Genomic DNA, 57,081 nt, shown 5'->3' on the forward strand with positions numbered 1-57,081 from the left:
ACTTATTGCTGTTGCAGACTCGGAATATTAGACCTTCCATCTCTTCCAGAGAGTCCAGGCGTCGTAATCTAAGCAGAAGTCAAGAAGAGAAGGTGCAGTCTATGAAGCTTGGATCAAAGCCTGATTCATACTGCTGTTGTTTGCTATGGTGCTGAGACATTGTTTGCTGTATGTAGGTTCTGACACTCTTCCTACCATACTATTTTGCATCCTTCACAATCATCTGTTGATCCAAAATCAATTCATCCACTGCTGTCCAAAACACAATAAAAATAAGTAGGTGTATCTGCTTTCCTCATCTATTAATGTGTCAGCTGTAGGATCTGAAATCAATATGCATTAGTAAATATGCTTTCTGCACTGTTTCCCTCTTCTATTAATTGATACCGAGTATATATTATATCTTTACTGACAACTTTGGGCATTATCTAAGTTGTTATAGGCTATTCAATCTGACATATTCCCATCTTTACTTAGCAACCCCAATGATGCTTCCTCTTTCACTAAGAAAACTTGATCATGCTTGTGCTCTTAATTTTCCAAGTCAATATCATTTGTTACAAGGAAACACATACTTATCTATGCAGCTTTGTGGCCATTCATGTAGGCAATGCCAAATGTCATTTCCACAGGGTAATAACTCTTACACTAGAGTTGTAATAGGCGTAGGACATCCCTAATTACGACTAATTAAGTTGTAATAGAGTTGAAAGTAATGACTAATCACGACTACATGAGTGAATAATTGTGAACAACCCTAATATATTTTTGATGAGATGATGCTGGGATGGTATTTTGGAATAGGCAAATGGGCATTGTAGTAGTAGTAGTAGTAGTAAGAATAGAATAGACGCCTCTCCAAGAATAGATGGCTCTTGTCGCATTGCCGGGGATTCCAATTATTGATGTCAACTCCTCCACCTGCAACTTGCTAAGGAGAATATATGGTTGTCGCCTTAGTGCTACAACTAGTATTGGTGCCACTTCTCTTCTTGAGGTAGAAAGAAGAAGATGCTTGTTTCTACATACTACGTATGAGAACATATTCTCATGTAACACGTAACCTTACCTTTGATGAGGGAAAAATATCCATCGTCCATTCGTAGTCAACTTGAAGTAAGCTCAGCTGTTCTTTATTGGTATCAAGACCAACCTCAATAATGATAAGATCGAACTCCCTACAGCTACTCATGATCAAGACAACATGAATAGTACCTCAACCAAGGGACAGTCGGTTGTCATCCTAAACTATTAGGATTCCAACATCCTGTCTCCTTGTAAAAAAAAAAATACTGGGTCTTAAAAGAGAGACTCAATTTAATCCACTAAAACTCTTTTTATTATTGCCTTGATATCATCGACTAGAAGTCGACATGGCTCGGTCTTAAAAGCGCAAAGTCGTCCAAACGATCCTCATGACAAATTGAAGGGGTGATTGATGTAACGTCAAGGTATCCGAGGTGGCTCGGAGGTAGTTTTAGAAGAATTCTCAGCTTCCTGAGGTGGGCTCTAGTCTCCTCAAGGTGTGCTGCATTGAGGTCAACGTCGAGGAGATGGAGGGATTTCTCGACCCGACCCCTCTGTCACTATAGTTAGTATTGTGGAGTTATGGGGGTGAAAAGACTTACAATGAGAGAGGTCTGACCCTTAGGCAAATGTGAGCTTTTATACTTAGAAGGTCAAGAGAAACATTCATAATCACCTTAATACCTTCCTCTTGTCGCTTATCCATGTAGGCGACTAACTCGAACGGTCCCTGTAGCTTGTCGCCCGTAGAGGTTGACCAAGAGAGGGGAGCAGATCTGATTGACCACCCAACTAATGATCATAATTTTATTGAGAATTTTATCTATTTTTATTCCTCAAAATCATACAACTCTTGTTCTCTCACCATCAAACATCCTCTCTAATCCAAAAATCATCATGTCTCGTTTCAATTTTATATATCCCTATGATAAAAGAATAATAATAAAAAAAAGCTTCTTACAAGGGTTAGACTCATCCCCTATCGTCCAAGTCTAAACTGTGCGATTGAATTCGGTCGTTCCATCCATCCCCATAAAAACAAATGATATATATTGGATGAGATAACTAATTAAATTAGGGATATATATATTCACTAGAAGTACGATTAAAATAAGGAAAATAATAACAAAAGCCAAACGACCACTAAGCAATTGCGACTTGACGTGGGGTGCGAGGGACGCCAAAAGAAGGCCGTATCATCAAACGCACCAACGCCCCCTCCGCAAAGGAATCAAACGGTGGGGAACGCGGGACCGACCAACCGCAGCAACACGGAGCTGCCCGCCCCCCGAAATCCCAGGACCTTGGAACCCCTCCCGCCCCACCCCAAGGCGGTAACCACACCACCCCCAATACCTCAAGCACGTTAACTCTAAGGTCGAGTTACCTAACCCCGGTCTCCCTTATATATTCCCCCGTTCCCCTCACCGCCTCCGCGCCCGCTCCTCATTCCGCCTCGCTCTTCTCCGCCCTCTTCCATCTCCGCTCAAGTCTCCCAGAGTCGAAGAAAGAAGAAGAACAAGGAACTAATTGTAGCACGTTTAGAGGATTGGTAGAAGAACTATAGTGGAAGAGAGGAGGAGGAAGAGCTGACCTCCGTGTAGCGATCGAGCGGTGGATGAGACATCGTCGGAGATGAGTTGCAACGGGTGCAGAGTTCTCCGCAAGGGCTGCAGCGACTCCTGCTTGCTCCGGCCTTGTTTGCAGTGGATGGACTCCGCCGAGGCTCAGGCACACGCTACCGTCTTCGTCGCCAAGTTCTTCGGCCGCGCCGGCCTCATGTCCTTCATCTCCGCCGTCCCCCCTTCCCAGCGCCCCGGTTCGCGCCCCCGAATCCCTGGTTTGATCAGGTTTTGCCCCTTGGATTTCTAGATCTTGGGATTCTAACGCACCCCATCTAATTTGGTCGCAGCTCTGTTCCAGTCCCTGCTGTTTGAGGCGTGCGGGCGAACCATCAACCCGGTGAACGGCGCCGTGGGGCTGCTGTGGGCCGGAAACTGGCACCTCTGCCAGGAGGCGGTGGAGACGGTCCTCCGCGGCGGCACGCTCCGCTCGCTGTTCGGTCACGGCGACGATGAGACGCCGGAGGCGGACGGCCCCTGCCCTCGTCCGAGGATCGGGTTCTCCTCCTTCTCAGCGGCCAAGCGGCGGAAGGCACCGGCCCCATCCGACGCAGCCGCGGCATGCGATCTGGACCTGTGCTTGACCCGCCGGTCCCCCGCGGGCGGGTTTGAGGAGAAACGGCGCAGGCGCCCGGCCACGCCGTCGATGAACTCAGAGGGATCGGTGACGACGAGCGGCGGCGAGAGCGACAGCTCCACCGCCGAACCGAGGCTTCTCAACCTCTTCGCCTGAGGAACTGATCCCCTTATTTGTCTGTGACTCTTCTGGTTGTTTATCCCGGCGAAAGTTTTGGCATTCGCTTTTGGCAGGCGAGATTTCTAATTAATATGTTGGGTAACGATGTGAATTGAGGCGGTGTGTTAGTCCGTGATGTTAGTCTATTAAATAAATCTCCCTTGTAATTTGGTTTACGTTCTTCATTTCTTGGCACTGCCGGAATAGGATAAGGAAATCCATCGCGACCGCACGATGCATAGTCTTCTGATGCATCACCAACCAATAATTAATAGCCACATCAGCCTTGGTATCATCAATCTCGTTATCTCACGCCGTCGATACCAACCCTACGTCCATAGCATGAAGGGTGAAGGAAGAGAGGAGGCGACAGCGGAAAGGACGGCTCTTAGGGGATGGCAGGAGGCGTGCGGAAGAGGGGAAGGCATCTTCCATCCCCGCCGTGTCGCGAGTCGCCGCCTGCACACGCCCCGGTCATTCGCGGGGCCGGCACGTCCCATCTCCGCACAACGCTATCACGGGCGTGTGCGGCGCTGTGTCAGCGCCGTATTCGGCGGTTTGCCGTCCCTCCGTCTGGGCCTCGCTCGTGGGGTGTGACGGACGCGCTGATGCGACGGGGAAAGCGGCAAAGTAGAGAAGCGAGCATCGCACTCCCACCTCTCTTTTTCTCTTCGCCTTCTTTTCTCGTCGTCGTATTCGACTCGCCTCGCCGCGTTCGGTGGCGGGACCCGCCCGCCACCCGCCCATCGAACCTTGTCTCTTCCCACTCCGCCCGATTCCGGACGGGGCGAATCGACGGCTTGCTTTTTCGATCTTTGGGAATCGACGGCTTCCCTTTTCTCCCTATTTGATCTGGCAATTCTTCTACCCAATACATGTATGGATTGTGTGCAACAACTTGCTCGTTGATTCCAAATCAGAATCCAAATAACCAGCCGCAGTGCAGTTGTGGTGGCGAATCAATCGTTTGATACTATTCCAACTCTTTACGAGCTCGGAAAGCTTTCGATCGATCAATTAACAACGATCATTAGTCGAAACCCCAAATGCTTAAACCCTCGTTATAAGGGCAAGTGGACGAATAGTATAGCACAGGGGGCGGTGAGACTGCAATCAGCGCACACAGAGATACAGTGGGATTATGTGGTGGGGAAGGCGGGGAACATCACAAAAGCCACCGTCCTCCCTTCCTCTTTATATGTATATTACCTCATCTCCTCTCTCTCTCTCTCTCTCTCTCTCTCTCTCTCTCTCTCTCTCTATACGGCTATAGCTTTCTCTGTAGGGGGCTGAGGCTGGTGCCTCGTCAGGTTCATGCACCGGGAATTAGGAAACTCCACACAGCTGGCACACAAAGAACGTACCTCGTCTTGGTGGAGCGCAGCGCAGCGCAGCGAAGCGCTGTGCAGTGCCGTGTCTTCTGCGAAACGCGGTGTCTTTGTGTACGTGCCAATTATTGTACCCCCGGGAGGATTCCGAGAGCATGTCGGGGAACTCGTGGGGCCCGCGTGGTACGCAGCGGGTATTCGCTTCGTAGGTGACGTGTCAGTGTTCGGTCAGCTTTATTTTTCCGGTGCATCAGATAAAAATGATGTAAACGATCGATGATATATGTATGTAAGCGTCAATGTCAATTTGGAGTTCCAGTGTTGTTATTCTAGCAATAACTACTTGTTAAAGTCAAAAAAGATTAAGAGGGCATTTTATGAGAATTTCTAGTGTACCTGAAGGTTGATTTTTTCAAAAATAAATAAATAAATTTAATTTAACACACAAAAAAAGTACATAATATATCTAAAAGATCAAATCATATATGTCCATCTATATATATATATATATATATATATATATATATATATATATATATATATATATATATCTCTTTATCAGAAATAATTGGTTCTGCATCGATGCTGACTCACCGCAGGTCAAAAGAATATAAGATGAAGGCAACACGAACGCATCTTACGCATCCCTTTTTTGCCTTTGTTGGTGCGTTACTGACTCCATTGCCCTCTCAGGCAGCCAAAAGCCGTACGCAACTCCTTGTCCTAATGATTCTGCTCCGCTTTCGGACGTCGCTGAGTCGTTGGGTGAGCAGTAGTAAGTGTTGGAGAAAGCAGGTCTGAAACGTCGAGCATGGCTTTTTTCCCTCCGGAGTCATGCAAAGCTCGTCGTCTTCCTCCTTTCCATACGCGCTTTTCAACCCTGTTGGGTTTCAATGAGAGAACTATATGAAGATTTAACTCTCGGTAGATATCAGCTTGGGGTACTCGTAAGCTAAATACTTGCACCATTAATAGCCACTAAATTAGCTCAGGTGTTCTTGAATGACGACCAATGCATGAGTGCATGTAATTTAGTGGCTGGCATGAACTGTTCATCGGCCTCCCTGGAACTGGAACCGAGGATTTCTTCCATGCTCATTCCACGTCGCCAAGATGTGATAAATTTGCGACAATGCTAGGTTTTCTGCTGGTGATGATCACCACGACGATTCGCAAACACTCGAGACTAGCACTAGAGGAACCACGAGACATTCCATAGAAAGCAAACTAGTCGTAAGGATGAGACGTTTGCGCAAGGACCTAAATTCTCATTAGGAGGTCGAACGAAGGAACTATAGAAGTCTATGGGCTCTTCTTCCTCATTCCTCATCGAGCTAGAGGATTTATGAGAGGATTCCTCGAGGAAAAAATTCCTCCAAGAGAGGTAAGATCATTTGTTCTTTTATTATTACTTTTTAATTTATAACTTATAATTTTTGATATTATAATAATTATAATTTATGTGATGCATAATAATATTTGAATTTTAAAATTTTATGATTAATAAGTAATGATCATTGAATTATAATATTAGAATGATTAGTTAATTTAATAATAGTTCTAATTTATTTAATTAGATATATTTATGTTTCAAAGAATTATGTGTGAATTGTTATGATTTAATTAATTTTAAAATTTTAAATTATGAATCTAAATTAATTAATTTATGAAAAAAGAATATATTTGAAGTTAATTATTATTTTATAATACTTCTAAAAATATTAAAATTTTATTTAATGAGAGGGATCAAATTTGGGTATGACTTTATTTACCATATTAGCCCATGTGACTAGGTAAAGTTTAGCATATGTGCTGTGAGCATATGTGATCAGACATAATCCAGCTCATATAGTCAAATATAATCCAACCCATGTGATAAAATATGGATTAATCCATATGATTATGTATAATTCAACCCATATTGTTGGTGATTAGACATAACCGATGTGATTAGGCAAGTGAGGAATATAACTTCATCATCTCCTATTCGAGTGTAATATGAATTTTCTTAATTTATTATTGAAAAAAATTTATCCTGTAAAATATGTATAGGAGTATATGTGTGATGATGTATATATTTGTTGTTTGCCTGTTATGTATATCTATGTCACATATAATTTATGCATGATTTTATTTACTATATAAGAATTATTATCATTTTTATGATACATAAGATTTATAATGAATTGATATATTATCATTTTATATTAAATTATTAATATATATATATATATATTTGATGAATATTAAAATATTATTTTTATAATTTTCGAGAGTTTTATCTTTATTTTATATTTAATTTTAGAATAATATTATTTTATAATAGATATGAGGCTAAGAATTTTCATCACTTATGGTTTCAATAAGAAGATATATTTTTTAATTAAAAATATTTAGTATTACAAAGTAAGAAATTTAAATATAAAGTAAAATATATATATAAATTATGAATAATAAAATAATGATTTATTCCTTATATATTATATCTTGGGGTAGAACGTTTTTATATTGACGCCCCTCCCCAACGTTATATCACAAAAAGGTGCTTCATTTCTCGTACTTCCCAACTCGTCGGATCACTTCCACTATAATTCTTTCGAGATCGATCCCCGATGGCGGCGGAGGGCGGTTCGTCGTCGGGAACGGTAAGTGATCTCCTTCTTCTATTCTCTTCTTCTACGTGGTGCTATTTATTCTCCGTTTAAGATCTTTGACGCCTCTTAGCGCGAAGTGGACGAAGAGGACTTCTTCGGCGCCGAATCCGGGTGGGTGGAGGCTCGAACCGCTTGCGACCACCTTCCCTCGTTGTGTTCCGATCTCTCTCAGATCCCTCTCCCGGATTCCCCCTGCTCCAGGTTTGCCTTTCATAAAGTTAATGAACACCAGATTCGGTTTTTGCTTCGATCGCAAACTAGTTTTCGAATGTAATGTCCACGCGTACGTAGAGATTACGAGGAATCGAGGTGGAGGATGGAAAACCTAGGAATTTTTTGGGATTCGTAGAACCGACGCCCTTTTCATGATTGAAAGTGATCACTAAAAGCTTGGGGTCTGCGAGCTATCACCTGTTCGCTCAAATGTCCAAATGAATTTCCAGTCCCCTGCAGCTTCATGGACCTTCGTCATGTGATGTTTGAGGATTTATCTTATGTCGGTTTAGGTCTCATGCATTCTTCTATTCAGGCATTATGGTAAACTCAACATCAATTTTGGAGTATCCACATTTACTCTGTTAAAAGCACAGTATTATGTGAAAAGAAGTACCCATTTTTGCTACTTCACTTAGCATCAAGCATCTGAATTGGCAGCTCAATCTTGTCATCAGAGAACATCATTTTTTGTTATGTCATATATCAACTTACTGCTTGATGCTTTGAAGTGATCATCCTGTTGTCTGATAATTCTAACTTCTTTGAATCTCTAATTATATAGGAGAATGCTTCAAGATAACCAAAGATAATCAAACAATTCATCGTGACTTTAGTGGGATTGGATGATTTATTGTCTCATCAAACTATGTTTTGCAACATACCTTTGCTTGTGCTCCAGTTTTTCATCAGGTTACCGCGTAAGAACAACTCTATCTTGAAATATGACATATCTTGAATTTCCATGAATAATCAATGCTTGGACTCTTTGTGTGGCGGCAGAAAGATTTGAGCAGAGTTGGCTGGATAAAGAAAAAGTATCATCCAAACCTGTTTTGGTGCCATATCTTATTGACTGTTCTTTCATCCCTCTCCGGTATAACAACATATGATATCTAGAAACTGACATATTAGGACACAGTCGAGTCTTCAAATGGATGACGGTTCATGTATTGATCATTCCATGAATCCAATGTTTTGGATTTTTTTATCAGAAGACAAGCCATAAATCTCAAGAAACATCCACCTTAGGATCTTGGAAACTAATTATTGTGTCTTAGTTCAACAAAACTGTGGACCCAACCTCGAATTGGGTCCATGGTCAATACCATACATTTTAGGCTTCTGTCCCTAGAAGTTGGAGAACACGAGGGTTCCTGAGTTCAGGATTTATTGTCTTTACATATACTTACAGATAGAGGTAGAACATAATCTCCACTATTAACTATTTGACGGATGAATAGGGTTCAAATGGTTAAAGCAGGATGATTAATCAAATTGCCTGAACTTTTTTGTATATAAAATAGAAGTAGAGTGCATCATAGGGACTCACATTCACATCAGAGTGAGGGAGGGTTTTTCTACTTCCCCTTCTACCTCTCATAGTTCTCATCGCCTGTGATTCTTCGTGTTTTGATGATGGCTATCAAAAAAATGTGGGTAAATCCGATTCTGTTAGTCACAATCGGATCATAAGTAGTTCAATGTTGCCTACCACAATTGAATAAAATTTCAAGATAAGAAATTGTGTTAGCTACCAGATTGATCGTCTAATGAAATCTTTCACATATGTTTCAGATGCCACCACCCTGCCGAAAATTGGTTATGTTTGAGCTGTAAAGACGTCTTTTGCAGTCGTTTTATAAATAAACACATGCTTAAGCACTATGAAGAGAGTGGGCACTGCCTTGCTTTGAGCTTCAGGTATAATATATTCAGAAATCCTTTTCTTGGTAGATTAACCTCAGATTGGGTCCTGCTTCATATCGCTTAAGATTTTCCAACAGTGATCTATCAGTCTGGTGTTTCGAATGTGATGCGTATCTGGATGTTCAGATGATTTGGCAGTTGCGGCCTGTTTATGAAGTTGCCCATCTGTTAAAATTCGAGGAGCGACCATCATTTCGGGCTATCGAGAGCCTGCAGCAGCTATCTAGTGATCAAGGTGAAGGTTCCTCTTAAGCTCCTCAGATTATGTTACTACCTGTAGTTGTTATTGTTAAAGTGAAAGTTACACTTGGTTTCCTACTATCTCGATGTTAAAGAAGAAACCTTGAATGTTGCTTCACACATGGGCATGTTTTTAGAGTTAATCTGAACCAGAAGACAACGCGCATGCTTCTAGTCGTTTCCTGTAGCACATCAGTGCTTGAATGATTGATCGAAGTAGGCGTCGGCCTTGTCGTGTCCTTAATCCTTGTGTAGTGTCTCGAAGGATGCATCGTTTCTTATTGCAAGCTCAATTAGATTTAACCCGTGACAATGACATATGCTTCGACCGTCTTCTCCAACTGGCGTTATAAAACAAGCATGATTTTTTGCCATATCGACTGATGTAATCAACTCGCACCGATCGCGTGTTGAGGTCTCGAAGCAACAGACACTTGTTCACGATCGTAACCAACATGGAAACATAGAGATATCTCTTACCGGACTTTCACTGTTTTATATGTATGTTAGTGGATTCGGTACAATATCTAACTCTGCATCATAATACATTACCCCAATGAAAGTACAACAACGGCCAGCCTCTCTTCAAAACATTAATTATGGCATCCATAAGACGTGTTACTTCAAGTCAAAACCTCCCTCGGGACATTTAATTATGGAGTCCGTGAATCATACGACTGTACTGATTCTTAAATAAATGGTATTTGGACTTCCGAATTGTCTTCTTTAACCTTTTTTTCTTTTTGGCGATAGATAGATATACTGCAAATCCTGTTTAACTTTTCCTCACAGTTGCATATGTCAAACTTATTTTTCCTTTTTTTTTTTGTTTTTTGTTTTTCCGTCATCAAAGCTCAATCATACTTACTCTCAGCCTTTATGGTACAAAAATGTTGATGACTGGCTATTAATACGAACAGTAGCAACACAATGATACCGATCAAGAAAGCTTAATAAAACACACTATGTATTGCTAAATTCTAAGGTCATACACCCAAATACATACATATAATATATCTATTTATATATATAAAAAAAAGAAAGGGAAATAATATTCTCGGCACGCGCGTGAGGTCGCTAGAACCTGCGGCAGAAGCCGAGGCGTGCCCACTCGAGCACGGACCACACGTGCGACTCGTCCCGCCGGGGCCTCCTCCTCCTCCTCCTTGCCGCCGTCGCCGCCCCCGCCCGGTGAGGTCCGGCCCGCCCCGACTCCGTAAGTAGCTCCCACATCACGTGCACGTCCTCGTACTCGCACGTGCTCACCTCCTCCCTCAGCTGCGTCAGCCCTGCGGGAGAGCACAGGGGGGAGGAAGAATGAGACCCCGTGTGTCAGGGCACCAGGGCCGCGGGGCATCGGAAAGAGGGGTTGTGCGACTCACCGGATTTGCGAATCCCGAGGCGGGTAGCGACGCCGGTCCAGACCCTCCTCATCGGCGACGTTACCCGATCCCACCACGCCATCCCCGGCCGGACTCGCCGAGAGAGAGCGACAGAGAGGGAGAGAGGGAGCAGTTCCGATCCGTGGAGGACCGACCGCAGGAGCCCCATTTAAAAGACTCTACCCACCTATCCACCGGCTAAACCCTCCCATGACCGCCACGCGCCGGTCGGCTCTTCTCCGTAATCCTACTCTTCTCAATCACCTAACTCGCGCCGTAATTGGACGAAGCGCGTGGATCCCAAATCACAGCACGAACCGCGTCATCTACTCGTGCGGTGATTGGAAGGAACGCGTGGGGCCCTACGGGGACCCATCGGCGAAGTAGGTACCACGGTGGATAACGGTCGGGCATCATGTTGATCCGAGTTGGTTAACTGCCAGGGTTCGGTTGGGTCCTTGACTTTGAAATATCTAATCATTCGTCTCTGTTTCCTATATATATATATATATATATATATATATATATATATATATATATATATATATATTTCCAAAAGGAATTTGATATCTTCTCATTATATTGCTCCGATATTATTTTAATTCTCTTCACCTCTAAGTTATTTCATAAAAAAGCTTAAGTAGAGAGTGTCCACTTATTATTCTATCATACACTAACCATCACACTCTCCTACGTTATTAGAGCTCCCAGACATATTTCTCGGTCACTCTCATAGTAATTTAACACACAACACCTATTTCGCTTTTCCAATCTTCTAATTTTCTCATTAACCTAATAAGCATTAATAAAAAGGATGTTTATCGAATACATCCCCGCGTAATTTTTACGTGACAATAGATAGAGACAGATATTAGGAAAGGAGTTCAAAGCTTTAGACAAGCATTTGGACGTGGACTGGCCATATAATAACTCCTAAAAAAATCCACATGTACGATCGATATGCGAAGACCAATCCTAGAAATATAGAATGCAACAGTAGTTCCGATGTTGATTAATACTTTGGCTTTAAAGTATAAGCACTATGAGATGAAATATGGTGGGGGGAACCTAACTCCAGTTTTTAGTGCATCGACGTATAAGCAGATGTACGTATATGTCAAACTTTCACATCCGGTTAGGATAATGTCTTCTTTCAATTCATCCGAGCCTCTAACTCTCAACTAGCTAATAGTTGAGAGGACCCAAGTCCTAATTGAAACTAATCTGAGTGTAAGAGAGGTCTTCCTTCTTAGAAGGAATGATCCTGATTGACTTAAAAAGATTAGCTAGATTCGACACCCGACTCACAGGAGCAACTTAAAAAGATTAGAAACCCGTCCACCATGTTAATAGGAAAATGCCTCGGGAAGTGATACATATATTGATGATTGGCTAGTTGGGGTTGACCTAAGTCATGCTTCTCGAGGCATTTTTTTCGACCTGGTGAACAAGCTATTAATCTTTTTAAGTTGCTCCTTTCTAAGGATGAATTTTGTTGACCGAAGAAGAGATGAGAGGCCTCTTTATCCAAGGCTCTAAGCTCTTGGGGATCGACCTGCACCTTGGCTCAATTGGGTAGGAGTCTCTAGTCGTCTCGATGTCTCTAAAGTGGAGAATTATACAGAAAAGGAGGATCTCCGATGCTAAAGGGAGGTAACCCCCGAGCTCAATAGAACCTTCTCGAAAGATGTCTCAGAGGTTTGTGACCTCGGTTAGCATCACTCGATGTTGCTTATTGTACTAAAAGATAGTAGAGGTTCCCAACTCGATGGAGGGGCCCCATTGGAGCCATGCTATGATGAGCCTGGAAACGTATAAGAGGGTGGTTCAGGCACTCGTTTGCTCACTTGATGATCAACTTACAAGAAGACTAGATTCAAGTGAGATTGCCCGAATTGATCCCTTCGATACTCAAGCTATGATTGAAATGAAAAATAAGTTTACAAGTGAATAATAATTGACATCTACAACAATAAATGAATGAGACTTTATAGTAGGTGAGGCCCAAGAGAATATTCTATAGTGGGTCGAATTTTTTTTTTTTTGGGCTCACTATTGTTGCTAGGTTTGGGTAATTACCATTTGGGTCCCTCTTTTTGTTCTTGGCAGTCACGTGACTAGCTACAATTTGAGGTATGTTTTCTCCCATGGATGATCCTAGAGGCATAACATTGCCCACTCTATTTAGGGTGGGGTTCATGCATCATAAGCCTTATCTTACTCATCTATTTTATTTTTTTTATAACCTCTACAGTATTTATCATCTTTCTCACTAGCTCATGAGAATATATTTTTTACTATCCGGGCTTGATAAACTAATTGACCCATCAACTTTATTTGACTTACATCACTAATCAAAGTGGTTAGACTAAAATTGATAAAAGTATGTTCATCATACCTTTATAAGTTAATTTTAGTCTTATCCACTTTTAATATGGGACTAATCGAGATATTATAATTTTTCTTACTCAAGAGCTTAACGTCTCCATCAAACCCCAACATAATCCAGATCAAATCTTAGTATGATACATGTTAGGGATAGTCGAATGGTGGCTTCGTATCGTGATGAGTCATCTAACTCTATCAACAGGTAGTCTTTTCCTACTCGAACCCTCTCACCGTATCCAAATACTTGATTGATTTTGATATCAAATGTCATGACTTGAGAGCCTGATTGGCTAACTGGTTTATCATCTTCGTTTGACCTGAATCATTGGTTAAAAATATTTAAATGAAAGTTAGTAATATACTCATCAAATCCTTATAAGCCAAACTTAGTCTTACCCAATTTTGAAGTAGAATTAATCGGATGGTTATAATTAGATCCCAAGTGAATTTCTTTTTTTTCTCATATTTTCCTATTCCATTTTATTTACAGAAATATATGTTATTTTACTACTAATTAATACTATTATGAATATAAGCTAAGTACTAATACTATTATTACTTTAATACTAAAATCTTTTAGTAGGTCTTTTTATGGATAATTATGTCCTTGAGCTCGAGGTCTTAATTTATTCACGACAATGGGTACATCTATGAACTTTGGCTTTACTAATGAACGAATCAGCTTCGTTCAAACCTTTATACTAGCATTTGCTGCTGTGCAGAGTACACTGATTTTGCAATGCTATAAGATGCTCGAGAACTTGAGTTCTTTTATATATATATATGTTGAGCTCCATTTTTGACTTTAATATCGGAACTTGAGTTCTTTTATCGTAAGGCTATCCCCCAACAATAATGAGAAACACTTGTTTGACTCTCAGTTATTTTTGAACTTAGCTTTGGCTTTGATTTCCACTTTGTTATATGAAATTGATATTTGAATCTTTTTTCATTGTGTTATATCCTAAATCCCATATATGAGAATCTATAACATTCATTTCTATTTTTATATATAACCATGTCAAATAAACTTCTAAGTTGACTTTACGACGAGATTGATTATCCCTTTTTCCGCATGGGTCACAAAAATATCTTATTGTGACCTATCGTACAATATCTTATTGAATTTGTTGAATCATATACAGATCTATACAGCTTATTTTTTCAAAAGTTTGACGTCCTTATCAAGGTCCAACATAGTTGTCAAACCCTAGTACAATGCATATGAGGCATAGTCTAGTGATGGCTCTATATTGTGATGAGCCCTTTAACTATATTCACGAGTAGTCATTTTATACTCAAGCTCCTTCATCATACCTAAATACTAGAACAACTTTGATACTAAATGTCATGATCTAGAACTGATAAGATAACTATTATTTAAATACATATAATTTATAAAAAAACATTTTTTAAAATTTAAATAATTATTTTTATAATAAATACAGTATTTTTTAATTAAAAGGAGGATTACATTTTCTTAGTAAAGCGATAAGTGATAAAAAAAAAGTCTCTTTCACATAAGTCTCGGATCTACTACAAAGTTGTATATTAATTTAAAAAATATATAAGATAAAAATATATCAAAAACCAATGGTAAGAACCTTCAAAAAAATCATAAAAATAATTTTAATATTTATGAAACATATACAAATGTCAATAATTTAATATATAATAATAATATATTAATTTATTATAAAACTCATGTATCATAAAATAATGATAATTCTTATATAGTAAATAAAATTATGTATTAGTCACATACAACACATCTCGATGACAAACACAGTAATTAAATAATAAAAGCATACATCGATGGTGCACTCTCCAACATCGAATGGAGAAAACCTATATCACACTCCCAACAACAGATAGAGGGGTATCCCGCACCTATCAAAGTGAGAATATGTTCTTCTCAACAATAAATAAAGAAACCATCTAATTGTCATGTCTGATAATTTGCCAATCCTCGAAGGGAATTGCCCTACTTACCCTCGGTAGGGATATATAAACAACCACAATCATTCATTTATATTCATTCATATATGTATTCAAGAAATAATATAATAAAATATTATGATGGACTATGCTTATGTATGATTTGCTAGACTATATCCATCGGTGGTTCTACACTGTGATATGCCTGTAGCTCCTTTTATAAATTATACTTTAATATACTACATGCCACTAATCACATAAATATCATAAATTTAAAAAAATAAAAATAATTATTATTTTTAAATAATATATTCAGATAAAATTTTGAAGTTCATCAAATCACAAAAATATGAGGCTTTAGTTTCTCGATAGTCCTCAATCAACTAGAACTATAATTAGAATATATTAATTGATTTAAACCAAACTCAATTCAATTAGGATCTAACGGAACCAAACTCAAATTATTATAGAATCGATCTGAAATTACCCTGGTCTAATTTAGATTTGATTAATTTCAATTAGGTCAAGTAGGTTTGAACTAGTAAGTTGATATGAAATCATCCTAAATCTATTTGATTCAGGAAATTATATTATATCGCATAGTGCTAACTCAATTCGAATCGACGCACTTGTCACATGTGCCGCACATGTTTGTCCATATAGCAGGTTGGGTTTGATACACTGGGCTAAGTAGAGAGATAACAATGTGTCTAACACCAATTGTATAGTTAGGCCAGCCTCGGGTTGAGCTGAGCCTCACTCATAAGTTGGGCTTAGCCTTACCACTAAATTAGGTCATGCTTGACTCGTAAGTTTGGTTGTGCATAGCCACATAGGTTGGGCTTGATCGCATGTGCTGATTTGTGTCTGACCACATGAGTTAGATTATGCCTAACCACTTAAGTTCGATTGTGCTTAGTTAGGTTGTACCTAACCACATGGATTGGATTATTTCTGATTATATGGATTGGATCGTACATTGCCACATGAGTTGAGTTTTATTTGACTAGATGGCCTGGATCAACCCAGTCTAACAGATACCTAACTCACGTCAAACCCCAATTAGATTTATCTTATTAAATTAGATTTAATATTTTAAATTATTAAAGAGTAACTTAAATCCATGAATTAAATAATTTAAATTCATGATCTTAAAATTTAAAACTAATTAAATCATAAAAATTCACACATAATTTTTTAAACATAGATATATCTAATCAAATAAATTAGAACAATTATTTTTATCTAAAAATAATAATTTTAATAATTAAATTAATAATTTGCTTGATTGCCAAGATTCCTAACTTCTCGATTAAGGAAATAAAATTTAATCATTTTCTTAATCATATTACACAAATAAAAAATAAATTAAATAAAACAACATATTATTATGATAAATTATTTATATTAAGAAGGAAAAATTATCGATGATTACACTCCTCAGCTAACCGATGGCCGAAAGAACTCAAGTCTTACTTGAGGCCTATTCAAGGAAAAATTAGAGCACTTACGTCTCATGTTCTCAATTTTGGTCGAGTAGTAGATGAAGGTACATTTAGCTGGACAACTCCCATTCGATCTGATGTGCAGAATATTTGTCTCATACCGCATAATATTCTTTTGTTTCGGATGACCATTAAGACCACAAAAGAAAAATGACCATCTAAGACCCCAAAAGAAACTACTCAAAGACGTGGGTTAAAAAACACTAGTTTTCTTTCGTGTTTTAGTGATCGAAATTTTATATTTATTTATAAAATGCAGGAGAAAAAGGAAGACTGCAAGTTCATCTTTAAATGCATGCAACCAGAACAATTTTGCTGAGTGTTCTATCTTATCTCTTTCTTTTCGATAAGAATGAAATGTACGATCCGCAATGTACTGAATAATAAGGAATTTTATTGCCTTAGACCATCTTCTGCATTGCAGATGGTACATTTAAGCTTCAAAGGAGAAAATACATTCAGCCTGAAGAAGAGAAACAATAGCAGCAGATGCAGAGGATCTCAGTGAAATTATTGTTCTGGGTTGCATGCACACAAACTATTGCACAATTCAATCTGCTTATGGCTTTAAACACAATATGGCAAATTGATTTACTCCATCAAACTGTTACACTAAAAAAAATACCATAAACCAAGCATTCGTACTCATTTAAGGGTGTAGAAAAGCAAACTAAGCCACATGAACCTCAAAAGCACATTTTTGGATATTCATAGGCAATGCCAATATGTGAATAAACACACACACACACCAGCAGTTCAAACTTTGCCGAATATTTCATGCTCCTGAGAACAATAATCTTATTTTCGAGGAAAACTAGTTAAAGGCCTAACCAGACCCAACTTACTTCGCTAATTACTTCCAAACAACATCCAACTTTGAATTTTCCATTTTCTCTGAGGGTTGCATAGCACATATGGACCGGTAGAACCACCAAAGATACCTACAAACCTCTGTGCCAGCCACCCCGCAGGGCAAGCACAAGATGGAGGACAGAACCACCCTCGATGTTGTACTCCTTCGCCGTCTTATCATCAGCTAGCTGCTTACCAGCATAGATGAGCCTGCATTTGAGTTGAATACCCCAGGATTTTTTAGTCAAGCATGTAATATTGTAAAGACCTGTACATATGAATTAATCTTGGCAGAGAAACTTTAGAAAGAAGCAATAAAATGCACAGTTATCTTGAGAGAATAGGAATAAAAGCATATTGGTTGATCCAGAAACGTTGAATGGTACTTAATAATTATAAGCAAGGGACCTATGCTGCTAGTAGATGAATAACCTCCTACTTAAAACAAGACACTTAAGTCTGTCAAGAACAACAATCAATAGATCTCAAGAGAGTTCAGGGCAAGTGGGGGCCTAAATTGACTCACCTTTTACAACAGGGTTCAGACCAAAGAAATATTAACAAATTATATAATTCAGGGAAAGAATCACTCGTGTTGTAGAGAAAATTTCTTTTATAGGCCAAAAATATGCCAATCCAGGGGCACTGTCCATGGTGAATTCTTATACTTCACAATGTGTGACCGGTGGCTCTTAACGAGTGCAAGCACAAACGTAAACCAGCACTTCAGACCAAGGGGTGAAAAGATAACCACTCAAGGACCTTAGATATGCAGCTCAGACCTCAATAAGCAAACAGTAAGAAATTCATGACATATTGAGAAGTTCTCATAACAAGTGGTGGTACTCTGTCATATGTTTGAAACGAATGTCCAGGTGACATCATTCTAATTAACAATTCAAAATCTAGTACTATCATGTTATGTTAATGCATAAGGTTGATCAAATTTGCAGATGGAAACAGAATATTTGTACTGTATTTTCTTTTGGCCAGTGGCATTTACAAATAAATTGACTATTTTTATCAAAATTACGGAGTGCAAAAATATCTCTTGCATAAGGATGTGGTGAGAAGGATAATGCTGTTGGGAGGTGGTAAACATATTCTGTGCATGTAGAAGATAAGTGCAGAAATAGTGAAGCAGTTATGTGTTGCTATAGATCATTGTGTTGTTTCTAGCATGAGGTAGTTTGATACATTGAGATACTGTGATTTGTGAGTTTGAAGAGAATTGGATTATGTAATTGTGTTAAATGGGTGGTCTTGCATATTTTTTTATTAGAGAGTGGTTTAGCACACAAGGTGGATGCATATATAGTCATACCCTAGTAAGCAGGGAAGCTATTTCTAACTAAACTCCTAGCCATTTAGATTGCATGGGAGCAACCAAATCTGATGCCAAGACTTACACCCAACTACCAAAAAAGGAACTGATTAACATTATATAAATGTGTGGGGATTCTTTATAATCAAAATGTAAGCAAACAAGTTTTAAGTTGATAATTAGGTTCAAGAAAGATGAACACAAGGCTGCATAACTAAGGTGGACAAAAACACACATGAAAAAAAAAAGGAGACAACAAAAGCACTCTACGATCTACAGTTGAGTATGCACCAAAGCAAAAAAAATCCTGTTGCCTTTTAGGAAAATGCTACAGAATCTCGACGGATGGTCATAGTCTATCTCAAAGATATAACATTTATTCTAGCATACTTAAGCAAGAAACACAATAGCAGATCGTAGCATACATTTTCAATAAGCACCATGTGACACCATCCATCTAAGTTATAATAAAAAACAAAGTAAATACAAATAAATTGTACATCAGCAGTAGTGCACAACAAAAAAAGAAGTATACATCAGCTGTGTACTAAACAACAGAAAGAGATGATAGTGTTTACAAAGGTCTTAACGGACAAAGGTCATTTTTGCCAAAAGAAAAATAGATGAATAATACTGTAAAGCAAAGACACTTCCTGTTAACACTATCATATCCTTCTTCAGAACAAATAAAGAACTTTACATCCAGATTGGTTTATAACAAATCAATAGCGAAATATGAAGCATTATTAGATTAGCAACAGATAATTCATTCTAATGTAACCAAAGACAGCTCCGTAGATGACAGAAAAAAGGAAGATGTGATTAGTTAGCTTTGAATGCATTAAAAGAGAAATATAAAAGGCTAACTAAGGTGGAAAATAAATCAACGAGAATACTAAATAATAAGAGAGGAGAGGGCACCTTTGCTGCACAGGTGGAATCCCCTCTTTCTCCTCTACCCTTTCCTTGATCCTGTCGATGGTGTCAGTGGGCTCAATGTCGATCTCGATTTCCTTCCCAGTAAGCGTCTTCACCTTGATCATCATTCCGCCCCTGAGCCTCAAGACAAGGTGAAGAGTCGACTCCTTCTGAATGTTGTAATCAGCCAAGGTGCGGCCATCTTCCAATTGCTTTCCCGCAAAAATCAACCTTTGCTGGTCTGGAGGTATCCCCTCCTTGTCCTGCAAAAAAGGCGACTTGCTCATTGCCGTACGAAATACCCTGCAACCCATTATCTTTGAACAAACATGACATTGTTTCTGGTGTCACAGGGTACAAACCAAAAGCCCCGTCAAGATTCAAGCCAAAATCATCTATTGCGACCTTTAACAAGAAGAAGAGGAGGGGAGACCTGGATCTTGGCTTTGACGTTGTCGATGGTGTCGCTGCTCTCGACCTCGAGGGTGATCGTCTTCCCCGTTAGGGTTTTCACGAATATCTGCATCCTCCCGCGCTTGTAGTCGTCCTCCGCTTTGGTTATCCGCCCTCGTCCTCTGGCGGAGAAGAAGATCGAAGGCGGTGGTGGTAATAAAGCGGAAGGAGACGACCAAATCGATCGCGTTGAACGGACGCTGACAGCGGGCTCGGCGTCCTCCTCGTCCTCGTCCTTGACAAGCCAAAAAAGGGCAAAATAACAATAATAAGTAAATCTTATTATCAGAATCTCTTTTCAATTTTAAATGGATCACAATTATTATAAAACAAAAAAATCATAAAAAATAACTATTATATATTATTTAATTTTAATTTTATTGTCTATCATAAATAATAATATTTTTTTATGATAGACATCACATAAGTCTAAATATAAACACTATAGGAATTTTGACAAACACATACGAGGCAAAGTGAGCATACACATTGACAGAAACAGATGGTCTAAATAGAAACACTATGGAAATTTTGACAAACACATACGAGACAAAGCGAGCATATACATTGGCACGCACAGTCGAAAAGCACTATGGGAATTTTGACAAACACATACAAGGCAAAGCGAGTTCATACAATGGCATGCGTAACCGAGAAGCAGATAAATCTAAATATAAACACTACGAAAATTTTGACAAACACATACGAGGCAAAGCGAGCATACACAATGGTACAAATGTCGAGAAGCAGATAAATCTAAATATAAACACTATGGAAATTTTGACAACGAGGTAAAGCGAGCATACACATTAGAACGCATCGAACACATTGACGAGCATAGTCGAGAAGCAGGTTTCGCTACTACTTGGAGACGCATCGAACACATTGACGAGCACAGTTGAGAAGCAGGTTTCGCTACTACTTGGAGACGCATCGAACACATTGACGAGCACAGTTGAGAAACAGGTTTCGCTACTACTTGGAAGAGGGCTTAGAAACGGGGTTTTTTAGTCCCACATTGCTCAGTTAAGAGGACTGATCGGCCAAACCCGCTATATAATGAGCGGAATGTTCATCAACCAAAATCACGCAGCTGCGTGGTGAGCACAGAGCGAACTATTCTTTCGCCTTTTACTAAAGAATACCGTGTGCACGCCACATAAAGCAGCATACGCCAATTTTTGGAGGGATTCGTCTCTTTTAGAGAGGGGTCCCAACAAAGCTTAAACCAAACTAATTGCCAGGGGACATATTACGTTGTAATAGAGCTGATGGTTCGTTGGCTTTGTTTTCGTTTGCATTCTCATCTCATATATTGATATGGAATATCTATCTATTTGGCTTTCTTATGGCACAATTTGGTTACCTTGTGGGAGGATTTTGCGGAAGATTTGATTACTGACAACAGTTCCAAGTCATTCTGTCCAAAATAGAAATCCTGCCTATTGTTGCAGCAGCAGATGTGTCTTCCACAAGATTATGTTGTTCTTCAAAGTATGTCTTCTTCATTATAAAGAGAGAAATTTGATACTAGCAGACATTTTTTCCATACCAACAACAAAGCAATTTATCAATTTGTAAGCTTTTCCCTGATTCAGTCATTATTTTGGTGATCTATCTGCCATAAAAATTGAGCTTAGTTGGACAGTTGTTGATGAATTCCAACTCAATTTAGATTGGAGATTTATCTGGGCTTCAAAGAAGACAGCCAGTGAGTGCTCAGAAACACAATAGAGCATCCACTGCAACCAATCTGAGACAACAGAACTTGTCTTCTCAAAATAGCCAGTGAGTAGTGGTCAGAAACACAAGGGAGCATCCACTGAAAACAATTTGATGCTTCATGTTCCAAAGATTCCTTTTGTCCATTGATTGAATGCTCTGCTACAGCTCATCACTTGAAAGCTGCAGAAGCTTAGGACCATAGCAATGAGACCAAATACAAGAAAACCCAGTCAAGGAGAACACAAGATAACATATCACCTGATCTTGGCCCCTCCAGATCAAGAATGTTCTCCACTTGAATGCCGGATTGATTTGGATGAGTTTGATTCATTGCTCATTATAATGTGTCCACATACACAGAATTTGACAGCTTATACTGCATCCAAGCATTACCTTCCAAAGCTCAAGACACAGGCTGCTCCACATGAGACTCTTTCATGCCACTTTGTATCCAAACTAAAGGACAAAGGACACACTGCAACTTTCCCTTACACCCATCCAATTTATTTTCTGTGTTGCAAAGCTTATTACCCATCCTTTTGTTTTCACTTGATTGCTGACTCTTTTTACCCCTCTGAACTCCTTGTAAGAACTTGTGACAGGTCTTTTCTTAGTGTTTGCATGATATACGGAAGAATCTTGGTGAAGAGCTGATACCATGCGAGCAGTGGGAAAGCATGTGCAGACAAACCTTCTTTGAGATGGCTTTTGGTACTAAATGCATTGCTGGACTAATTTCCTTTGAATTCCACAACCATTTCCAAGTAAACAGATCTTAATGATTGAGTCATAGTATTGGCTCATTTAGGACATCAGTTGAGTTCTAAACGGTCATGATACAAGCATTCCTCCTGGTTGAAGAGCAAGAATGCAGTATAAATATGACCTCCATTGATGCTTGCTTGAATTAAATACGTGCTAACATGTCAGATTATGTCTTAGATACTGAAATGTGAGATCTAGTAACTCGGATTGCAGTTAGTGGACCTGATTTATCTGTCCTCTCCTATTCTCTTTAATTAGACACACCAGATCTCCACAAAGAGAGCTGAGAAATGACCAAGCTATATGAATGGAGATAAATACCTTCTGTTGTTGCTATGTCACAAACAGAAATTGAAGATCGAGTGAAAGAAATAAGGGACAAATATGGGTTAGAAAACCATCAAACTTTTCCTTGAAGCTTTAATTTTTCTTGTTCTTGAAAGAAGGAAAACCACAAGCTTTTGTAAAGGCTTGTGTGTTATGTACCCAGGCAAAACACCCATTGTTCTCTTTCCATTCCATCCCCACCATCATCATCATCATCAAAGCCTCTCAAGAAAGAAAGGCTCATCTTAAGCATGATATGATCGAACCACAAGAAAGGAGGAGGACCAGCTGATGGACAAGGCAAAGACCAGTCTTTTCTTCACCATCACCACCTCAACTCCGTGTTCCCATTGCAATGGAAAGATCCTCCAGCCATTCAAACACCCTACTCCTGCGCACAGTTTCACCCCTCTTTAAGCTCATCGTCTCCTCCTTCTTCTTCTTTGTTGGTATGGCTATTGGCTCCAGCGCATCCGACGAGCACTTGCAGCTGAACCCACGACCGCCGGGCCGCGGCGGTGCCTTCTTCTGGACATTTGCCTCGATCCTTGTACCTCTCGATGCCTTCTTCGCTTGTTTGGCCTCCGCGTCGCTCTTCCTGCTGCTGACACCGCAGCTGTTCGACCTTCGCGACATCATGTCGTACAATTCGATCTCGGGGGCCTTGGCGATGCCCAGCCGAAAGATCCCCCACCCTGGCGGCGCAGAGCTCGTGCTCCTCCGCCCCGCGCTCGCCTTCCTAAGGACGCGAACCTGCGGCGTAGGACTCGGACGGGCGCAGAAGTTGCCGGGAAGTGACACCCGCGGGTGCTCGCTGGTGCTGCTCGAGTGACTGTTTGATGAATGGCTCCTGCTGATGCAGCTGCTACTGCTCCTGCTGCTGCTGCTACTCCGGCTTGCACAGTTGAAGCCCAAGCCAAGAATGGTAGATGAGTACTGGTCGAAGGAGTCGGACCTCGACCTGCTCCAGCTCGGTCTACAGGAGCCGATGGAGGGCCGCAGTGGAAGAATCTGGCCTTGGAAGAACACTTCATCGGCGGCGCACATGTCGGTCTCCGCGGCATTGGAAAGGAGACCTCCCGCCACCGATATCCGGAACTCGAAGTCCTCCTCCGCATCACTAGACTTGCACTCACCGTCGTCATCTTTGTCGACGGCCACCTGGAGGCCAGAGAGCGACAAGGCCTCCTCTTCTTCCTCAAAGGCCTCCTCCCATTTCTCTTGTGCTGCCACTGCCATTGTCATTGCTTGGGCTTCTTCCACCTTTTCTCTGGAGGAAAGGAAGGATGGAGATTTATAGGAGGCGATGGAGACTGGAAGAGGGAATTCCGATGCCTGAGACATTCCCGTTGTGTAGGCTTGTGGGCGGGCCCTTGCGTGCCTCCCCTACAAGCAGCCTAAAGAAACTTCTTCATGTGGCATGGATTTTGGGCAGTGGAAGTAGTTAATGGATAGAGTACCAATTGATAGGTTGGCCTCAGGAGAAAAAAATCTATGCGAAAAAGAAGATCTATGTCAAGTTGGATGGTCTTTTTAATCTCCTTTCCAGTCTCTCCATGTTCCTGTAGATGCCATGGGGGGCAGGTGGGACAGCAGCTCTTTGGAAACTTGTAATTGAAGAGAGACCAGACTGGTTTTGATGTTCTTCAGTTACTGAATGCCTCTGTCACTAAACTCCACTCCAGAGGGAGAAAGAGTTTATCCATGTCAACTACATCCATTGCCTCTCACAGACAACACTTGAATCACTCACACTTGCAATTAGGATGAGCTTGTGAAGCAATCGGGCCTCTGTAGTGGGGTCCAATGTTGGATCTTAACCTGACCAGAAAGGTGATTCATGCATGGAGGTATGAGTCTTTTGGGGTTTCACTGAGGTGTCATGGAGGATGTGATGCTGGAGGTTTTGGAGGTTAGCCACTGGAAAGAATTGTGAGGTGGAAGATGCTATGAGGGCATCATATACTGGTGAAGCTAAGTTGTGCTGTCATGCAAGTATTTTTGGAAGTAAAGCAAGCAACTTGGTAGATGTAGATACTGGTGCTTTCATTATGTTCCAGTGCCCAGATCAAACTTTTAGGCTGCCCAGAACATGACAGGCTACCATTTCTTGACAAATGGGTGCAATGTTTAGCTGTTCTGCCTGGTAAAGCAGAAGTGTGCATGCACAAATCCACCATGAGAAATCCCCCATAGTGGTGGACAGTTTATGGTGATATTTTGGTGGCACTACGGAGGGAGAAATCATTGAGGAAGATGGCAACTTTTTGGATAATAATTGCTCTAGTGTGATGAGGTTTCTGCATGGGAGAATTGGACAAGGACTCACTAGGCATCTCATGCATGTTAAATCAAGTTGGATCAGGCTCGAGTTTGACCAATAAAATGACATGATTCACTGATAATAATAATGTAATACTAAGACTAAAAGGCAACAATATGTTGCAATGCATGATGAATTAATTTGGGTCAGATATTTCGCTCCCAAACAAATCTTGGAATTTGAGTGATTGTGACCTCCAATATTCAGTCTTTTGTTTTTCATGCAATTTTTCTCAATATCAGAAAAAGGATCTATCAACTGCGATGGGCTAAGAACTAAGTAATTAATGATAAATCACAAGGAATCTGATCATAGAACAATTAAGCAGTTAAATAGCAGGAAAACAGGATTTGCAAGTGAAGTGAAACTTGAACCTGTTGAGCGCGCTTTGAGGAATCTGATGGCACTGCTGCTGTGTATCTGATTGCCTTGTTACCAAATTGGAAGCCCTGGAAAGTGACTTTTGAGGACAGGTACTTACAGACAATGCACTACCAAAGCCCCAACCAAGACCAAATCCCACTCGGCAGCCTCAGCCTACTCATATGAAATTTTGGCAATATCAAATAAGATACCAAGCAAGCGATGCTGACCTATTCCCAGGACAAAGATATGCAGGGGCATCCCTGTAGATATTTGAAAACGAAAAAAATCCATGGATTAATAGTTGTACGAAGAACAAGAACACCTGACCTAAGTTAAAAGAGGTATACATGGGCCTGAAATACTGAAAAAGGGGTTGCGTGGTGATTCATCTTCCACTACTGTGAGATTTGGTAAGAATTCATTTCTGTGGCCTTAATTCTACAAAGAGAAAGATTATTTTTGTGACTTAAATTTGATCATCCAGATTGCCAAGGAGCTACTTTATCATCCATCACATTCAGAGTTTATCCTGAAAGGGATAGATAATATACTAGAGCTATAGAATAAAAATTTATGTAGAAACAACATAAAGAATGTGGATGAACATGTTTGATTATCTATCATTTAAGGTGCCTCTCAAGTATAATACGATACATGCATCCAGCAACACTAGCTTGGTAACACAAAACAATTTCCAGTAGCAAACTGTTCCCCACTATCAGAATATAAGTACATAATCGGGATGCCTCAAGAATATATGAAGCTGAATCCTCTTTGTCATTTGGGAAGAAAAGAGTGTGCAGCTTGAGTTGAACTAGAGAGTAAAAGAAAGAATATTGGGCCTCTTAGTAGGTGCAGCAGAGCACTAAAAGAATGTTCTCTCTCACAGTGCAGGGAACAAAGAGGTGCAGTCGATTCAAGTGTTGTGTGTGAGTGGGTGTAAACCGACTAATTTCTGTTAATTTGACATGATGATGACCTATGGCACATCAAAGTTGATGTATTTAGTATTTGGTTAGATTGATTCTGATCATGTCTATCACATAAGTAATGTAACAATTGTTCTCATATCTGTCAATGTGTAAAGACTCCACCACTGACCAGTTCTAGAATCTTACAAAAACATGCACCCGTAGGAATAAAAAGCAAACTACTGCTCCTTGGTTTACTACCAAGCATCTTTACAAAATAATTCACAAAATTGCCTGCTTGCCCTGCAAAACTTAACCTCTCTATCTGACTAACCAGTACTGCTTTCCTGGTGAACTGTGGGTATGTACTTGTTCCTATTATGGCTAACTGGATTCTTGTACTGCTATAACTTATTTGTTGTTATACTACAATTGTTATCCTTCCATTGGAGATGATTTTCAATTATTTTACTTTGCAAAGTATTAACAATCTTTTGTCTGCAGAGAAAAAGTTCTGGCTTTTCCCATCTTAACTTTTTTGTCTTTCTAACCTAATAATCATTCTAGTTGACTACCCAACATCTCAATTTTTTAACAAACTCTGCTCTAGTTCAACTATAACTCGGGCAACTATTTCCTCCAGTCTACTGCTACAGCACCATTTCCAGCTATAGAAATCATATTTAATTTATTTTTTAAATCATATTTTATGCCTGAATAATTGATAACTAGAATGGCGATCAACATGTTAAATATTTCTTCGTTTGGAAGACATATTGACAGGCATAAAGCATATTACTTTTGCCATCCCTTCTCTTCATCCTAGATCTAAAATCTGCGAAGCGTTTCTTGAAGACCGTAAAATTTGAATAAATATTTTAAACTGCTTTAGAATTTTGAAGCTAGTATTTTTCAGTAATCATTCATTGTTTAGAATTTTGAATTTTGTCTCGTGCTCCCCACCATTTTTTTTGCTGCTCTCTTTCGGATACTAAATTTAGCTAACATAAAAAAATAGCATTAATCCTTGAATGGATGATGTAGAAAGATCCTAAGCCTCTATAGCAATTACATTTATCATCATACTTTTCGGATGATGATCTCTAATGAATAACTTACTACCCTTCGTAAGGTGATAATCAGCTCTCTTCCAAGATTAACTTAATAATTTTTACCCATGCAGTGCCTTTAGACTCATTCTAGAACACCACATGCATCTTTAACCTTTGCTGCCTCAGAAATGTCACGAGCAATCTTTGTGGAATAAGAAACGAAATGTCTACATCTTTAACGAATGTGATAGTTAGAAGTGGTGAAATAATTATCATTAATAGTACGAAAAAAATATAGAGGAAGATCTAAAAGACCTTGATAGAAACTATAAATAAAGATCTAAATACTCTTAACTTAATTAAACATATAGTTTTTTATAGATCGCGATGGCGGCGACAAAAGATTCATGTAGTTGATCCCAAATAATTGAGGCTTACAACTTTATTGTTGTTGTTGTAAGTTTATTTTTATTTTATTAGTTAAAACTTGAGCTCATAAGGTAGTTAATAAAATTTTCTCCTATATGATGTAATAGGGAGAGTATCATCGACCAATCACCATCCGACATGCGGCTGCCGATGTGATAGCTTAGTCAGCCTCGAGGGTAAAACTTGCATCCCCTTTGTCTGCCCATGTGGACGTGAGTCTAAAACAGACAATTGTGGACTACCTCTTCCCTTATTGCTTATGTGGACAAAGGGACAAAGATAGGTTGTTAGAGATGATTAAAGGTTGTCTCCCCACAGAATATTCTGCCCCTCTACTGACAGGTATAAAAACTCACTTTGTATACCACTCGTGATGACACTCACTCACCGAGGGGTTACTAACTTGGGTGTCGGAGCGACCGAGTCGGGAAAGCTCTCTCGACCTTAGTCTTTACATAGGTGGCACCCTGGGAACTCAGCGTTTCCACCTCGGAGGCACCTCGGCCATACTTCGGACATCCCTGCGCATATGGGTCAGAACCACGTCGAGCTAACCACGATGTCAACGTCATATTCCTATAACATAATATAACATTATGGATCATGAATCTTCTTTGCTTTGTTGGAGCATGGCCAAGTGTTTATAACAAACAAAAGCTGAAGATATCATCCATACAATGAGTAAACTAAGTGTATATATGTGGAAGGGTGAAGACGAGATAATTTATACTATGAACAAGGAAGGATCTGGAGTTTTCTTTTCAATGACAAAAAAACTCACCTATGACACTAAAAACTCTAAGATCAATAGTCCAATGTCTTTTCAAGTACTGCCTCCCGCATATCTTTTCCTTTCCTTTTTATCCACACTCTTTGTTTTCCTGAAATCGTTCGAGGCCCTCTGAGAAAGGAAACAAGTCCTGCTAACTTAATTCATCAGATTGCACAACCCAAGATCTTTCCCCAGGCTATACATCTAAACCCTATTAATCGACACTACGTAGCACATCAACCTCAAAACCCTAAAATCTGAATCATTAAGATGACAAGAGAACACCTCCCGATGACCCAATTCTCTCATAAATTACTTTTGTTAGTTGTTCTCAGGAAGCTCTTCTTTCCACCTTGCCATGGTACCCCAATTCAAGCAGAAACCCACTTTTTCAACTATCTGCAAAAAGATCAAATGCAAGAAAAGGAACAAGAAGGAGAAGAAAATTACCTCCGAAACCCCATTCAACTCCAAAGCCACATCCAACGCCGAATGCTGAGACAGAAAACGATGGCCAAGAATTCCTACCAAGCCTAACACCGACGACATCGAAGCTACCGAGAACCAATGACTCCTTGCGGGCAAATCGACCTCTAAGCCTCGCTGCGAAAGGGGAGGGGGTTTCGCGTGACGGAGTGGAGGGCGGCAAGGAGGCGGATATGCGTTCCTAGTCGTGCGAGGCAGTGGCCGGTCACCAACGGTGCGAATAGTTAGTGTTATCATATTGCATTGTCGTTCGAGAAAAGGGATCGAATTGGCTTCGATTTCTAGAGTTGGGTTCGATCGGGTGTAACCCCGACGTGACTAAGTACCGAATTAGCTCAAATTTATGCGCCCAACACGAACGGCTTTATAGATTTCCTTTTGCTGATGTGTTGGTCATGATATGTACTCTTTCTTGTTGAAAACTCCTTATCATGATATGTACTACTCCTAATAAATAGTAAGCATTATCATATGATTTAATAGGAGTGTTCAATGAACTCGATGATTGTTGAATTATAGCTATAATAAATATAAAAAAAATAATTATGTATAACATTCAATCATTAGTAAATTCATAAGATCATACATCAAATCATAGTAACGATGATGTCGAACCAATTTGATCATCAAAACTGTGTGTGATTTACTCGACATCCTCTCCCGTGCCGCATTGCTTATATCATGAGATTGGTTCTGTCGAACACACCAACCATGGGTGCAACGTATCGTCTACGTGTCATGCCCCCGCCTATCATAAATCAACCACGTCTTAGCATATGCAGCTGCATCAACATTGATTGCATATCACGTCTCCTCCACTTTCGTTCCACGTCTCCTTCCAACTAAGTGCCACCTTTAATCTTATCCACCTCTTCCTCTCTCGGCTGTCGTTCTCCATCGGACAGCTCAGCGATTTCCATCTCGCTCACCTGCCAAGGTGTCCCATATATATAATATACATATATCGAGGCTGTGCTCAATCTCACATGCCATGATTTCCACAGAAATCCATATTTATTTATAGTATTTTTTTTATTTTTTTATTACAAAAAAGAAGGGAAAATATTAATTAAACGGAGTGTGACCAAACTTTCAAGTCAAAATAGCCAACTAAGGGATAACTCAATAACAATCGGACCTCTTTTTTCCGCCTTATTCTCCACATCATTTCTTATCATTACCGACCATATTTACATATGGTGCCCCTCCTCCGGTTTATCTAATGCCTATTATTGCTATTATCAAAAATACCTTTCACTCGAAGAATAACACTTTCGTGGAAACCAGCGTCATGATTTGCTATCATCAAGGAGCCCACATGATCATCTAAGGTACGTACTTGAGTATGAGTAGGTTAGCAGGGAAGAGTATAACTGACCTCCCTCGCATAACGCTAAGCTTCGAAATCTCTATAACTAAAATCAACGTAAAGCCGTCATCATCAATCTCTCTCTCTCTCTCTCTCTCCAGCGAATTGAACTCGAGGCGCATCGCCATGAGCTGGTGGTGGGCCGGCGCCATCGGCGCCGCGAAGAAGAAGACGACGGGGGTTGACGCCGACGCTCCCGCCGCCAGGTACCAGAGCGTGGCCCTCGTCGTCGGCGCCACTGGCATCGTGGGTTCCAGCCTCTATGATATCCTCCCCCTCGCAGACACCCCCGGCGGTCCATGGAAGGTATACGGCGTCTCCCGCCGACCCCCGCGCCCCTCTCTTCTCTCCCCCAACATCGCAGACGGTGTAGGTCTTCCCGTCGTGCACGTTCCCTGCGACGTCGCCGACCCTGCTGACGCCCTCGCCAAGCTTTCCCCGCTTGGCGACGTTACCCACATCTTCTACGCCGCTTGGTGTCGCCGATCCACGGCGGCGGAGACCCGAGCTACTAACGCCGCCATGCTCCGCAACGTCCTTGACGCTGTCCTCCCTGCCGCCCCCAACCTCCAGCACGTCTGCCTTCAGACCGGCCGCAACCACTACCTTGGCCCCTACGGACCAGCCGGCGGAGTTGTCGCTGAGGTGGGGCCGCGCCACGATCCACCCCACGACCCTCCCTTCCCCGAGGACACACCCCGCCTTGCCATCCCCAACTTCTATTACGAACTCGAGGACGTCCTGCTCGAGGAATTGGCCAAGAAAGAGCGCGCCGTCACGTGGTCCGTTCACCGCCCCACCACCATCTTCGGCTTCTCCCCCTGTAGCCTTATGAACCTGGTATGCTCACTGTGCGTCTACGCCTCAATCTGCCGCAAGGAGGGCGTGCCCCTCCGCTGGTTCGGCAGCGAGGAGGCGTGGTACGGGTTCAGCGACGCGTCGGACGCCGACCTTGTCGCCGAGCACCAGATCTGGGCCGCCGTCGACCCCTACGCCAAGAACGAAGCGTTCAATTGCAGCAACGGCGACGTGTTCAAGTGGAAGCACCTCTGGCCGGTGCTCGCGGAGCAGTTCGGCGTCCCGGCGGTTGGCTACACGGGCTACGACGGTCGGTTCAAGCTGAAGGATGCGATGAAGGGGAAGGAAGCCGTGTGGGAGGAGATCGTGCGGGAGAACGAGCTCGCGCCGACGGCGTTGGACGAGGTCGGGAACTGGTGGTACGCTGATGCCGTGCTCGGCTTGGAGTTTGAGCACCTTGACAACATGAACAAGAGCAAGGAGCACGGGTTCTTGGGATTCCGGAACTCGGTAACTTCCTTCAACACTTGGATCGACAAGCTGAGGGCTTACAAGGTCGTTCCCTGATGCCTCTTTTACTTGTGCTTGCTATAATGTTCTCTTTCCCCTCTATACACTGTGATTTGCCAGTACTTCCATCTCTTGCTAGTTCGTCATCTACTTCTTGCACTTGTTTGTTGTTGTGCTATGGGAAGCTTGTAGTATGAATAATGTATCACTACAAATGAAATGATTCAAACTGAGTCCACAATAAAATTGGCAATATGCTTTAAAGAACTGTGTTTGTTTTTATTATATATATTCTGAAGAAAAATTATGGTTTGCAGCATTCATTAGAACATGTATTTGGAGATATTTACATTGCACAAACACTGGAGTTCTTTTCATGGTTATAGAGAAGTTAATCTGTTCTTCTCTGAGGATGAATATGAGGAAAGATAGTTTGTCTTTATCAGTTGAAATCCAGTTTCTTAACACAAGTACCTACATCTGAGCATATTCTACATCTGGAAGCATATTCTACTTTTATTTTAATTTATTCATTCAATCTTTGTTATTTTTCTTGAATGGATCCACACACTTTCCTGTTGTTCCAACATTAAACCATTCTTGTCAGAACATTAAACCCCATTATTCCTACTATGTATGTTCTTCCTGCTATAAGACTGAATCCTTGTAAGTTCATCATGTCTTGACTGGGGATCTTACAATCCCTTGCACTGTTAGCAGAACTGGTCATCTCTAGTATATTGTTGAAGGATTGTTGAGTATTCAAATCAAGGATTGGTGAGCAAGGTATTGCCACATACCTTGCCACTGAAAACAAATATTTGGTCTGGACATGTCTGCATATTTTAGGACTGGAGGTATCAAAAGAAGAGAAAACAATTTCAGGTCAGAAGTCCTGCATACAGATATGAATTTTCATTGGTTTTTTATGTGGAAAAGGGCATATCCAGCTAGAACTGGTGTATGTGGTTCCTAATTTTTAAGAACCACTCTTTCCTCTCTACTTGTTAGCCCCTTTTATACTGCTCTTGTATTGATGTGATAAATTGCTACAGGATTTCAGACTGACTTATGTTTTCCAACAATTCAGCCTTGATTATGTATGTGAATAAATTTTGATAAACAGGAAGAAAGTGAACCTTACTATGTTGCCATCCATCTTTAGCAATTTTGCTGCACTCATATCTTGGCCAGAGAGAAGGAAATATTCTCCAAATTATAGTAGACATGCACATGCCTTTGTTGCAAAGATATGAGACAACTGATCATCCAACATTTGGTGAGTACATCATGCAGTTCAATAAAAGCCACTTCTATTCATGAAATATTGTCAACCATGTTTACATGAGAGATATTTGGGAGCCAAAACATTTCCAAACATGACCTAACTTGAAACCAATATTATGTACTTCAATATTTTAGATATATAGAATCGAATATTATATACTTTAATATTTTAATCGTATGAGCCTTATCACTCACCGAGTGTAATGAGTTAACTGACTAATAACTTAGTTTGATCTAAATTATTAAAAAAATATTTAAGTTAAAATTAATATAATATACTCATCCAATCCTTATAAGTTAATTTTATTTAATTTTATTTCTAAAAAATGACTCGATTCTGGTAAAGCAAATTAAACTATGCCAACGTATTCTGAACTGCTACAGCACAGTTGGACTGAAAGATTCGCAATGCACAAATCTTAAAGTATCATTTGATATAACGGATACAACGCCAGCGTAACGTACGATTTCAATGGTACGATTATTTCATCTACCCATTGGACCTCTTATCTTCGTACGATTTAAATCGAACGGCTCCAGATCTTCCTCGATCTGGAGGAAGAAGCTCTCCACTCTTATCTCCACTCACCTCGGTTCACGCTCCCTCCATTCGGATCCTCTCGTTTCCCCCAAACCCTCGCTTCGGTGTGTACCGGAGATCCGACCATGGCGGCGTCGATCGGCTTCCTCCCCGCATTCACCATCGGCGACGGGGCGTCTGTCGCCGCGCTCCCCCGCCGGGCTGTGCTTCTCCCCAGCTTCGCGCCGCCAAGAAGGTGGGCGGTCGCCGCGGATTCGCGCGCGGCCGTGGAGGCGGCACCGGATGCGACGGGGAAGCGGCGACCGAGGGGCATCACCAAGCCCAGGCCAGTGTCCCCCGAGCTCCAGGCGGTGGTGGGCGAGGCGGAGATCCCGCGGACGCAAGCCCTCAAGAAGATATGGGCTTACATCAAGGAGAACAATCTTCAGGTCCTCTTTTATCCTTCACTTATGATCGTTGTCATCTGGAAGATATTCGAACCGTTTGCTATTATTTCTTGTTCACATGTTATAAGAGAAAATACTTCACTCGAAAATGGTCGGTCCGGACCCACAACAACTTCGTTCAACGAATCATTTGTCACTTTTGTTTATATGTATAGATGCTTGACAACATGTTTTGCCTTGGGTTTGTATTCTTTTGCTTGTAAAAATGTAAGTTCGAATAGGTTGCAGCACTATAGTGCGATCGCTCATCGCACCGAGCAAAACAATCCAAAATGCTTCATTTTCGTATGCCATGGGCTGTTTTCTGTAGTCCGTTGTCACACGCGTAACGTCAGCCATCTCAGCACCCTGGAACGCATCATAGGGGATGGGGCTTCGGTATAGTGTTGAGCGTTGAACAATCTTCACAAGTTCGCATGTTTTCTTGACGGGAACTTGCCTTCGCGCTCGACACCCAGTGAGCAACTGTTTGTGGACTTGCAGTTGTTCGTTCAACTCTCTAAAGTCCTTGTTTTTCTCATTTCTTTGTTTTCTCTCCTGCACACAAGGTGCTCGCTGAATTGCTTGTAAAGCTTCTTTCTTCGCGAGACGTTGAGACTTGTCTGTCGCTTGTTCTTCGAACTAATCAACTTTCTCTTTTACGAGTCCATCGGGACCAGAGTGAGGTTGCAAATTGACTGACCTTTGCGGACGCATATCGTAAGGACGCGTCAAGACTTAGGCAATCCCAACTAAGTCCGAGAAGTTGGCGCAAGGGTGCTTCGTGACTTAGGCAACTCAAGCTAAGTTCGCGTCTTGACCATAAGGGTGTCTCACGACTTAGGCAATTCCAGCTAAGTCCATGACATTACGGACTCAGGAGTTTGATTTATGTTTCTATAATTTCTTGGGGGATGTGTTGTCTGTTCCAAGTTATGTAATACCGTATCGTACTGGTGTTTCGAGATTGGCTCGGTATGGTACGGTACCGGTATACTGAACAATTTTATATATTTTCTTCATACTGTAGCACTGCTACAGTGTAATACTGTAGCACCGTAGCGGTACCGGACGGTCCACGTACCGGTATATCGTCGGATCGGTACGTACCGCCCGTACCATTCGGTACTGCATACCATGGTCTGTTCATTCTCAAATTGTAATTAGTATCCAACGACGATCACTGTCATCGAAGCATTTGTACTAAAAACATGGTATGTTGGCTTTAAAAGAGGAGTATTTTACAGCATGAGATTCATGAATCTGTTGTCCTTTGAGAGGACACCTGATGGGGCTTGCCCTAAAACTAGTGTATGAGAAGATTTACGGTGTTGATTTTTATAATCTTGAATGAACATAGCATGATACCCTCGTAAAGCATGATGACGATGCCGGTGAACATATATTCTTGCTTAAGGTTGATGGGTCCTAAAGATATATGCAAGTTTTAAGGATAGTAGAGAACCCATTGAGGCATGCCGGAAAAGAGTTATGGGTGACAAAATTAACACAAGTTTGCTTTTTTCTTTTTACAAGCCCATAATTATCGATGTGAGGTTATGAACCAATAATCCAGTCATTCCTTCTTTTGCTTGCACCGTTAGAATTTCTGGCTTTTATATCCTCTCTCATTTGGCCTACACCTGTTCTTCCATTATGGTTGTCATGATTATTAAGTTCCCTTCTTAGTTATCTAATACCCTTCTTTCATCCTTGTGTATCTGTTAACAATGTAGCCTTTTGTAGTCAAACCATCATCTTGATTTATGTAACCTGCATAAGACTTTTCTTGTTTTAATATTTGCATTTATGAAGTTGGTCATGAGTATAACCTACTGCAATGCCCGTCTCATGATCTCATCCTAGATTGATGTAAACTGCACCTCTGGCTTTTAGCCTTTTCTTCGTTTTGTTTGACTTCCAGGTTCCCTTACCGGACACAGTTCTAGTGTTGTTACTTTCACAGCGCTTTAACTGATGACATTGATAATCTTCTAATAGATACTTTGAGAACATCCTTGAAGTTCTACTACAATAATACTTTGAGCAGCCTTTTAATTCACAATATGACAAGATACTTTTGCCGAACTCTGTGCCAATTTATCATATTGCATTTGGTTGGCTAAATTTCGTTTTTTAAAAGTTTTGAATTTCTGTGATCATATCTTTTCTCCGTACTCTGAACGTATACATGTTCATGCATCTTAGCCTATGTTGGATGCACACTTGCACATGTACTATCCTGTGATTTGACAATCTGGCCTTTGCCTCATATTACCATGGTATGTTAACTTCCATTCCTACAGTGTAATACTGTAGCACCGTAGCGGTACCGGACGGTCCGCGTACCGGTATATCGTCGGATCGGTACGTACCGCCCGTACCATTCGGTACTGCATACCATGGTCTGTTCATTCTCAAATTGTAATTAGTATCCAACGACGATCACTGTCATCGAAGCATTTGTACTAAAAACATGGTATGTTGGCTTTAAAAGAGGAGTATTTTACAGCATGAGATTCATGAATCTGTTGTCCTTTGAGAGGACACCTGATGGGGCTTGCCCTAAAACTAGTGTATGAGAAGATTTACGGTGTTGATTTTTATAATCTTGAATGAACATAGCATGATACCCTCGTAAAGCATGATGACGATGCCGGTGAACATATATTCTTGCTTAAGGTTGATGGGTCCTAAAGATATATGCAAGTTTTAAGGATAGTAGAGAACCCATTGAGGCATGCCGGAAAAGAGTTATGGGTGACAAAATTAACACAAGTTTGCTTTTTTCTTTTTACAAGCCCATAATTATCGATGTGAGGTTATGAACCAATAATCCAGTCATTCCTTCTTTTGCTTGCACCGTTAGAATTTCTGGCTTTTATATCCTCTCTCATTTGGCCTACACCTGTTCTTCCATTATGGTTGTCATGATTATTAAGTTCCCTTCTTAGTTATCTAATACCCTTCTTTCATCCTTGTGTATCTGTTAACAATGTAGCCTTTTGTAGTCAAACCATCATCTTGATTTATGTAACCTGCATAAGACTTTTCTTGTTTTAATATTTGCATTTATGAAGTTGGTCATGAGTATAACCTACTGCAATGCCCGTCTCATGATCTCATCCTAGATTGATGTAAACTGCACCTCTGGCTTTTAGCCTTTTCTTCGTTTTGTTTGACTTCCAGGTTCCCTTACCGGACACAGTTCTAGTGTTGTTACTTTCACAGCGCTTTAACTGATGACATTGATAATCTTCTAATAGATACTTTGAGAACATCCTTGAAGTTCTACTACAATAATACTTTGAGCAGCCTTTTAATTCACAATATGACAAGATACTTTTGCCGAACTCTGTGCCAATTTATCATATTGCATTTGGTTGGCTAAATTTCGTTTTTTAAAAGTTTTGAATTTCTGTGATCATATCTTTTCTCCGTACTCTGAACGTATACATGTTCATGCATCTTAGCCTATGTTGGATGCACACTTGCACATGTACTATCCTGTGATTTGACAATCTGGCCTTTGCCTCATATTACCATGGTATGTTAACTTCCATTCCTTTTGTCAAAATAAAAACAATGTAGGCAATAGATTCGACACTAATATTTTACTAATCCATGTAATCCTTTATGATGATACTTTTTTAATATGCTTCTATCGTGTACTGTTTGAGATATAATCCTGCATTATATTGGTTGAATACTGGCGAAGCGTCCCGAGGATATGTAGGTGGACACTTCAAACTGTTTGCTGTGTCATGCTTGTTTGTTGGATACCAATGGTTGTCATGTGCTTTCTGGAAAACATTTCACTTTATGTACTGGTGATACTTTGAATAAATCATTTAGGTCAGTATGAACAACATGTCTATGTTGGGAATTGCTTCTCCTAACCAGGTCTTTTATGATCGACAAAGGTATATTCTTTTACTCTTAATTTGTATATTTATTCGTGATCATATCCATTCCAACCCATTGTCCATTCTACATTGCAATTTTAAGGAACATGTTGAAATGTGTATTTTTTTCTGCATTTGTGTGTATAAATGCATGAGTATGCTGTGAAAAGTATATTTGATGTCTTAAAGAATGTATTTTGAAGTTTGGAGAATTGAAAACAGGATAATTGTGAAACACATCCATCAGTACCAGCAACCTAACAGAACATACACTTCATGTCGGTATTTCTTGGAAATGTAAACCAATGTTACTGCTGGAAGCAACTTGTCGTCCCTAAATTTCTACATTGTGAATCGTTTTGCGAATCTCAGTCTTAAGTGACTTCAACTACTGAACAGTTGCTGTAAAATCCTTTCTGCAGGATCCAGAAAACAAGCGGATAGTAGTGTGCGATGAGAAGCTAAAGAAGGTGTTTGGAGGAAGGGATCGTGTTGGTTTCTTGGAGATCTCAGGACTGCTTAATCCTCACTTTGCAAAGTGAAATCTTCTGTGGGCATGAACATCTCCATATTTAACAATATGTTATAATCTTGACATCGCGATGCTGTGCTGCTTAGCATCAGCTTCTTGATTGATCTAGAAAAGACAGCTTAATGTTTTGCCCTTTATCTGCTATAGATTTGTAGACACGAACTTGTAGTGGTTGAACTATTTGTCTCTCGTCTTTTCTTTTTTTGATGTTTTCTTATTCCCCATTTGAGCTACTAAAGTAGCCGAACTGAGTCTAACAGTTTGGCGATGGCGATTCCAAATCGAGCCAGAATTAAATTGTTCTGATCAATGGTGATTCTGATTCCGTTCTAAATTTGAAACTTAAATGTCTTTACTGATATATTCGATGTGTATTTATATTGAAATACCTATACTTGGAACTCATGAGTAGTGCTGGTATATTCGATGTGTGTTGTGGGTTGTGGAATTTTATATTGAAATACCTATACTTGGAACTCATGAGTAGTGCTGGTATATTCGATGTGTGTTGTGGGTTGTGGAATTCGAAGGAGCAAAACCTCAACCAACCCGGTCCGGTCGACCTAACCGATCGAACCATACCACGTCTGTTGGTAGCTGAATTAGGCCAAAAATGAAATTTTTGGAGAGTTTATGAAGTATCTCTCATGATCTTGTTATTATGGTATATAGGATTTTGTTATTGTTGTGGTATATATGATGGCATGAGGATGAACATGGCCACATATGCATTCCAGATCAATCAATTAATTGTTAGTAAAAGATAAGACATCCCTACCGTCCATCAGATTTTTGCACGAATCTTAAAAACACTAATCAGAGAATGCAAGTACAGAGAGAGCTTCAAAGAGAGAAAAAAAATGGAGATTAGCTTAAAACAGTTCAAAGGTACTCATCAGTTACATCATCCTCATGTACAGAGCCATTCGTGTCGATCCCATCCCCACTTCTGCTCTTTGGTTTCGACAGCTTACCGGAGGGTTTGTTCTTCGTTTGAGGTTTTCGGCCCTTCTCCGCCTGCAACTCCATCCCTTTTGCCGATGGCTTCCGCTTCCGCTTCATTCCTGCAGTCCCAACTGCCTCTTCGGGCGTCGAATTACCTACCACTGCATAAGAAACAATCACACTTGACTCAGAACAACAGTTGTTTCATTCAGTCTCATCATTCTGAAATTTGATTACTGAATTCTGGATTGAGTATAGTTCTTGTTCCGATTGCAACATTGTTCAGTAAAATTATCATCTTGTCTCCATAAGAACTAAAGATATAAAGGAAAAAAAATACCCCACCTAAATCGTAATTTATACCTAACAGATGGAGAGAGATGCATTCATTTATTGGGGCTACTAGATGAGAAAAGAACCTGCGACTAAAGGATATTATTACCTTCGAGCGGGCTTGAAGCAGGAAGAATGGCCTGACCATTCTGTGCTGCTTCCACTGAAAACGGTGAACCAGTATGATTGCTGTCCCCTAACTTCAATGAACTCCCAAGACACTTGTCTTGTTGTTCAGGAACATCTGGCAAAGGGACTGCAGGCAAGAAGCACAGTTCTTCCTGTGATGCATCCGAGTCGCTGAACGCTGAATCTTTCTCCACTGTTAAAATGTCAACCTCCTCATCTTGATTAATCACCAACTCTTTCACCTGCAAATAAGCATTTTCAGGCGCATCTAATCGTAACAGGTTAACACACGAATCAAGGTGGGTGTTTTGTACCTTCTCTGATTCAGGCATTAGATCAAATTCGTCCTCTCTCTCCACATACTCTTCATTCTCTTCAAGTTCTTTAAAATCAGGAGCAAATGCACTCCAGTTCTCTGTGTAGTCTTTGGCCCATATATACACCAAGCCAGCAACCGAAACCGAGACGACCAAGGGGCGAAGAGGGTGCCAAGCAAGATCAATAAGAGCTTCTTTAGGGCCTTCAAGGATTTTCACAAGATGGCCGGCCCTATCCCAAATGTACAGCTTGTGCTCCCCTTTGCTAGCAGAAGCACCTATGACCCATTCACCATCACCACTAAAACAAGGTGCTTTCCATTGTATCTTTGTCACAGCATCCTGGAACTCTCGAGATAAGCGCAGACACTTGGTGCCTACTTCTTTCAACTTCTCTATCCTGGGAAATTTATCGTCAGTGTCACTCATTATTTCAAGTTCCTTTGCAGCACCCTTTGTTGGTAGAAGGTTCTCATAGACTCTAATGACTCGATCATTAGAATTTGTGAGCAGATACTGCCCGTTCCGACTAAAAACAATATCTTTGACAACAGAACCCCCAGGAATAGGTATTAGTGCATTTACCCGAATGTTCTTTGAATCAACAATTAGTATCTCCCCTTTGGAGTTTCCCAGGTAGATCAGATCTCCATGTTTGTCAAAAGTTGCTGCAGTTGGAGTGAAAGGCAGCGAACCATCAGAAAATTTATTGCGAGGATGAGAAACAGCATTTCCATTTGCATTATCCGTTCCTGAAACGGGCAGAACAGTGGAGCTTCCATTGTTCAGATCAACAAGAATAGGCGCAGAAGAAAGGGGACAAGCCAAGCAGAGCGACGGAGTGCAAGATCCTGGGTGAAGGCGTGCATGTAGAGTAGTTTGCTGCAATGTTATATGTGTGATCTTCTCCCCATTCATGACATTCCAAAGTGTCAACGACTTGTCAGTAGCAGAAGCAAGTAAATAGTGACCAAACTTGGACCAGCAAACACTTGTAATAGGTGCTACACAAGCTTTATCACGAAGCTCCTTGGCAACCCCCCTAGTCTCGAAGTCCCAAATGACACAGCTCCCGTTGGCACAGCCAGCTAAACCAGACAAACAGGATGCATTCTTTTAGACCAAAAGTCACTAAAACCAAGTGCAAGATCTTGTTAACAATAATATATAAGCAAAATAAAAGATAAATAAATCAACATGAAATAAAAACTGCATGATTATAATAGAAACTTAAGGATATAACTCAATCATCATACGTAAATTTCATTCAGGTGTGACATAGGAACCAACAAGGTACAAACAGCTAGGTGTTCATAAAATGAAAACGGTGGCAATAATGACATTGGAAGCATGGTCACAGTAAGTTATCTTCTGAAAGCAAGTACGGAAAGAAGAAAAAAGTAAAAGAAAAAAAGCAAATGCAACCAACTATTGTCAGAATTCATTCTTCTCGTGTTTGCTTCTAGTAAATAAAAGGGGAATCATTTATCCACACAGGTTCCACCTAATACTTGTACTGTTTGTGGGAAGAAAACAGCTGCTTAAATGCCTCACCATAAATCAGGTCCAAGAAGATCGTCTTACGAATCCTTGCATGAGCAATGACGCCAGCAGAAAGGTCAAACATAAAGTTGGGTCAATGAGGGAGGAATTTTGTGCCCAGAGAATGTTTCCCCTTTGTGATTGCTTAGAGTGGGTCATGAGATATGGATTCAGTCATTTATTATACCTATGCTCTAGCAGTAGTTTTATAACTCAAATAAAAATGCTCCTGCTACAAGAGAGAGAGAGAGAGAGAGAGAGAGCACGAACAAAGATCCTCTAAGTTCCAAGATATTCAGGCTAAGAAAGTTCAAAAGTTGAACCTTGATGTGTACAATTTGGCATAATAAATCCACCAATAAAGGAGACTACCAGAAAAGAACATGAACATTTACACAAACAAGTAATCTTTGGTGAAACCAAAGAAGATGGTATGATTTGAAAGAGAGTCAGACCACAAAAATTTGAATGATTGTGATGCCAAGAGAATTTGTTGATGAACAAAGAGGCAGGTGGACATCCCAAGATGTTCAGAGAAGTCTGTTAAAGGCAAAGCAAAACATGGAAAGATTAGTTAAAAGGGACGAGTGAGAATCATTAAGCCGCCTGTTCCAACTTTCCATGAGCTAAGGTCACAACAAACACTAATATTCTCAGATGTTATAAAGAAAGGATGAAATGGTGGCACCACTTTGTGTCATGAGGGAAGGCAAACAAGAATTCTCAAATCATTCCAATCAAAATATGTTTTTTTATGAAAAATCCAACAGATTGCCAAAATTATCCTTATTTCTCATTGCAAACTATGCCATGCAGATGTAGCTGGAAAGGAACAGCTTGACACAAATTCACTTTTCATCCTATTTAAGTTACAACTCTTCTTCTGTGAGACTATAAGCGCTAAATTAACAAATGAAACTAAACGTACAAAATGGGTCAATCCTCGGTCGTGTATACTATCACTAGAATAAAAAAAAAAAAAGAAACATGGTTTATCAAGGATCAATGACAGCATTAGCAGCAGAAAACCTTCCAGAATGTCAGATTTCTCCCTCTCCCTCTTTTTCCCAAGTTTCATCTGAATAGACATAAACTAGGCTTGAGCTTAGTTGCCTTACTCGACAGACATTATTGTAGCATAAAAGAGGACAAAACCTTTGCTCATGACGAACAAAACATATGATTGTCTATTCGCTCCGTCAGAACTGTTTCCAACGTATCAAAATCGGCTCTTTTACAAATTTATGCAATCGCAGGGAAAATGAGGTAATCGAAAAAGGAAAAAGTGGAAGACTGATGGTACCAGCAAGAAGAGTTCCCCGGCGATTGAAGGCGATACATTTCATGTTCCCATGCTGCAAAAACTCCTCGATGACTTCCGGGAAATCACCCTGCAACGGATCTTCACCCATCCAAACACCCAACACCACCCAAAAAATCAAATTTAGCTCTAGAAAACCTCAAATTTCTTCAGATTAAAAAAAAAAACAAGAGAAGCAGAAGAAAAAACGGATCTTTTATCTCAGAAAAAGAAGCAAAAGGAAGAATCTGGGTAAGAAAACCCACCGATTATTGGGGCATTCATGTCGTTCGGCCTTCGGAGCAAGGAAATAAACCGAAATCTCAGCAAACAGGGGTTCCCCTACCGCATCATCTCGAGGCGGACATTTCCCCTGCCCGATCGCACCGAACACAAGGGAGAAGAGAGCCTGGTCGAGGACGCTTGCTTCTGCGAAAGAGGGGCGGATCGAAGCCGGAATCGAGCAGCGCTCCCCACGGAAGAACTCGAAAAGGCTCCCTGGATCGCCGGAATCACCGAACCAAAAACCCTACCTTGCATAATTATTTGTGATTCCCATTAGCTTTTTATTACGACTTTAACCCGATTTCGTCTTCCTCTCGGCGGAGCGTGGAATGGATAAAAGACACAGAGAAGATCGATCACGACCGTCCATTTGATTACAGATTTGATCGGGCGGCTAATGATCTTCCTAACGCTGTTTCGGCCTCCAAGAAAGGATTAGTCCGAGCAGGAATGGGATGAGAGAAAGAGAGTGTGATGGGATTTTGTATTAACCTGATATTTGACTGTATTATTAGGATAGATTAATAGGCAATTTTATCCCTAAAAAGCTCTCATTTTTATCGGATACTGTTCATCTGTCGAGAATTTATGTCTTTTCGTGAATGGATAAGTATGTTCTTATTTTTTTATTATTATGTGATTTTTGGCAAGATTGAACTTAAGTTAAAAGTGAATCTATCAGATAATTTGATATTGTTGGAGTAGATTATTCTTCTCCCCCTTTTGTTAGAACATTAAATGTTTGATTTTATTTTTCAAATTTAAATTAATATTAAATGTTAGAACATTAATATTTTGATTTGTTTTGGAACTTAACGTTATGGTAGAAGAGGTGACACAGCTAGGTTTCATCTCGAAGATGCAGGGTCGTTTACACGAGTATTTGGTAATGTGACAGGAATCAAGTCGGGTCGGGGAGCACCTTACCGATCCGGCTCGAGGTGGGCCTTCGATTGCTACTCCTCCCTGTTAAGAAAAGATCAATATCGGGAGAGAGATTCCTGACTTAACCCCTCCAAAATTTAGTTGGAGGTGATATATTGGTGTTTAAGGTGTGCCCCTTTTGTCAGTGGGGAGAGGATTAACTTTTATACTTGCTTGTCAAAAAGTCAACCGTACGAGACTCATTAATGATCTATGATACTTAGGGAGGCCAACCCATACTTTCTGCATGACATGGACCAACCTACACGACTCTGTGTCGTGCGGCACCATCTTGCATCATCATGGATGGCTTAAGGTAGGGCAACGTCGTCTCGTATAGATCCAAACAGTATTGGTACGATTTCCGTCACCCTCAGTTCCAAGGTGTTTTGCCTGTGCACATGTGCCACGTCAGCCACGAGGAGGTTGCCGTGCAAGTTGCGCCAAAATATGCTCGATCACTATCATTATTTTATGTCAAAAATCAAAGAGTAAGATTTGACCTACAAAATACAATGGAATCTATGCAACGCATCTAACATAATTAAAAGATATAAATCATAAATAATGTTGGAGTTGACTTGTCCTGATCTTTTTTCTCATGTCGAACGAGAAATAAATTATAATTAAGATTGTGGGATCAAAATAGTCTCGGATAGGTGTGAATTCCTTATGTCAAATCTTATTACAATTCATACATTAATCACCATTGGGTCTAACAAAAGAATAGAAGCACAATCTCTTTGGTGGATGTTGATGCTTACATCTAAGCCATGAATGATTTGTGGTTTGCTTGATCAACATGAATTTGTCTGCACCAAATCAAGCATAGCTTTCCACCAAATTAGAGAGATTTACAGATTTCAAATCTTTGCTTCAGAAATAGGAGAATAAATTCAATAAAAGATACCTACACTATATGCAGTCCAGAGTCTAGTTTTAATACGAGAAGCTACTGATTCGTGTATCAGAGAAGACATCAGAGCTTCATGACATTTTCTCTTGGGTGAAGGTTGCTTCCTGTGACTTGGTTGCAAAACCTACACCATTGAATTGCCAGTGGAGAAGCTTTTCCGGACAGCCAAGGCAAGCCGAGAATGCAAAGAACTGCCCTGAAGGATGAGGTAGATGACAAATGACACGTATATCGCCAGGGCGGCGCAGAGAATGGAAGTCATGAGGGTGCCATTCACTTCAGCAGAGAGGAAATTGAGGAGAAGGTAACCATTGATGCTTATCAGAAATGCCACTACCACCCAGGTAACAACCTGCATTGGAAAATACATGAAACATAAGAAGCATGGAGATCATTGATCTACAAAAACACTAAGTTCTTTGTTGTTGTTGTTGTTGTTTTCCTATTGAAATGTGAAGAACATTTTAAGAGATAGCTGTTCTGTGCCAAAAATGATCATCAAAGGAAAGTGCATCACCTGATACATGTATTCTGATGAGGGATCAATGCACTAACAATAAAAAAACAGTGAGAAATCACACACTGGCAAAGGAGTTAAGAGTCAATCATAGGCATGACTAAGGCCCAAAGTTTCCAAGTTGAAAAGCTTAAACTTGTTTGATGTTTAAGACACATCAAGGAATTTTAGATCAGTCATTCACAAATAAGAATATAGATGTGAGACACTAAATGACATGGAAGTTGATGTGAGACATTAAGTACTGTAATGTATCCGATAAGCTAAGGCCAACATTTTTTTAAAATATCTATGTCTATTTCTGATTCTTTTCCTACTATAAATAGTTTTTTTTCTTTATGAAGAAAATTCTATTATGTTAAATGATGTACATCATGCCCACGCGATCATTTTCCTATCAGAAATATGGATAAAAATATCTGTCAATTTCTAATTCATTTTCTATCACTTGTACAATAATGCACTAACTAATCAGATGATTCAACAAAGACCACTATATATAGTCTTAGGCCTCTTCCACTAGAAATGGCTCATAATACTTCAACATGCATCCGAGTTGATTCCACCATTGGCAAACCCTACATTTGATGTTCCTAACATTAAATTTTCTGACCTGCTCTTTTTTGCTTTTGTCTTTAATCAAAACATCATTATCATGATTGACGCATCGGGTTTTACACATTGTAATTAATTATCAGAAAAAGTAATGGAGCATCAAACATCTATTCTATTTACTCTCCATAGCTTTTATCCTTGGCAAGTTCCTCAATTTTTCCTTGCATCAATATGAACCATAAGCAGCAGATCTACACCAGAGAAGTTGCAAATAGAAAAGCAAAAACTAAATACTAAAGAATTGAAAATTTCAGATTATTAAGAAGATGATGAAACTCACTTCAGTAACACGGCCAATCCTGAAGGTTCCCATAACCTCTTCCTTTGAAACCAGTGTTAGGAGTGGAATTAGTGCAAATGGTATCTGAATTGCTTGAAGCACATTAAGCCACTCATTCAAAATATCCATGGTAGCTTCCCCGGTGTCGAAGAACAGAGCAACTACAATGGTGGGAACAATGGCACAGCTTCTGGTAATCAGTGCTCGAACCCACTTCTTCAACCGAAGATTCAGAAACCCCCCCATGATAAATTGTCCAGCATAAGTGCCTGCTATGGTGCTGCTCTGCCCAGATGCCAATAACCCAATTCCCCATATGTATAGGATAGGAAAGATCTTGCCACCATACTTCTCTTGCAAGAAGTTACCAGCATTCTCTAGGCCTATGTTCCTTGCTACCTCGCTGCCATAAAATCCCTTTGCAAACACTGTAGTTACACAAACATTGATCAAGAACGAAAGAACGAGAGCAATAGTGCATTCAATGGAATAGTATTTGATTGCTTCTTTAATGCGGCTTTCCTTTCGAGTATCGACTTTTCGAGACTGTACAAGAGCAGAATGCAAGAAAACATTATATGGCATGATCACACAACCCACAACTCCCACGGCTTGCCGTATGGTTCTTGAACTTAGTTTTGGTACTACGACACCTGCCAAGATGAGTCTAAATCATTTAGGAGCTGAAATGGTCAGCAGTGAATGAGTAACTGAGAGAGAAGACAGCAGAGACAAGATACCTATTAGAAGCTCGTTCACATCGGGCTTGGTTTGGCCAAACATTACGGCGAATGAAACAGCCATTGTAGCAATGAGAAATCCAAAGAAAGCTTCCAGTTTCCTCACGCCATAGTTCTCAAGGAACAAAAAGATGAAGCTGCCAAGAACATTAGAGAAATAAGAATTACATGTTTCCATGTCATGATTTTCTCAAATTGAAGTACCAAAACAAGTATCGGATTCATCTGAACTACGATAGATGAACTTCAAATAAGAGAAACAAGAAGGATGATTTCAACAAACAAGTAAAAAGGATTCAAATTTGGCAGAAAAAAAGGAGATTCTTTCCCAGATCATAGAGCAGATAATTCTAATCCATCTGAGATGTGATAAACTAGCATTAACACATGCTTCTTGGAATTTATTATATATTGCTAGTGAGCTTAACATCGAACAGAAAAATGTTATTATTGGAAGAAATTGACACCAATAAAAAATAACCTGTCATTAATCCCATTTAGAAAGGTAAAATCCATTAAAAAGCTTCCAAATTTACTAACGAGAGAAGAGATATGGTCGACGAGTAGTAGCGACGTACAATTATTCCCCCCCCAGACCAAAATACGAGCAACGAACCTAAGATCAACGTAATAAACAAATCTATATCTGAGTCATAATCAAATCAGTAGACCATTTAAGAGAGAACGAAGATAAAGAAATCCGACATAAAAGTCAATCACATTCAAGCTAATGGAACAAAGGCAAACGAGAAACAATTTGATCAAACACAAAGCAGACTGTGCTAAAGAACATAAAGAAGCAAGCCTTTTTTATCGATGAGTAGAAAAGAACCAATCTTTCCGCATCAAGACCACGAATTCGGATCTCACCAATCCAAAGCAGTGATGACTACCCCTACCCAGAGCGGAATCGCCCCACCACTAAGTGTCTTGATGGCGATGGAGCTCCCGATGACCTCCTGGATGTCGGCACCGATCAAGGCGGTCTCGGCCATCAGCCATAGCGCCAGTCGCGCCCACTGGGGGTACTCCTCTCGGCAGAGCTCTGCCAGGTGCCGACCAGTTGCCACCCCTAGCCTCGCCGACAGCAGCTGGATGAGGAGCCCCATGGCGGTCGCCCAGAGGAGGAGCCAGAGGAGGGAGTACCCCGCGATGGCCCCCGCCTGGAGATCGCCCTCGAGGTTCCCAGGATCCAGGAATGCAATGCACATCAGAAAGCCCGGGCCCATGAAGCGCCACAGCTTCCGCCACGAGAAGGGCCGCGGGGTCCCGTCTAGGGCGCCGGCCGCCGGCGAGAATTCGTCATCGGATGTGGAGATCTCCACCTTCTCGTCGGATTCGTACGCTCTCTCGGACTCATCGTCGGAGTCACGAGCGCCGGAGGAGGAGAGGAGGGGCGCCGCGACTTCCTTTCCGTGGGACGCCATGTCGGATGCCCGAGAGACGTATCCGTTGTCCTTCGTTTCGAAGCCGAACGCAGGAGCTTATGGAGCCCTGCTATCGTATCCCGACTTAAATTACGATTGTGTGCCCGGTGAACTGACGTGGCGTTCACGGAGGGGGAAAGTTGGCTGTCTGGAGTCGAACCGTCACCTCAATCGTATCTCACCTGGATGCGTCTCGGTTCCCAGAACTCGGAAGGCCTGGATCTCCTGGATCACCTGGATGAACGAGGCACACGCAAGGTGTCCACGTGTCGTGCTCACTATTTAATCATTGGTGAGAACCACGATGAACGAACACCTGGTGCATCTTCTTCTGGACAAACGATCTGTTTTGTGTTGTCATCAAACAACTCATCAATCTAATACGCCGAATGGTGATCTTCTACGTAAAATGCCAGCCACGCAGGACGCCAGCGCACTCTGAGGTTTAGTTATTTTCAGCTTCGGTAAGGTTACCCATGCGGCAAAACTGTTATGCGCAATACAGAAAGCGCGGCCAACGGGTGATCGGAGGGAGCGGAGGCACGTACCGGGGGAATGAACACAACCGGGGGGCAATGACGTGGCGAAAGTCGCGTGGAGGGAAGGGGACGCGGGGAGAAGCTGCGAGGAAAGTGCGTGGCGGACTGGTGGTGGGGCACGGGCACCAGACGTCCGTTAGCGCTTTCGCCCCACCGTTCCCACGATCTCGGGAACGGAAGCATTTGATTCACCGTCCGATCTGCGAACCCGATCCGATCGATAGAGTAGATCCGATCATGAATCGGAGTCGAATCGATTTGACCCAAATCACGGGTTAATTAAAGGGATAATATAAACAAAATTTAAATTCTGAAGGAATGCATGTAATATTATTATAATTAGAGGGGAAAATATGCTACTAATTAATATATGTAAAAAGGGTCTAAACAAAGGGAAAAGGAAAAGACCATCGAGGGTTCACTCGGCGTCCGAGTCGAGACGATGAGTGTTGCGGAAGCAGGGCCTGCAGACCTTCCTCTATCGCGCGATTTCTCTACCACTCACTCTGTGCTCCACCTGCTTCTCCGATTCGATCTCCTTCCTCTCGCCGCGGGAGTCCGGTGCCCTCCTGCTTCCGGACGCGGAGAATGGAGGTAATTTGTCGCTCGTCCGTTCTTTATAGTCTGATTTGGACAAACGATCGAAAATGCGCCTCCGACTCATGTCAGAGGGCATTAGACTATGAGAGAGAGAGAGAGAGAGAGAGAGAGAGAGAGAGAGAGAGTACTCCTTGGTTGTGCCCTCTCGGTGTTGTATCCATCCCTTGAGAGGAGTTCCTTTTCCAGGATCCTCGAGTGGGGGCCTTTTTCCTTAGAAGGCCTCAGAGTACCTTCTTGTTTCTCTCCAGTTTGGCCCTGCATGAGTAACAGCAAACTGGGTCTTTCTGTCAGTCGACAACCTCATTCTCCTTCCTTCCTGTGAGAGGAGTTTTTCTTATATGGAGGTGGGTGCAAGTGGTACCTATATGAATCATGGCATGGTATCAGAAGATATCTTCTTGCATATACCTTCTGGATTTTGGGGCTGCAGCGGGAACGAGTTTGTACTAGGACAGTGATGGTTAACATCTTCTGGCGTTGACGGGTAGGCTGGTACAATTTTGTTGTTTTTATTGGTATTGGGGTAGACTTTGGAGTTTTATATGTATATATATGCCCTCCGTTCTATGGGCATTGTTTGTTTTATTCATAATCGGACTTTGATCTCGAATAGAATATTCTCAGCAGTCCTTTCTTCTGTGAATTTCATTTTTATATGATGTTCTCCTACTTGCAATGAAACCTGATGTCAATAAGCTTTTGTTTTTTGCATCATTCACTCCTCTCCGTCCAATGACATGCTCACCAGTAATTGTGGGATAAGCTACGTAGCACATATTGCTCTTGTTGTGCGTCTCTCTGTTTTGCTAGCAGAAGACTTGCTTCTGTTAATGCTGGCCCATTTTTGAAGTTAATTTTATATGTTTATTTGAGGGCATCTTGCATTTTTCGGTTATATTCCATGATTTTATATGTTAATTTTGTATGGTTACTTCCATGATATGTTGAATACTATTTGCCAAGTGTTGCATATCAAGTATAAAGGTCTGAATATCTGACACTAAACTAAATCTGGGAAATACAAGTCTGAATAGAATTTTAGAAAAGTGCTAAAGATATCTGTGGATGGATCATATATTAAGGCCTTCAAGGTCTACTACATGATACAACTGTTGCAACTTTTGACTTTAATGAAAATTTTCAAGTAATTTTAACTTACATACACCATTTAACTGGTACATGAAATAAGTGGGACAATTTTGTTTTTGTGAGTAGTTGATGTCCTATTTATTGGCAATATAATGCAGTACATTTTTTGTTCTTTTCTGTGGAACATTTACTCTGACGACAAACTTGTGATCCTCGTATGTACTCTTAGTTTGTCTCTGTTATATATTTCTATATGTAATATATTTGTATTATGTATATATGTATACGTATGTATAAATGTATATATATTTGTCCATTGATATGCTATTGCTGTTAATCATGTTAAGTTTGTTTAATTTGCTTGTTCTATGTTCACAAAAGGATGTTGGACCTTTCTTTCTATTCACTAGGCAAGCTTCTAAGGGAGAATGAGTACAGATAAATTGCATACATATGAGGAATCAATTTAAGTGGATAATAATGGAAGAAAAAGAGATGCTTACAAGTTACAAGCAGTAAGTTAGGACATGGTTCTCTTCATGACAGAGGAAAAAGTTAAATTGCACAAACTGGAATCACTCGGTCAACCCCAAATAGCTGAGACTTGAACCTATAAGTAAATTAAGATCTATTAAAAAATTAAATGAAAGTCATACATTAAACAATTAACCTAGAAAACATTACAAACATAATGTAAGAGATTAGGTGGTCTCTAGAAATGCCAAATTAGATGGTGCTCAAGATGAAAACAGATTATCCAAAACCCCAAATGCACAGATGGGAATGGCCATTTCTAACTTCCAATCAATCACTTAGTTGCCAAATACTTGGCTAAAGAACGGATGTTAATGGTCCTAGCAAAAAGGGCACCATGTCGCTGGAGTTAAGCAAGTTTTTTACATGGCCACTGGATGGTTGTGATTTGTCCTTCTTTTAGATGGACGATTCGAATTTCCGAGCCCAAGCAGGAGCACGATCCGGTTCATAATGATAGTCGTATTATAGTTCCTCTGCTGTGTTACATTTGTCTTTTGTGCAATTTTCCTTTTACATGCTAGGACTTTTTGTGTTTCCTAACAAAGTTCAATAAGCATATATCGTGCTCCTTGTCACTAACTTTTGTGGATCGGCATGGAACCTCGATAAATTAATTTGATAGCAACAACAGAAGTAGGCTGCTCATGGTTTTATTGGACCATACTTTGCATGTCATGCGGTCTAGCATGCTTTTGGTTACCGTCTTCTAATTGAATGCCTCCTTGAAAGTGAGCTCGTCAAAATTTTATGTTGTAAGGTCTAACATCTTCTAATTTTGTGGCTCCTCGAAAGTGAGCTCAACTAGGTTTTCTGTTGTAAGGTTTAACGGCTTCTAATTTTGTGCCTCCTCGAGAGTTTGCTCATCTAAAATTCTTTTACATGTTTGCAGCCATCAAAGTATGATGAACGGAAGCCTACTGATCCAAGCAGCAGCTTTTCACTGCAAAATGAGGATGCAAAATTTACCAAGGAAGCAGACTAGTTGCTCGTCTTGATTATCAAAACAAATCCATCTTTTCATGATGACTTCAAAATGTGGAACCGGTATCAATCATTCCTCCGAGAGCTTTATGGATCACTGGGATTCTAGGGTACAACTAGTGTCAAGCTCATTGTTTCTGAGCCCCCCCAATATTAACGACTAGTGTGCCAAAAGGAAAGAGTTTTGTCTTCCCAATCTGCAAAACAAGAAAACTCAAGGATTTAGGATAAATGAACAAAAAGAAAGTGTATCTTACTTACAGTTGGAGTGATCAATTCTTTCCATCAAAGTAACAAATGTGATGAACACTTTATAAACACAGATGTATCGTGTATTGAATATGATCAAAGACAACTTTGCCAGTTGGATTGACTTTTTGTTCCAGATCGATGTTCTCTGTTAAAATAATGGTAGAGATTCCAATCCATCTATAGATAATCTTTACATAGTGGCATGCGGCCATCCTATTAACTTCTTAAATATTACTGGGAGGAGTAAATATTTTCTACTCTGGATGAAGAGTGATGTCTTTGATTCGGGCCAGATTTATATGTTTAAATAATCTTATCGATCCAAAATTAGATTCTGCACAGGTAGACGATCAGCACAAATCGAAGTGAAATCTACGACACAGGTCCCCGGGAAGCTTCTTGGCACCGGAAATTACCGGTCAATAAGAGTGGCTCTATTTTACCTTGCGAACCGTTGACGAGTCTCTTTTGGCTCATGGCCGCCTCGGTATGAGTAAGCCACGTGCGCTTTGTAAAGTGTGCTTCTCGCACTGTTCCGTTGTGCGTTTTACCAACCGAATGTTATCTTCCAATGGAATAATCACTCAAGGCCACGGGATCCGACCGACCACGTCAAGTCAGGGCCGACATCCAGTTAGGCGCACATGCGGCGGCGACAAGTCGACTCGGGTCGAGGTCAACCACGACGCCCCCTAATTTCCAACGCCCACAACACAATCCAACACGGTTCGATCCGAGTCACCACCGCCCACCCACTCCTTACCAGGTTCGGACCCGGTCCGGTCACGCGGCGATATGATTCGGTAGGACACGGAGCACATGCGATCTAAGATTCTATGTATCAAGTAAAACGTTTCCCATCATTCCCAGACCCATGATGAGGTGGGCCGGGATCTGCTCCCCCCCGCTCACCGAAGCAACCGCAGATAGAAGGTATTTATCACGTGGAAGAAACGCCACCTTGAAATATGAAATTATTATTTTTTTTTTTTTGCGTCCAAATAAAAGTCACTTATCGCCGTCAACTCATGAATTCGAATATGAAATAACGAAAGCAGCTCTTTTTTTTGGGCTCCGAATTATTGCTGAGGTACCATTACATCAACACGTCCTGCGACTACTCTAAACACGTACTCACATGGCTAGAATCATCCATCTTCACTAAAACACGGGACTATAATGCTAACTTGACGGCGTCAAACAAGGAGAGGGTCAACGACAGCCTTTCCTTTTCCCCACGACACGTTCGCCCCGTTGACCCACGAGCTAGCTGACGCGGAAGGTCGGTCGGCCGGTCGGACGGCGGGGCCCGCGGGGCTTCAGTTGTGTCCGGGGAAGTGCGGGATCCACTTGGGCAGGGCGGGGCTGAAGTGGGCGGAGACGACGCGGGAGTCGAGCAGCTCGAGGATGGGGGGGAAGTTGACGCAGCGCGGCACCTTGTACTGGTTGATGGACGCCCCCCTCGATATGGCGTAGTCCATCAGCTCCTCGAAGGTGCCCCCCCGTACGACCCGTATCTCCAGCGGCCCGATGGAGCCGTCCGCCACCCGGCTCTGCCGGTACACCGAGTTCAGCGCCTCCTCCATCGCCAGGCAGCACCGCTCCATCACCCCGTCCCGGGCCAGCGCCGCTGCCGCCGCCGCAGCGGATGATGACGAGTCCTTGGCCAGCAGCTCCCAGTAGATGACGTAGTGCCCCGGGATGGCCTTCGTGTCGGCGTGGCTCGTGTACTCCACCACGCTGGCGTTGTAGGGGCGGAGCAGCGCCGACGCGCGCTCCACCGCCTTCTGCAGCTCCGCCTCGTCGGTCTTGTCCGACTCGATGCTCAGGAGGACGTTCTTCCGGCGGACGAACCGGAACTGCGGCGCCGCGTTGTGGAACCCGGTCACCCGCAGGACATCCCCCACGCGGTACCGGTTCAGACCGGCGTAGGTGGTGATCACAAGTTCGTACTCCTTTCCCACCTCCACGTCCGCCAGGTCCACCAGCTGGGCCGTGTCCACCCCCTCGCCCGGGTGGTGGCCGTCGCCGCCGTGCGGCAGGAACTCGAAGTAGGCCATGTTGGGCATGATGGTGTAGGAGACTTGGGAGGGGTCGCACATGGGGTTGAGGTTGAGGCCGAAGTAACACTCGGAGGAGGCGTACATGGTGCACGCCATGGGGAGACCACCGCTGTAGTACTCCAGGGTGGGGATGTACTGCGCCATGGCTCCCGTCACGATCACGTCCAGGTACTTGGTGTTGGGCCAGATCCTGGTGATGATCCCCGCCCACTCCCCCTCGGAGCACTCGGCGGCGACGAATCGGGCGAGCTCCGGGTCCGGCTTGAGGAACTCAGCCACGGCGCCGCGGATGGAGGGGTCGGTGACCTTGGCGGTGAGAGTCCCGGCCGCGATGTCCTGGGAGAGCTCCCTCCAGTGGAGTTGGAGGAAGCGGATGGCGCGGAGGAGGCCAGAGGCGAAGACGGCGCCCACGCGGAGTACGTCCAGGCGCTGGAGGAGGCCGCAGAGCATCTGCACGTACATGCTCTGGAACGCGTCGGCGCAGAGGATGGCGGCGGTCGGGCTGGTGTACACGTTATAGGGGTCGTACGGGCGGCTCTTGAAGTGCTCACTCTTGTAGTAGCTCGTCAGCACCGGTCGTGCCGTCAGCCCGCCGGGTGTGCTGGTCTCCGATTTCACGAAGAGGAAGTAGAGCCCCTTCCCCTTGTCCAGGCCCGGCACGTAACTGTTCCATTGCCAAGAAGCATCGAGTTAGATGATCGGTACATGTTGATCTGATTCATGATGACAAGGTAAAGAAGAGAAAGCAAAGATGGGTACTCACAGATTCATAACAGGCATGAGAAGGCTGTAAAGGAGCTGCCTGCGATCGAGCTCCTCTTTGATCGTGGGCATCAGCTTCCTCTCGCCAGCAGACGTCCCAGAGCTTCGAAAAGGAGCCAAATAAGATCCCAATTGCACACGTTCCCAGCTACGAAGGAAGATGAAGGATTTAATGTACCTGGTGAGGAACTCAGAGATGGGATGGGCGGAGAGGATGGCGGAGCGGTCGCCGTTGGCGATCCTCTGGATCTCCGGCTGCAGGTCCTCGTAGGTGACCACGGGGACCTTGGCCTTGAAGGTGAGGCGGTCCGTGGCGCCGCCGAGCCCGTACCTCCGGAGGTACTCCGTCTCGGCGTTGCGCGTCAGGATCTCCGCCAGCACCTTCTCCTGCACCGCATCCGCGTTCGCGGTCATCTCCTCGATGAACCTCAGCTTCTCCGCATGCTTCTCGTGTGTCGCCGGCCCGACCTTGGCGGCGTTTCCATTCGCCGCAGGCACCACGGTCTCCACGGCCATTTTGGTCGCCGTCACTCGAGCGATTACCGCGATGCGAGGAGGGAGGAAGAGAGCCTGTGCGCTCAGAGTGAGAGAGAGAGAGAGAGGGAATGCGAGAGGGGGATGGAGAGCGCTGAGGCCGCTGCGGGGGCTTTTATAGGCGAAGCCCTGCGTGAGATTGGAAGTGCGGGGACTGCCGAGGCCGCATCAGAGCGTGTAGACACCGGGTGCGACACCGTGGGCCCCGCGGTCGCGTCGGGATTCGGACACCGCCCCGACACGCGGGCCCTGGCGCGGACGAGCCTCAGGCCAGCAACCTGTCGCGGTCCACCTCGACACCGGCACACGTGTCGCCCCGGGGCGGGCCAGGGCGGGCGGAGCTCGACAGCAACCTCCGGCCGGCGGGCGTGGCAACCCAGCTCCGCCGCCGGGGCCACGTGGCGCCATGTCGGGCGTGTGCCCCGACCGCGACCGCGACCGCAGCTGCTGCTCCTTTGCAAGACGTCTCCGGTTCCTTGCCGGGATCGAAGAGGGTGGCCATGTCCGCCTCCTCCCCGTCTCCTCTCTCACCCATGGTTTTGGATATCCGTAGCGGCATTATTGTAAGCACTTGGAGGGCAGGAGCAGCAGTAGCTTTAGAGTGCACGTATGTCGTATGATGCAGCGGCTGGATAAAGCCGG

General features: G+C 41.9%; 9 protein-coding genes, 1 long non-coding RNA gene and 1 other non-coding gene across 14 annotated transcripts; 6 read left to right on the plus strand and 5 right to left on the minus strand.

The window, feature by feature from the left end:
• Nucleotides 1–2,442: 2,442 nt before the first annotated feature.
• LOC135633710 (LOB domain-containing protein 37-like) lies at nt 2,443–3,560 on the plus strand. Its single transcript, XM_065143544.1, has 2 exons — nt 2,443–2,845; nt 2,939–3,560. Exons 1-2 carry the CDS (start codon nt 2,662–2,664, stop codon nt 3,379–3,381), a joined length of 627 nt encoding a protein of 208 aa, XP_064999616.1. The 5' UTR covers nt 2,443–2,661; the 3' UTR covers nt 3,382–3,560.
• A 3,671-nt stretch (nt 3,561–7,231) lies between these two features.
• On the plus strand, nt 7,232–9,706 carry LOC135632385 (uncharacterized). Of its 2 annotated transcripts, none has more exons than XM_065140916.1 (4): nt 7,232–7,357; nt 7,437–7,567; nt 9,158–9,283; nt 9,367–9,706. In XM_065140916.1, exons 1-4 carry the CDS (start codon nt 7,325–7,327, stop codon nt 9,539–9,541), a joined length of 465 nt encoding a protein of 154 aa, XP_064996988.1. In that variant the 5' UTR covers nt 7,232–7,324; the 3' UTR covers nt 9,542–9,706. The 2 variants fall into 2 exon arrangements, with proteins under 2 accessions (XP_064996988.1, XP_064996989.1); XM_065140917.1 differs by having other exon boundaries at nt 9,416–9,647.
• Nucleotides 9,707–17,422: 7,716 nt separating this feature from the next.
• Nucleotides 17,423–20,524, minus strand: LOC103979852 (ubiquitin-NEDD8-like protein RUB1). Its single transcript, XM_009396067.3, has 3 exons — nt 20,270–20,524; nt 19,840–20,099; nt 17,423–17,804 (listed from the first exon to the last, which is right to left on the minus strand). The coding sequence occupies exons 1-3, from the start codon at nt 20,360–20,362 to the stop codon at nt 17,684–17,686; spliced, it is 474 nt and encodes a 157-aa protein (XP_009394342.1). The 5' UTR covers nt 20,363–20,524; the 3' UTR covers nt 17,423–17,683.
• Nucleotides 20,525–21,380: 856 nt separating this feature from the next.
• On the plus strand, nt 21,381–21,501 carry LOC135634465 (U5 spliceosomal RNA). Its single transcript, XR_010495376.1, has one exon. It is a non-coding gene; the product is annotated as a U5 spliceosomal RNA (small nuclear RNA).
• Nucleotides 21,502–23,168: 1,667 nt separating this feature from the next.
• Nucleotides 23,169–29,669, minus strand: LOC103979851 (uncharacterized serine-rich protein C1E8.05-like). Of its 3 annotated transcripts, none has more exons than XM_065142212.1 (3): nt 29,410–29,669; nt 25,804–26,055; nt 23,169–24,376 (listed from the first exon to the last, which is right to left on the minus strand). In XM_065142212.1, the coding sequence occupies exon 3, from the start codon at nt 24,349–24,351 to the stop codon at nt 23,440–23,442; it is 912 nt and encodes a 303-aa protein (XP_064998284.1). In that variant the 5' UTR covers nt 24,352–24,376; nt 25,804–26,055; nt 29,410–29,669; the 3' UTR covers nt 23,169–23,439. The 3 variants fall into 3 exon arrangements, with proteins under 3 accessions (XP_064998284.1, XP_064998283.1, XP_064998282.1); XM_065142211.1 differs by having other exon boundaries at nt 23,169–24,927; XM_065142210.1 differs by having other exon boundaries at nt 23,169–26,055.
• Nucleotides 29,670–30,872: 1,203 nt separating this feature from the next.
• LOC135634040 (3-oxo-Delta(4,5)-steroid 5-beta-reductase-like) lies at nt 30,873–32,389 on the plus strand. The gene has a single exon (XM_065144168.1). The coding sequence runs from the start codon at nt 30,941–30,943 to the stop codon at nt 32,177–32,179; it is 1,239 nt and encodes a 412-aa protein (XP_065000240.1). The 5' UTR covers nt 30,873–30,940; the 3' UTR covers nt 32,180–32,389.
• Nucleotides 32,390–33,983: 1,594 nt separating this feature from the next.
• On the plus strand, nt 33,984–39,001 carry LOC103979848 (uncharacterized). Its single transcript, XM_009396063.3, has 2 exons — nt 33,984–34,378; nt 38,703–39,001. The coding sequence occupies exons 1-2, from the start codon at nt 34,076–34,078 to the stop codon at nt 38,820–38,822; spliced, it is 423 nt and encodes a 140-aa protein (XP_009394338.2). The 5' UTR covers nt 33,984–34,075; the 3' UTR covers nt 38,823–39,001.
• Nucleotides 39,002–39,592: 591 nt separating this feature from the next.
• Nucleotides 39,593–43,971, minus strand: LOC103979847 (protein RBL). The gene is made up of 5 exons (XM_009396062.3): nt 43,645–43,971; nt 43,382–43,480; nt 40,534–41,624; nt 40,200–40,461; nt 39,593–39,918 (listed from the first exon to the last, which is right to left on the minus strand). The coding sequence occupies exons 1-5, from the start codon at nt 43,661–43,663 to the stop codon at nt 39,695–39,697; spliced, it is 1,695 nt and encodes a 564-aa protein (XP_009394337.2). The 5' UTR covers nt 43,664–43,971; the 3' UTR covers nt 39,593–39,694.
• Nucleotides 43,972–45,242: 1,271 nt separating this feature from the next.
• LOC103979846 (metal transporter Nramp2) lies at nt 45,243–49,213 on the minus strand. Its single transcript, XM_009396061.3, has 4 exons — nt 48,526–49,213; nt 47,656–47,792; nt 46,916–47,568; nt 45,243–45,855 (listed from the first exon to the last, which is right to left on the minus strand). The coding sequence occupies exons 1-4, from the start codon at nt 49,080–49,082 to the stop codon at nt 45,628–45,630; spliced, it is 1,575 nt and encodes a 524-aa protein (XP_009394336.2). The 5' UTR covers nt 49,083–49,213; the 3' UTR covers nt 45,243–45,627.
• Nucleotides 49,214–50,022: 809 nt separating this feature from the next.
• On the plus strand, nt 50,023–53,088 carry LOC135633214 (uncharacterized). The gene is made up of 2 exons (XR_010494938.1): nt 50,023–50,215; nt 52,737–53,088. It is a non-coding gene; the product is annotated as an uncharacterized LOC135633214 (long non-coding RNA).
• A 1,033-nt stretch (nt 53,089–54,121) lies between these two features.
• LOC135633134 (indole-3-acetic acid-amido synthetase GH3.8-like) lies at nt 54,122–56,524 on the minus strand. Its single transcript, XM_065142250.1, has 3 exons — nt 56,084–56,524; nt 55,907–56,008; nt 54,122–55,807 (listed from the first exon to the last, which is right to left on the minus strand). The coding sequence occupies exons 1-3, from the start codon at nt 56,419–56,421 to the stop codon at nt 54,400–54,402; spliced, it is 1,848 nt and encodes a 615-aa protein (XP_064998322.1). The 5' UTR covers nt 56,422–56,524; the 3' UTR covers nt 54,122–54,399.
• Nucleotides 56,525–57,081: the final 557 nt, after the last annotated feature.

Source organism: Musa acuminata, chromosome BXJ3-3 (assembly GCF_036884655.1).
Source record: "Musa acuminata AAA Group cultivar baxijiao chromosome BXJ3-3, Cavendish_Baxijiao_AAA, whole genome shotgun sequence".
NCBI classification, from domain to species: domain Eukaryota; kingdom Viridiplantae; phylum Streptophyta; class Magnoliopsida; order Zingiberales; family Musaceae; genus Musa; species Musa acuminata.

Excerpts from the sequence above, each read along its gene's own strand:
- LOC135633710 (XM_065143544.1), top strand. The coding sequence starts at position 2,662 with ATGAGTTGCAACGGGTGCAGAGTTCTCCGCAAGGGCTGCAGCGACTCC. Across the intron at positions 2,846-2,938 it reads CCCCCCTTCCCAGCGCCCCG|CTCTGTTCCAGTCCCTGCTG; the intron begins GTTCGCGCCCCC and ends ATTTGGTCGCAG.
- LOC135632385 (XM_065140916.1), top strand. The coding sequence starts at position 7,325 with ATGGCGGCGGAGGGCGGTTCGTCGTCGGGAACG. Across the intron at positions 7,358-7,436 it reads GCGGTTCGTCGTCGGGAACG|CGCGAAGTGGACGAAGAGGA; the intron begins GTAAGTGATCTC and ends GACGCCTCTTAG. Across the intron at positions 7,568-9,157 it reads CCGGATTCCCCCTGCTCCAG|ATGCCACCACCCTGCCGAAA; the intron begins GTTTGCCTTTCA and ends CATATGTTTCAG.
- LOC103979852 (XM_009396067.3), bottom strand. The coding sequence starts at position 20,362 with ATGCAGATATTCGTGAAAACCCTAACGGGGAAGACGATCACCCTCGAG. Across the intron at positions 20,100-20,269 it reads ACGTCAAAGCCAAGATCCAG|GACAAGGAGGGGATACCTCC; the intron begins GTCTCCCCTCCT and ends CCTTTTTTGCAG. Across the intron at positions 17,805-19,839 it reads ATTCCACCTGTGCAGCAAAG|GCTCATCTATGCTGGTAAGC; the intron begins GTGCCCTCTCCT and ends ACTCAAATGCAG.
- LOC103979851 (XM_065142211.1), bottom strand. The coding sequence starts at position 24,450 with ATGTCTCAGGCATCGGAATTCCCTCTTCCAGTCTCCATCGCCTCCTAT.
- LOC135634040 (XM_065144168.1), top strand. The coding sequence starts at position 30,941 with ATGAGCTGGTGGTGGGCCGGCGCCATCGGCGCCGCGAAGAAGAAGACG.
- LOC103979848 (XM_009396063.3), top strand. The coding sequence starts at position 34,076 with ATGGCGGCGTCGATCGGCTTCCTCCCCGCATTCACCATCGGCGACGGG. Across the intron at positions 34,379-38,702 it reads TCAAGGAGAACAATCTTCAG|GATCCAGAAAACAAGCGGAT; the intron begins GTCCTCTTTTAT and ends TCCTTTCTGCAG.
- LOC103979847 (XM_009396062.3), bottom strand. Across the intron at positions 41,625-43,381 it reads CCGGGGAACTCTTCTTGCTG|CTGGCTGTGCCAACGGGAGC; the intron begins GTACCATCAGTC and ends TGTCTGGTTTAG. Across the intron at positions 39,919-40,199 it reads TGCTTCAAGCCCGCTCGAAG|TGGTAGGTAATTCGACGCCC; the intron begins GTAATAATATCC and ends TTTCTTATGCAG.
- LOC103979846 (XM_009396061.3), bottom strand. The coding sequence starts at position 49,082 with ATGGCGTCCCACGGAAAGGAAGTCGCGGCGCCCCTCCTCTCCTCCTCC. Across the intron at positions 47,793-48,525 it reads GTCATCACTGCTTTGGATTG|CTTCATCTTTTTGTTCCTTG; the intron begins GTGAGATCCGAA and ends TGTTCTTGGCAG. Across the intron at positions 47,569-47,655 it reads TGTGAACGAGCTTCTAATAG|GTGTCGTAGTACCAAAACTA; the intron begins GTATCTTGTCTC and ends TCATCTTGGCAG.
- LOC135633134 (XM_065142250.1), bottom strand. The coding sequence starts at position 56,421 with ATGGCCGTGGAGACCGTGGTGCCTGCGGCGAATGGAAACGCCGCCAAG. Across the intron at positions 56,009-56,083 it reads ATCTCTGAGTTCCTCACCAG|CTCTGGGACGTCTGCTGGCG; the intron begins GTACATTAAATC and ends TCCTTTTCGAAG. Across the intron at positions 55,808-55,906 it reads CTCATGCCTGTTATGAATCT|TTACGTGCCGGGCCTGGACA; the intron begins GTGAGTACCCAT and ends GCAATGGAACAG.